The sequence below is a fragment of the Falco punctatus genome (assembly GCF_963210335.1).
Source record: "Falco punctatus genome assembly, chromosome: 3".
Lineage (NCBI taxonomy): Eukaryota > Metazoa > Chordata > Aves > Falconiformes > Falconidae > Falco > Falco punctatus.
Genome location: NC_137582.1, coordinates 95,572,825 through 95,644,913, shown reverse-complemented (window position 1 = coordinate 95,644,913; position 72,089 = coordinate 95,572,825). Strand labels below are relative to the sequence as shown.

General features: G+C 43.2%; 1 long non-coding RNA gene across 1 annotated transcript; it reads right to left on the bottom strand.

The window, feature by feature from the left end:
• Window positions 1-16,777: 16,777 nt before the first annotated feature.
• LOC308060609 lies at window positions 16,778-60,664 on the bottom strand. The gene is made up of 2 exons (XR_013926811.1): window positions 47,439-60,664; window positions 16,778-46,705 (listed from the first exon to the last, which is right to left on the bottom strand). It is a non-coding gene; the product is annotated as an uncharacterized lncRNA (long non-coding RNA).
• Window positions 60,665-72,089: the final 11,425 nt, after the last annotated feature.

The window sequence follows — 72,089 nt, the reverse complement described above, 5'->3', positions numbered from 1 at the left end:
GTGCTGTCAGCTGAGATGAGGACCCTGGGTTGGTATTTCAGGGGTATTCTCCTTGGGATCCCCCCTCCCAACCCTCACACATGGCTTATTTCAGCACATTTCAAGTACAAACACGACTGCTCTTCAGAAGTACTTTTATGAGCCTTGGGGGTAAGTCATCTCTGGCAAGGATGATTTAGCAGTATGCCTTTGAGAAGGTGAACTCCAGCAGAGGGAATCACCCCAGACCTCTCACGAAGGTGGTGGCAGACCTTTTAACGCAGATCCTGAGAGCCTCTTCTTGCCCCTAGCCAGCGTAGCCCCAGGCAGAACTAGGGGATGCACTTCAGGTCTCTGTGGCCCACATTGTACCAGAGACTTTTAAAAGTAACATCGAATGTGTTGTGTGGAAGGGGTAAGTGCCCGTCACTGCCGACTGAAGGCATCAAAACCTGGATGCTTGAACTGTGTGCAGGAGGCTGGGGCAGGGTCTTGTTTAACCTCAACAGCAGGAAGGCAACGGGGGAGTCTGGGCCAAACCGCCACAACTATGTGCTCATACCATGGCAGAGAGGGGGATGAAACCAGCTCAAAGACCTTTGGTTCCAAGGAAATGCTCACTGAAGGTAGGAAGTGGTGCCAGCAGGCTGCTGAGAGCCGGGAACAAAACCTCAAATAAAATATAATTGGGATACCCAAAGGTCTGTAGTGAAACATGGGTCAATTGGCTGGAGGGCGGGGGGTGAGCGTAGGGCGCGAGAGCTGTCAGAAACTGCTGAAATTTCAGTTAAACTGGTACCATGTCAGACTTGGCTTCTGTCTCAGTTCAGAAGTGGCTCAAGAAATAGGAAAATATATTGGGATAGCAAAGGGACCACTGCTCTTTCCCAGCTTCCTTTTCACTTGCCTTCTACTTGGCTCTATAGTAATTTCTGTATTTCTCCTCCAATTTTGTCTTAATTCGTGGAATTAATGGTGTGGAAAATGTGAATTTCTGGGGATATGCAGCAGGCTTACATAGGAAGTAACTTTTTCAGGAGCTGTGGCTATTGCAGGGTTATTTGTTACTTCGGCTCCAACCTGACAGTAACGTTGTTTGTGGTTTTAACATCTTCAAAGTACTTTCCAAATAGAAATCCCAATACTGAACCATGTTGTGGAAGTACTTTTCAACAGTCTCAGTGTCTGGGAGGGGAGGAACATCAAGACTGGCCTTATGGTTTGTGTTTTCAAAGGTGGTTTTTCCTTTTTGGTGCTCAGCTTTTGAATGCCATGCTCGCAGGCCAGCTCTGTACTGAGCATCCCCAAGAGATGCTGAGTTTCTGCCAGGATGCTGAGTGTGGTGTCCCATTACCAACACAGCCTGTTTATTAAAGCTGAACAGTCTCTAAATAAGGGTATTTTATGGGATATATTTGAATATTTAAGTCTATATAACGTCTTCGACTTCATATGGAGAGTCAGTTTTCCTTCCTCACGTGGACTTGCAAGGAACTGGCACCCGGTCTTGGGAGATGGACAGGACTGGAAGTGGGACAATCAACCCCAGATTTTCTAGGGATGTTGAGGTGCAGGACAACATGGACAAGCAGAAAAGCATGGACACCCCAGTGTATGGGTAAAGGAGCAGCAGGTGCATGGGCATGGCTGGTGGGACGGTGTTTTCCCAAGCCAGCTCTGCATCGTCCAGTTTATCAATCTGAATTGAATTGCTTCCAGCAGAGCCTTTGGGGAGAAGTCATTGTGTGAGGGGACACGTCAGAGAGACCTCAGTACTATGAAGCTGGGTGTATTTCAGCTACAGACCCATCCTGACGCCACAGCTCCTGTTTGCCCTGTCCCCTTTGCTGTAGCATCCCAGTGTCTACTATTTCAGTGCAGGCTCAGTCCTTGCTTTTTGACAAAGGGTAGCCTGCAAAATATCATCTCATAATTTTAATACGTATTAGTTTCACGGTGGGGCTTTAGAGGTTTGCAGTCATCTTTCAGGAGGCTCCAGATCAAGTTGTAGTTGTTAGTTATGCTATGCAATGGAGCAGCACTCACACAAAACCAACATGGCAGCTGGTGCTGGGGTTTCATGGATACATAACAGCCCAAATGCCAAAAAGATGAGGGGAAAAAAAATCTATTTAAACAATTTTTTCCTCTCTATAGGAACTTAGTCTGTCAGCAGCATAAACACTTGCAATCATGCACTTCCTAGGATGCATGTGCTATCGAAAAGGGAGGTGTTAATTGCTGTGCTAATTACAACATGATTGCTTTGCACTTGTTTTGCACTTGCAGGTGATTAAATTTTTAACGAAGCATATTACTTGGCACTGTTAGCACAGTTAACACATTTCTCTCTCTTTCTCTCTTCCCCCCACCCCCCCCCTTTTTTTTTTTTATGCCTTGGGAGAAGTCCCGTGCCGCAGACCCTTCGCTGGCTGTGATGTGCTGTTGGGCTTGGAACAAGCCTCTGTTTAGGCTGTCGATAGCAGTACCCCGGCTTCCTGCTCGGAAAGAGCAGCAGCCTGTTATCATCAGGCTCAGCATGACGGCGCCGGCCAGATGCGAATGCAGAACCCACCAAGGTATTAGCTAAAAATTAGGCAAGGCTGTTGATGCCAGTCTCCCAGATTTCATTTAAAAACTACGCCAGCTCGAGCCAGTCAGGCGGCAGCAGTGGAGGGTGTGCGGGAAGGTGGAGAAATGACAGCAAGTTCCCGGTGATTTATTTCTGCTTTGCCGAGCGGGTTCCCAGCTGAACGAGAGCAGGGGAAACTTGCATCTGTTCGACGGGCAGGCTCATCTCTCTCCAATAAAGCGGCAATTACACGGCCCAGCGAGGCTGCATGACCAAAGGAAAGCTGGGTGAACCAGCCCGTTGGATTTATCGATGGGCATAGATGGCTTTTCCCTTTCTTGCTGCTTCCTTTGCAAGTTCCATACAAACTTGTTGATTCTGGTGGGTTTGAGCTCATCAGTCCCAAATGAATGACAATCTATCCTCGGTGGATGCTGTCCAGCCTGGTGGATTGCTTTTGAATTGCTTGGTTTTGTGGGCCTTTGCCTTTGGAGACTGTCTGGTCTGTTTGTTATGGCAATGGAAACTTTTTGAGGCTCTTGGGGTCAGGCTGTATGAATAGATTGGATGGTTGATAATACTATACATAAAAAAGGGGTACGAACTAGTCCTGGAAAGGGCTTTTCACGACAAGATGCCAAAAGATACCTACTGTTTCTGTTTAGGGATGATATAAGTAAAAGGAGGGAAACTGGGTGAACAATGAGAAATACTGAAAAGATTGGAAAAGATGATCTCACTTAGCCAGTTTTTTAAAATTCATGAACAAGAGTCATTCAAGAAGGAAGCATAAAAGGAGAAAAGAAGATCTGAAACGGATAAGGAAATATTTTTAGACAACACTTAATTAACCCTGGGAACTTATTGCCACATAATATCACTGAGCCCAAGAGATTAGCAGGATCCAAAACGGACTAGACATTTGTGTGGATAACGAGAACAACATTAGACTAGATTAAAAAAAAAAAAAACAAGGGATGCAAACTCTCATGCTTGACGGTGCTGGGAAACAGCTAACTGATGAGGAGCAAGAAAAAACTTCCCCTATGGGCAGATCATCCCATGATGGTTCATTAGGGGGTTTCTGGGGCTGTCCTGTGAGGCAGCTGGTCTCGGCTGTGGCAGGGACGGGCACCCAGTGTGGCAGAACGATGGCCTGATTCGGCAACTGGCCATTCCTTTGTTCCTGTGCGGCATTGTTCTGCAGTCAGGCTAGGCCAGGGGTACCTTTGATGAATTGAAAAGGGGGAAACCAAAGAGATTACAAGTCCATATGAATACTCCTGACATAAATCTTTGTCTCTTGTGCACGCACGCACCCAGTGAATTAATAGGAACAAAGGAAAAAGACGCTGCTGGGATTGCTTACATAATATGAATTAAAAAGTGCCTGGGAACACCTTCAGAATGAATTAGCTGAATTTATTTTGCCTAAATGTTTGTGAACTGTTTCTAGCTGCGTGTGCTGCATTTACCATGTCTGGGTGCACACAAGCACACCTTGATGAGGAGTGAAATCCTGAAGGATTTGGGGCAGCAGGTCTGGTCCCTGGGGAGCTGGGAAATAAGACAGGGTGGCACCCACAGTGGCAGAGTGCCCTGTGCCCTGTAGCTGATTTGTCTTTAGCATTAAGTGTTAGAATAAAATGCAGGCTTATAAATTGCTGTTGAGGTGATGGCCTTCCCGTAGCGTCATGACTTGGCAAGTTCAGTCTAGAAGTTCATGGACACTGACCCTTACATATTAAATATAGGTAATGAAAATAGATTTGCACATTGGCATTAAGGGGCCAAACTTAAGTACTTCAGCCTCACAGTTTTTGTGCCGTGTAATTGTTCACGTGTCGCTGTTCACATAATTGGAGGGCTAACAGGCCAAGGGGGAATGGAAATGACAACGGGAATATGTTTTCTGCAAAGCTGGGGAGTTTGCATTAACAATTTAGGATGCTAGCGAGGGTCTCTAATGTTTCATGAATTCTTTTGGCCTACAAATCACAAGCCTTCACCTTTCCCACCAATTTGGCCACATGGCCCCGCAGGCAGGTCCATCAGGCAGGAGCAAAAGGAGAATGGTGGGAGAAACTCCTGCATGCCCTGGGGGAGGCAGGCTGTGTGCGTGTCCCCTCCACGGGGGCTGAAGAGGTTGGGGGGCAAGGAGGGGGGGGCGGCGCTGCAAAGCGGAACGTCCAGCAAAATGTCTTCAAATGCAGGATCGGTTTTTGCTTGACTTTTCTGTGCCAACTGTAATAGATGTGAATTGATATCGCCTTTAACTGGCAGGTTTCATTATCTGCAGTTTCATTAAGAGCGATATCTGCTAAAGGACCACTGACTGTTTTTTTTATTTTTGCTTAATGGGTTCAATTATATCCGTAGCAAACCTTGCCATTTTTTCCCCCACCAAACTTCATATTCCAGTCTATTACTCACTGTCTGTCTGGCCCCCATCGTGCTTTCACTGCAGATGTCATAACAGAAAAGAGATGAACAGGCAGCTCTTACTTCCTGATAAATTAATGTGCTGCAGTCTAATCCATATCCCAAATGATAAAGTTAACAACAGTTTGCAAGCCTGTCACATAATCTAAAAAATTCAGATGGATATTTTTCCCCCTCGTGTGGGAGGAAAAAGCTGTTTCGGGGATGAACAGTTATTAATACATTTAAGCTGCAGCAGAATGTCATGGAAATGGCACAATTAATTCATTCGCCGCCTCAATCTAGTGGTGAAGCACTTTTATTGGGAGCAACCTGTTCGGCAGGCTGCCGGCCGCGGCGCGGTTCCTGGGGCTGCTGCATCCCATCCTCCCTCCTTTGGCTGCTTGCTCCAGCTGGGCTCGGGCCCCCGCTCAGCTGCCAGCCTTTCAGGGTGAATTTCTGCTGCGCTCTTTGGGGTCAGTCACCTGCGGCTCTCCCACACTCCCCAGCATGTGGTTACTGGGACGTGGAGACAGGGGCTTAGCGAAGCCTGCTCTAAATCTGCCGTGCCGCTCCAGAAACCGCCACGTGCCGCAGTCTCAGCAGCACGTGTCCATTTGCAAGAGGCAAATTAATTTGCAGACCTGAATGATAGATATCCCTAGACCTGCCGCTGTGTGACAGGCGGGGAGGGATGCGCTTCCCCGTGTCTGCCTCCTGTATGGTTTCACTGGGGAAAATGGTGCGCAGAGCCTCCCTGCTCATGCAGGGCAGCGCAGGTATGCGGGGCAAGCATCCAAGGGACGGATCCTCAGCCGAGGGGAACTGGATTAGCTCCTTATAAATTCATGGAGTGGAGCTAGTTTACACCAGCTGACAATCAGGCCCTTACTGCATAACTGCCTGCAGGAGCTAAATGTGCAAAATGGGTTTGTTTGGATAAACTCTCCAAAAATGGGAAATTACCCTGATTTCTCTGACTGGAATTCTTATATTTCCTGTAAGACTTTCCCTGTGTCTTTCTCCAGCCATACCACATATAATGGGAAAAAGCTCGTATCTTAATATTTTTCAGTGATTTTAACCACAATGCAGATGGGTAGAGGAATAAGGGGGAAAAAAAATAAAGGCAATAATGAAAACTTTGCAAGCTTTCTATGCTGCAAAGTCATCAGCTGAGGCATGGAAAAGGTGTGAGGGCTGGAGAAATCTTCATATGAAAGCTAAATTGCATATCCTTGATTTCAGTGCTGTGTTTTGCTCTTCTTGCCAGTTCTTTTTTTTTTTTCTTTTTTTTCTTTTTTCTGATGGTAGGCATGGCTGACATGAAACTTAGATGCAAAGTTTGCATTGCTGATGTTACACTGCAGCTCCCTCCAACCTGCAACCCCACTTTGAAATCTGGGCTAAGCAGACTTTCAAGGTGCAAATACGTGGGGGGTAAGGAGAGAGGGGAGGTGATGGGTTTTGAGGTGTTAGCTGCAGTTACTGAGCTGGTGGCCTGAGGAAACCAGAAGAAAAGTGAGACAGCAGCTTGCTGCAGGGCTCGCTGGGGAAGCTGGAGGAAAACTGCAGTGGGCAACAGCTTTTTCAGTGTGCTGGCTCCTGTGTGGAGCAGGCACACCGTGCTACAGCCTGCACAGCTGGCTGCCAAGTGTGTGGGCAGCGTGGGCCAAAACAGCCTCCTCCAAGCCTGCTTGGGGTTTTTCTTTCGCTTCAGAGTCACCTTTGCTGGATGTGGGGAAGGTAAGGCCATGTGCAGGCTCTGCCCCTCTCACTCCTGTTTTGGCACGTCTGGCATCAGTGCTGCCCTCACGCTTCCTCAGCACATGTGTTTCCATCCAAAAAGCAGATGGGAGGCAGGGGGTGGGGGGAGGTGGGTGTCCCTTGAACAAAGTACTGCCTATGAATGACTAGCAAATGTCTCCCTCACTCAGAGCAGAATGGATTCAACAGGGGCTGAACAAGTATAAATGCAGAAAATACCACTATGGGACACATATCTAAATCTGAACGGATAAGAACTAGAGGTGCTGGCTTTAAGAACATTTCTCTCTTTGGGAGACGTGGACAGAGCAACCCGTTGTTCAGGAGTTTAATGGTCCCTGGAAAAGGACCCTGCAAGCAACCCCTTCTCCTCTTGGGTGGTTCTGATGCCAAATAGAGGAAGGCAAAGCTGGTTCCTGAGGCTGACCTATTTCTGCAGAGCAGCTGCAAGCCAGGGTAATAATCCACTTACCTGGTGTGAAACCCACAGCGGCACCTTACAGACAGGCACCATCTTGCAGAGCTCTGGTTCAGTGGCCCTGATGGCCTCCCCCAGTGCCCCCCCCCCCCCCCCCCTCAGCTGCCCACTGCCCAAGAGGAAGGTCTGTCCAAAAGATGGGGTGGTGTGGGCTACTGAAGCCTTTGCTTGAAATTTTACCTGGTGGTGACTTACAGAAAGCCTCACAAAGTACCCAGAACTGCAAAACTAACAAAAACTAGAACATAGCAGGGTATTTTGGAGAAAATCTGTCATGCAAACATCTTCAGAACATGGCAATGTCTTCACCAAGGTGTCACTCTGGAGAGCATTTTCCGATGTCTTGCCTTTTCAAGGCGGCAATGGCTGAGGGATGGATGGTGTCCCCACAGTCACACTCTTAGCCTTGTTAGGTGGAGGGTGCTGGAGCACAGGACAGCCCTGGTGCCCAAATGCTGGTGATCAGCTGTAGCAATGTCACCAGGTCTGGTCTTGTGCCAAAAGCATGATGCTGAAAGGCGAGATCTCTGCAGCTCCGTACAAGGCCACTTAGCTCTTTGGCCAGTTGCCACCATGCTGTATTGCTGTCGGTTTCCTCACAAACCTCACATTAGGGATGCTGCTGAGATCAGAGCTGGTAACAGTTCCTCCTACTTCAGGAGCTGGGCGGGAGGGCAGGGAGGTGGAGACCTGTGGTTTATGTGCTGCTGCAGGCTGAGTGAGTAAGCTGTTCCCTACTGACCAGGGCAAGCATGCAAGCAAGGGACCTGCTCGAGCCTACCAAGAGATCTCATTGCTACCACCACAATAACTCACGTCAGTTCCCACTTATTAGCAAATCTTTCCCATATCAGGAATGAGGTAACTCTCACTCACCCAGTTTGCCGTGTCTTCCAAGAGCCTTCCAGGCAAAGAGCAAGGTTCTCCACTGAGTAGGTCTGTGTTATTTGAATACTTTTGCTGAGCTTTCCTTGGCTAAAAGAATTACCTTACCCCAGGGGACACCTGTGCCTGAGGCACCACATAGTGTTCTGCTGGGCATGCCAGTTGGGTGCTGGCTGAGAGTTCAGACTAACTCCTCTTGTGGATTTGGTGACCTACGAAAAAGAAAGCTGGTGTATCTGAAGAGTGTGGAACTTGACATATTTTATATTTCAAAATCCATATTATGATTTATCCAGGACACACTTCTACCTCTTTCCCATCTTTTGTAAAAAACAACCCCACAATGGTTATAGAACAAGAAAATGTCACAGGTTCTGGCCATGCATGTTTTACTAAGTACTTGGTAAAGATATTCCCAAACTACTTGGGTAGTATCTCACATACACCAGTTGATTTCCAGCTCCATCCCTCTCACCCAGACGAATCTCTTTAAGCATTGTGGGATATCAGAACCTAATAGGCATGGAAAAGCACTTTTCTGCCTTTTCCCTTTCTACGTTAGAGCATTTCTCCCTTCTGGAGAGAAGTGGAGTGGAGTAACACACAGACTACCTAGGCCATTAGGTTATTAGGATTTTGTGGTGTGATCCTTTCCTGTACATGGGTTTGGTGGTGTTGGATTTTCTTTATGTTCTTGATAATAATAATGATAATGAAAAAAGTTTTAAAATGTCCTCAGCTCCGCCCTGCATCCCTGTTTGTGGATGGCATTGATGTTTGGTAAATCTTCATAATTAGAACAGATCCAATTTTAGCACTGAAGTCACAAAAACCAAATCAGCTGACTGCTTCAGCTGGCTGGTGAATCAGCAACAGCCAAAGTTAAAAAGCTACAAGATGCCAGACTGATGGGAAGATGTTACATGTAGGATCCAAATCTGTTGAATGTGAGTGCATTAAATAATGCAGTCAGCCATTGTGAGGATTTCATAAAGACGGGCATGTTGCAAAAGAAGGGTTGCTTTGGTGTTTGTCTTTTGCATAGAAATCCTTTATGAATACAAAACATGATTAAACAAATAGTTCCAGGAATAATGAAGCTGGTTTCCAATAGCTCCTTCCTGCATGGATCCTCTGCTGGTAGAGACAGATCTCATTAGCTTTTCCCTCAGTTGGCACTAGTAAATTCTTGCATGTTCCTGTCCACCTCTTTTCATAAAACTTATGGGCACACTTCTACATCTTGGCTTGGTTGAACCCAAGCAACAGGTTCAAAAGTGACTGGGCAATATGAGGGGGCAGGGAGGTCTAACCACAGGGTGCCCCCATGTCTCCACTGGGAAACAGAGCCGTGGACTGATCATTGCTGGGAATGCCCTTACCAGACTTCACCTTTGCTGCACCATGCCATGGCTCTTCACCCTCCTGTGCCACCCCAGAGCAAGTGGAGAGTTCGGTGGTGAGGACAGCTTACAACATGCCCCTGTCCTGTTGTTGCACGTAAAGTGAAACTCTCTTTGTGCACCGACAGTGTTCATACTGTCAACATTTTTGAGACATCTAGAAAAGCCCTCAGTGTGGAGGCTAGCCGGGAGATAGGTTCCCTTTAGGTCAATTTTTCAGGAGCATGGGGTGATATTTCCACTCCCTCGTCTCCCACTGACCGAGAGCCGCAGTGTGGATTATTACCCAGAGGGTTCAGCTTGGCTGCCCTTTTGTCTGCAGCACCCCACACAGAAGAAACTTTCCGTAACAAATTCACAATCACGCTCCGACAGAGGAGAAGGAAGTAGGTTTCCTTTGTTTCTTGAAGCAAACAGGAGGAGCATGCCTGCATCAAAGGACAAATCAGAGAAATGTTATCACCATGTTCCAGTATTTAAAGGGGGGCTACGAATAAGATGGAGACTCCCTGTTTACAAGGAGTCACATGGAAAAGACAAGGGGTAATGAGTATAAGTTACTCCTGGGGAGATTCTGACTGGGGACAAGGGGAAAGTTTCTCACAATGAGAACAATCGGCCACTGGAATAATCTCCCCAGAGAAGTGGTGGATTCCCCAACATCAGGCACTTTTAAGATGTGTCCGGACAGGGTGCTGGGCCACCTTGGCTAGACTGTGCTTTTGCCAGGGAAGGCTGGGCCAGATGATCCTTGAGGACCCTTCCAACCTGGGGTTCTATGATTCCGTCAAATCCATTTTGAGAGCTGTCCGCAGGGTACTCCTCCAAATACAGGAGGCCGTTGGGCTACAGAGGTTCTTCATCTGCAGCAGCCCTGGAGGAGCCTTTATAAATCCTCTGGGGGCTCTGAAGATTTCCCAGGATGAGAAGTCGGCAAGATAAACCATCCTTTTAATCTTATTTTTTTAATTAAAGAGGTTGATGACACAAGCTGTTCTGATTGTGGGTGGTGAGCTGTGGGCCAGTAAAAGAATGGATTCAAATTTGAGTCCTTTATAGCTCAGACCTATATTTCTGGTCCCTGAAATGGCACGTGCATTTTTATTTCTCACTTTCTTCACGCACATAAAAGCATTTCATTCTGAAACACAGCAAGTACAACGTGATGAGACAACATCGTTTCATCAGATGCAAACCTGTGTATTCTCAAGTGATCCCCGCTGAAGTTAAAACAGACACCGAAGACCGCATTTTCATTAACTTGTGAATATACACATATTTTACAATGGTAGTTTGAGTTTGGAAGCGGGTCTCCATCTGCAGCATGGGGACATCTTGTTAGCAGATGTTATTTGTCTGAGAGGTTGAACTTATTCTAATGACAGTAGTTTTATTTTTTTTTTTTTTACATTTGCAAGACACTGAGCAAACATAAAGACACAGCTACTACTCTACGAGCAGCAAACTGCTTTCTAGTTGAAAATACTGTATAAAGACAAATTGTTATTTTTACTTTGCAGGCAGTTTTGCCTGCAAAAGTGTGTGGCGGCAAGGTGATATTTGGAACCTGTTTATGTAAGTAGCTGTTTCCTAGTATTCTAGGGGATTCATGAATGTAAAGCATATAGATAAAATCCCGCTCTGTGTGGGTGCATTTGTTGAGCAAAGTTGACAGATGTCTATTAAAAGGAAATAACACCTGTATAGTTTTCACAGATGTAGTATGTGAAAATTATTATTAAAGTGTTTCTAAGATATTTACAGCAGAATGAATAGGGTGTGATTTGTGAAATTATTATTTTGTGGCCAAAGCACAGAGAAAGTTGGAATTTGAATTCAGCCATATACATGGTTCTCCTTTTGTGAGTCTTCTAGATTGCCTACTGCGAAGAAAAATATTTCAAGATGTTTGTTTTGATAGTTGAATGCACTAAATCCAGGCAAGTAAATAACAACCCCCCCTAATGATATGGGACCACTGTAGTCACTCCTGATGGAAATTGATTCAGTTTCCATGTTGCTGGATTCTGCTAAACCCACTTCTCTCATTTGGCTCAGGCTGCTGAAACACTTCTTTCCTATGTTGGACATTTTTTGCTGGGGGTAGGAGGCAGCCTACAGACCACAGCAGAGGCAGGAGCAGTTCAGGAGAGCTCTGTATGCTGCCCATCTTTCGTTTCCCAAGGAAATCGGGAATTTCCTTGGGGGGAAAAAAAAAAAGTTGAACAGGACATGGGGCTGAAACTCCTCCTCTGATGAAGAGCAGCAGCGGGGATTTTCCTGATTTAAGCTAAGCAAATGGGCTCTTTACATTGCTGAAATCTACCTTCAAACAGGTAATGCAGAGCACTGTTGGCAGAATATATGCCTTGAGCTACTGGGCTACGGGAACCTTTGGGGGACCTTCCGGGCATGGATCAGGAGATGCCTGTTAGAGTCACTGTTGCCACCATTCTCATATGCTTTTCTTGCTGTAGTCAAAGTTTTAATTAGCATTCCCATTCATGAAGATGCATTATTGGCTTGAACTTCAGAGTTTGTTGGGTTTTTTTTATTGGGAGGTGGAGAGGGACACATTGGTTTCTATCCCTTTTGGTGGTGAAGAAAGCTCTGAAGTTAACCCAAATGCATCCTAAAGATGAAAAGAACAAAGAACACAAAGACCATTTTTTGAAAAAGAGCATTTTTTTCTTTCTTTCCTCTCCATTTTTTTTCCTTCTTTTTTTTAGCCAGTGCTGTGATTTTGCCCTGATTGATGTTTTTGAATGCTGGAGGTTGGCAAACAGGGGTCAATCTGAATAAATATCTAAAATAAATAAATACAGCAAGCCTGATTAATACCCAAAGCATTTGTCTTCCCAGATACACACATAAACCAGCTCCACCCTAATTAATCAGGTCTGACTGTACTGTGTAATACTCACTATTTTTTAATTAAAATCGAGAGCTCTAACTGTCTAGAGCGCTACATGTGTGTTCTCTGAAAAATTACAGCACAAGCACAGACCATTTTTTTCCTACTCCCGCTACAAATTTCATACTGAACTTTAAAGGCAATTTCAGGTGCAGCTGAATACTATCCATTATCTTTGCCTGTACTCCTAATCAGAGCAGCACAATCTACCTCCAAAAACATTTGTTCTGAATGGCTGCTGTTTCTGAAAGCAGATGCTCTTGAAAATGTAGTTGTCAATAGCTCTACTTACCAGTGTTTTCTTACAAAGAAATATTCCAGTCAAGGTTTACTTGGATTTAACTACATGCTTGTGATCGTGCTGGTGGGGGTATAGCATTTTTGCCTGTGCGCATGGAACAAATCAATAAGCTGCTTCTTCCTGACCCTGGTTTTGCTTTTGCTCCTGCCTGTATAAATCAGGAAGATCTCTGCTCAGATGAGTAGTTATACCTGGCTAAGATTGTGGGAGATGAGACTCAATTCCTTTGTTTGAAAGAGAAGCAGCTTTTTGTATAGGGAGGGAATAAACAAGTGCTTCATGGTTGCCTTCCCTCTGTGCTCTGTTTTTTCCCTTTTTTATTATTTGAACAAGTAAGGTTTTACTCATATATTACACCAAACCAATGACTCCATCCAGCTTCCCACAGCACGCTTCTTATAGGAGAGAATACTCCTTCCTTGTCTTGCTGAAGCACATATTTTCACATGATTTGCACTGATAATATAACTCCACTGTGTAGCTTGATAGAATATATCACTCTTCACAGTCGAGCAGTCCCCCTCCTTAAATAATGGAAGTGGTAGACTCCTGGTAGGCTTGATTTTAAACATTTTAAATATATATAATGGTTTGCATACTGTGCAGCGATTTGTAAAATGTGAATGCCTACAAAAACCATGGTTACCAAGCATAACATTATCTTATTTTTACTTACACAACCAGTAAAACAGCTGGAGGTCTAAAATCATGGCCTGGCATTAAATGCATTACTACTTTTTAACCATGCAGGATGAGGCTGTCCTTTCAGTTGGGAGATAAGAGAAAGAAAGTGTAGTAATTACTGCAAAATTAACACCTCTCATTTTAATAGACTGATTATACCATCAGCACTTAAATAGAAACCTTTCAATTGAAATGAACTGGAATTTTATCTATCTATCTATCTAAAAAGTGAGAAAGACACAAGTGGCTTTGAGCTACACAAATCGTAGCATCAATCTTCAGAGTGGAAACTGAGTAGTATTAGTAGAAATGGAGTATTTTACTAATGGAGATTATGCCTTTTAAGATCCATATGTATGACACCATTTAAAGGTCTTTCTTTTTATTCCTATCCTTGAAAAAAGATCCATATCAACAGCACTCCCATATTTTCCCTTTTTAGCATCCATAATTGCAGTTGACTTGCAATAATTAAGCTGTAAGCCATAAATCCAGGTCACTGCAGCATGCCCACTAGGTTTCCTCACCTCAAGTAGCACTACCAAGCCATGCCAGTAAACCTTCACGAAAGTGGTGTCAAAGGAGAACAATTTCGCTACTGCACTTGGTGCCTCAGAAATAACAACTATCATTCTTCAAAAATACGCCCTCATGGGCATTGTTGAGATGTTCAAGCTCTCCTGGGGTGTGGTTTCAGTGGGGGGTTGTGCCTGGCAGGAGGCTGGTGGCAGGTGAGGTGCTGAGCCCCTGTGGGACCAGGGGAGTTATCCCACTCCTGAAGAAAACCACCAATGAACAGGGCACCTGGAAGATTCCAAGAGTGAACGACGTGACAGAACTCAAAGCAGAAGTTTCTCATAGTTAAGAAGATGCCCTTAAATGCATTTATTCATGGAAAGGGACCAGAAATGAACATTTCTCTTTATTTTATCTGCTCTCACACATTGTGGTAGCTCTTGGCGGTGTCCCCTGTTGGATCCAGAGGCGCACTCCACCAAAATTGCCCCAGTGAGTTCTTGAATTCCTCAGATTTCCGGAGTCTGAGGATGATCAGCAATGTGAAGGGGTCACTCGGCACCTGGTCAATGTGACTCTGATATCCAGTCAGCAGTGCAGGTGTAGATTGAAAACTGTCAGCACTTCCCAAATCAGCCCCCAGCAGCTGCATCCTCGTCCCCTAGGTAGATCTCTTCTTCCAACTATAAGTCCGTTCATTGCATGCAGTGGCTGCAGCGTGCATAAATAGCATTTGCATGACTCCTCCAGCCCCAAGAACAGTATAAGGAAGGGTGGCGAGGAGCTGATATGCTGCTTTCTTTCTCTGCCCATGCTGGGGAACAGTGGGAGATTTGGCGAAACCTTACGCTGGTGACATTAGGAGACTGAGATCTGATTTATCTGATTATCTGCCTGATAAAGCTTTGAACAAGGTACGGGGGGAATAAAAAGTTTGATTCCTGTCTCACGACACGAGTTTTACATCAGTGGTATTACTGGCTGTGTTTACACAGGCAGCCGAGCCAGCTCTCAGACTCCACAAAGTCCATTAAAACCAGCTTGAGCACCCCCCTGCAAAGCCTCACAGCTCACTTGCCTGGTGCGCGCTCAAAGGGCCGTACCAATTGCACGCTCCCCACCTCCCCGCACGCCAGCGCCCTCCAGGCACGAGACCCCAGCTCCCAGCTCCCAGCCCGAGGGTCCCTGGGTGGGGAGGAGAGCCCTTCCCCTCTCCCAGGCCGATGAACAAAAGTTGGGGAGGGAGGGAGGGCTGTGGCATCACCTGCCCCGGCTCCACCAGCATTGCTGTGGATGACGGTGCAAGTCCATCTGCCGGTGTGGACATGGTCATCCTGGGCACTGAAGACCTGTTTAAGGAGCCAGGGTAGGAGCTTAGCTGGGATAAACTGCAGTGCTGCGACTCCCCGGAGCAACGCCGACCTACCCCGGCTGAAAAGGTCTCTCCTTAGAGACCCAACAGTGCCTCTGCTTCCAGCAAGGAGATTGCAAAGGGAAGGTTGTGGTGGTGATGGCAAGGCATCCTGGAGTCAAAAATGACTTGTTTACTTTGGAGAGGATCAGAGAAGGACACAGATTATACAACCAAAAGGAAGAATGTGACTAGTTAATAGTGCTGGCAAATAATGGAGGAAAAAAATCTGCACTTTTATTCAAAGAAAATGAGCATTGTAGTAAATATGTACACGATCCACACCACGTACAAATCTGGTTTCTGTGTGTAAATGTGTGGTCTAGCTGCAATCTTTATGGAAGCTGTTTCAGCTTGAAATGAATGTAGCCTTTCTGAAATATTTTAAATGAATGTGATCTGTCTATGAAAGGAAAAAATGGATCTAGTGAACAAGCAAACTTATTGTCAATAGCTGAGCAAGGATGTGGAGTATTTCATCAGAGGAGGGCTAAGCGTGGGATTTCTGATGTTACACCTGTCCAGCACTTGTGCTCAGTGGGGACAGGGATGGCTTTGCAGCTCATGACAAACATGTCAGCCCTGCACACTGCAAAGTCAGGGGACGGACACCTGCTTTTGGCAATTTCCAGCCGTACCAATGGGAATGTGCTCAAAAGCAGGGATCAGCTGCATGCCTTAAAAATGAAAAGCCTATGCATTCAATGCGGTTCAGATGTGGTTTCACATTTTTAGCACCTGGCCCATTTCCTTACTACACCCTGCCTCAAAAGGACGATCTGCATTACAGAAGAGCTTGGTAGGGCGGCCTGGCTCTCCTGCCCTTACTATCCCCTTCCAGGCTTTGCATGTGCCGGGGGTACAGATGGATGGCACACCGCAGGGAGGGAAGCTGTCCTCACGTGGGCTGAGCTGAACCCAGTGCTACCATTGGTGGTACCAAGTTTTGTGCCGTTGCCTCTGCTGCCAGCTCCCTTGGGCATGGGCTGAAACTCCCAGTCGTGGCAAAATTTAAGCAGCTGTTCCCAGCTGTTTGTACTTAGCAGTAAAGCACCACATGAGGAAGAGGAGGGTAGGAGACTGGGACAGCCCCTCGCCAGCCTGCTCCTTCTGCATTCCTTTGATGCGGAGGTTGCTGTTTGCTCCCACAGGGAGGGTGGCAGTCCGGGCTGAACCCTCAGCATCCTGCCCGAGGACCGGGGACATCCCCCTGCCCAGCAAAATGTGCTGCCAGCACCGGGAAATCCTGCGGGCTTGTGCCTTTGGCACTGCTACAAGGGAGGTGAAGTCAGTGCAGCAAGCAAAGTACAACATTTTGCTTTTAAAGCAGACAAAAAAAGATCCCACAAAGATGCACCATGGTACCATTAATGTTGCAGGACTTGCTAATTATTTACACGTTCCTGACTTACAAGCATGTGACTTTTTGTAGCCTTCACTCTTCACTGGTGTTATTTTTGCATTTTTTTTTTTTTTAGGGTGACAAAGAAGAACTTCAGCTTACTGTCTGCTGCTAATTAGCTGTTTAGCTCTTGACCCACAGTTGAAAGGCTTGTGTGACTTAGTCTCACAGACGTTGCCAGAGGAACCTCAACAGCTTCTCTCTCTATACCTAGTGGGGATGTGGATTTACAAACACACTTTAAGGAGTTTAGTCTGAGGCTGAGCAGTTGGCTGTGTTTAAAAGCTCTGCTTACTGCTCTGTAAATCCAGAAGATTTCATAGGTTCCTTCTCTTCCACAGAAGAGCTTGTAAATGCCTTGGACCAAATAGCTGTGCAGTTAATGAACTGTACATACCAGGCACTATGTCCAGCTATGAATTCACACTTAATAGTTTAACAAAGATGTCTGGTTTCATGTGTTTTTCATTCTTTTTTTTAATAGTGATGGTCTTGTCAATTAAATCCATCTTTAAAATAGATTTTACCAAACATATGTACTGCCCATTGAGATTCATTTAATGTTATCTTTTCAACATGCTTTTCCAAGAGAAATAAACGACCCAATATTCTATTATAATAGGTTGATTTTTTTTTTTGGTTTGTTTGTTTTCAACTTCCCTAAGTACCAAACATCTGACAGGATACTGTAAAACCCTCTGGAGGAATTTTTCTTTTACGGAGAGATCAGTGTGAAAATTTTCAGTCTGAAATAGATTTTCAAAAGCATATGCTGCTGCCTCCATTTGTGGATTTCAACCCAAGATACTCCAAGTATGATTTTTCAGGGATGCTGAGCAAACATAACTCCTACAGACTCTAGCCAGAATTTTTCCTGTTCGCCACTGCTGCAAATCAAGCTCTGCATTGCTAAGGGGACCAGAGAGCATTTCTTGAACAGTTTTTACCTCCAATATTTCCTTACTGTGGAAATAGGCTTAAGTGATACTTGATGGCATTCAGTCACAGATGACACAGTTCATAAAGCTGAAAAAAGAAGCAAAACTCAGGTGGTGAAAATTCACCTCAGTGCGTGAGAAAGAGGGGAGGGGGAGAGTTTGTGAGTGAAAGCTTGACTGACTGAAAAGGAGACAGATGGTTTGCATCTACCAGCATGAATATTACAAGCTTCAGGTGTCCCAAAGTGCTGTGAAAAGCAACATTAGAAATTGGTGGCAAGTAATATGTCCAAAGGTATCCAGGAAGACAACAGCTTTTGCCTCTGCTATAGGTAATTTGGGGAAATCTTCCCTGACTTCCTTTTTTTTTTTTTAAGAAAAAAAATTCCTTGCTGAGAATGAGGAGCACAAATTGATGCTGGTTCCGTTATAAAATGCTACATGTCTAAAAGTATTTTTACTGTTTTTTTTCAATATTGCTGGATCACACCCTCCTTAGCACCCCCCCAAAACTCTGCCCCCCTCCATCCTTTTCTATAACTTTTAATCAGATCCTTCATTTCCCCCAAGCAGGCAGTCCTTAATTACATTTTACGTAATTTACAATGCAGCACAAGCTGGTCAAAACAGCTGTGGGAAAGTTTCTGCTTTGTAGGAAATGTTACTGGGGAGGATAATTTTGCGGCCAAATGGAGTTTTCCTTCATTTGTATTAGCACAGTGTCTTCTATCTCCTCCCAGCCAGTTTCCATATGCACAAGGAGGCAGCATTTCTTCCTGGTCACACAGTGGTTTTCTGCATTTTCAATTTTGTGAGCCAATGTTCAAACATGGATGTTTATTGCTAAGATGTTGAAGATCATAGTGGGGCGTTTGGTACTCGAATACCACTGAAAGGTTTCTGTGAAATCACTTAAATTTACTAATGCTTCTATGGGATGCAGAGCAAAACATTCACAAAAGTAGAAGTTCACAGATCTTAATTTAGACTTTTCAAAAACAGTAATTCTCACTTGACGCAAAGAAAATACTGTGGTCTTGGCCAGGGTTCCCTGATTTATTCCTGATACTGTGTTTTTAAAGTATTGCTATGAGCTGACTTGTGGCTAAATGGGCTCTTATGACAGTTCCTTCCAGTTACCCTCAGAAACCTGTTTGACCTGAGCTAATCAAGCTCAAGGTGGCATTGGCTTGTATTTGCTGCATTATGAATCTGTCCCAGAAGACATGCAGAGAACGTTTGTAAGCATTTTCCCAGCAAACAATGCAAGATGTGATTATCCTCTCATGCCAGCTTTACCGTGGTGTAAGTCTGTTTACTTCTATGGGGTTATTTGTCACTTACATGGTTACAAGAAAGTACACTGCAAGACCCTAAACATTAAGGGTTCATGAGAGAACGCAGGATAAACTGTTTACATTGAATCACAAGAGTGTGATTGCTGAGCTAATATTTGCAAAGCATCCTTTCTTAGCAAAACCGATTTTTTCTTTCTATGAAATAACCTCCTACAGCAGAACTGTGATATGTAAAGAAATGTGTTTCATCATTTGTGTTTATGAAAATATTATTCTCACGTTTCTTTTATGTATCTGTTATTAGATCTTTTATTGGTTGTTAATGGATATTATCCAGCTCTCAAGGGATCTTGGACATTTTCTCAGGTAACTTATCGAAAGCTCTGAATTCTGCAGATCCTGTTTTGTCCTCCTGATCCTCACTTCCTAGTGTTCTCACTTCTTGTTCACTTTTTATCATGTAGTATTGTAAGTACATTAAATTAGTAACGAAAAATGAAACCACAGGAGTCCACTGCATTCTAGATAATGCCCGATATGCCTTCTCACTTGTCTGTGTTACATTATAGTGTCATAACTTTCCTTTACATCCAATAACATTTTTCATTATTGCACCATCCACAGCACAGAACTGTAGGGGTTTGTTCAGATTCTAACAATATTTTCCTTAAGTAAATCCATATCTAATAACAGCATTTATTCTCTCTTTGGTTTTCTTGCCATGTAGTGGAAGGCAACACACTGGTTTCTCTTAGACCTCGTATTGGTTTTACAGGTACTCAAACATGTCATCAACAGATATTAAAGAAAATACATCAGAAAATAAAAGAGGCCAAGGAGCAGCGATGCTCAGGGGCTACAAACGCTTTAGCTCTGTGCCCTGGTGTCATGGGGATGAAATGTGAATTTGGCAGCAAAGAATGGATGGGGGGTCAGTGGCTTTGAGCTGAGATCACCCCCAGGTGAGCATGTGGAGGCCGCCCAGGTGATGGGCACAGCTGCCCCCCATCCACTGCAATCAGCTGCTGTTAAGGCAGAACCTGTGGCTAGTTAGTGGCTTTATCCTCCCACCCCCTCCCTCCTTTTTATTTTCCCTCCTTCTGTCTGTTGGTTGGTTTGTGTCTTGGTGTGGGGTTGTTGCTTCCTTCTCCTTGGTGGTGTTCCTGCTTGTCTGGGCTACCCGTGCTCTGGTGGCTTTGGGGAGTGCTTGTCTCCTGAATGCACTCTTTCTGGAAGCAAACATAGTCTGTTTTTTTCTGTCTGGAGACGCTTTTGCAGTTACTGGGGAGGACAGGAGTCTATGAACTGTTCAGAGCCCTTAAAGTCTCTAGGGCTCCTTCCTGGCCGTGGTGGAGTGTGAGGATGCCCTTCAGGGTAGGCCTTGCTGCAGTTTTGGTGCCATGTGGTGAGTAATTTTAATTTCTTGTACCAGGTGACTGGGTTGGGTGTTCCTGCACAGGCAGCATGTGAAGGTGGCGTGTTTTGTCCTGTAGAGATGAACTGTGGGAAACAAAATGTGTATGCAGGGAATCCTCTGATGTCCCCGAAGTGGAGCAGTGGAAAGGATGAATTTCTTTGAGTACTGAAGTGAGCTTAGTGGTTGCAGTAACTGAAATAAGTTGCTTGCTTAGCATATTTGTTGTTAAATGTTTTTATTTCCAGTAACTTCCATTTCCCCTTCACCAAATTTTATATTGTGAAGGAAAAAAAACCTCTGGAAGTACTTTTAAAGGTGTTTCTGTGGCCCAGCAATAGGTTGTCCTTTCAGGGTTTCCTTGTTCCCTGAGGCCTGTCTCTTGCCCCTGTAGGGATAACAGGGATTCTGCCATGGAGGTAGGAGCTGCGAGATTTAATTTATTCAAGTCTGAAAGGCACTGTGAATCTAGCTTCCACTTTTAGGTAGTCACCAGGCTACTAAATAGCAGCTTTTCAAAAAGCAACCCTCCGTGCACCACTTTCCATGCGAATTTAACTGCAGGGCCGCCCTGCCAAGCCTGCAGCCATGAGGTGGTGGAGGGGAGCAGGGGTGATGTGTGTGTGCCGGTAACTGGTGGCCTCGGTCCCTGGTCAGCAGGAAAAGCAAACTGGGGGGACAGGAGGTCCCAGACAAAGTTTCTTGCCTTTGCTGGCTGTATGTTGATACGTCTTGTTTCTCTCTCCATGGCTGGCTCATTTTGCAAACGGGCAGCTTGACACGGAGAGCGATTGTTGATGGCTTGAGACTTCTGCTTGTTGTGCTGGGGGTGCGAGGACCCAACTGTCGTTTACATAAGTACCTGCCATTACTTATGGTTATGTAAAGTAGGGATGAATATCTAAACCCAGGATCAAAAGCTTCCTACACATGAATGAGTCTGTTAAGGGGGAAAGAAAACAAGGCAGAGCTGTGTCAGTGAAAGCATGGGTCGCTTCACATTTTGGTTTGTGGAAGAGCTGAAAGTAAAGACAAACAGTGAAAACATATGGTATTTCTCAACCAGCAGGTCAGTGGGGAAAGTAATAATGGGAAAAAAAAAAAATCCCCTTCTCCCTTGCATGCACACAGGCACAGAAAAATCCACTGAACTGCAGGGAGAAGCCAGGCAGGATTTTGAGGAAGGTTTTAGTGAAAGAAGGAGGAACTATTGTTTAATGGGAAGTGACTCAAACTGCCTAAGCACACCACATGCGCTGCAGGAGGCAGCCAAAAGGACGAGTGGCCTGCTCTACCTCTCCTATGGCAGGCTTGGCTCCCATCCTGCTGGATGAATGAAAAAGATGAGTTTGTTATTTGAAGGGTAAAAACCATCCTCCTCCAAAAATGTTTGTGTTTTTGGAATGCCTACACTGACTTCAGATGGTTTGGGGATCAAAACTGCAGTGCTCAGAAAAAAAACTCGGCATGCTCGTTGCAGCAGGTGTGGGTTATCTGTTTCATCTTGGAGAGGTGGCATGGGAGACAGCCTGATGTGAGGGGCTGGCGGCTGCTCCTGCCACTGATCAGACAGAGAGCTGCAGGAGGTGTTTTTACTGCATGCAGCTATTTCTTCCTCCTCCCACAAAGAGGGATGGCAAGCATAGCTGGTGATAGTGGCACAAAACCTTTGCAGCAAAACACCATCTCTGATGCAAGCATTGTGTGTGCGTGCCCAGCTCTGCTCTGCAGCCTGGGTAGTGGCTCCCCACCTGCCTGGGGGTGGCTCTTGTATGTTTGCAGATGGGAAAAATACTGCTGTTGGTGCACTTCCCTTAGAGGGAAGGAACACCTGAGTATTGCATACAAAGGAGGAGCTGTGATAATTTCTTTGACTCTGTCAACTAAAGCGGCTGTAGGATGTGCTGGTGACTTCTTCTTACAGTGTTGGCTAGTGATGGGTTATAGTTGAGCCTCCCCAGTACTAGCTATGGGCCTTGTGGAGCAGATAAAATCTTGGGGTAGTTTGTGTGGTGTGTTCTTTCTTACCACTGTCCTCCCTGACTTACACCTCTGTCCCCTCCTTGAGTTACCATCCCATGCAGAACTCCCCTAGAAGCACTTTCCTTCCTGTACACCCCCTGCAGAGCTTCACCTCCTGACACCGATGGAGACTTCAGCTGTGAGAAAGCCAGGATTTCTGTACGCTGGCTGTGAGGACCAGAAGCCATCCAGATTACTAAACTTTCCAATACAGCCTCTCTAATAGCATTTATACACAATAAAATGCCTTATTACAAATAAGGATTTTAATTCTAAGCTTAGCTTGATAGAATGTAATTTAAAGCCATTTAGGATGGCTTAGCCTTCAAAGCAAACTCAAGATTGTTTAATTAGTCATGCGAGCCACTGAACGCTACCCATAACACAAAACAACTAAAGTATTTATTAGTTTTAGAGCTAAGTTAAGCCTTGCTTGTTCTAAATTTTCAATAAAGTGCATCAAGTGTTAAGCACATCTTGCTTTTTCCTAATCTTCTAATGCTCAGTAAATTTTATTTGTTAATAAAAGCATAGCCCAAGTGTTGCAAGATGTAGAATGAAACCCAAATTTAATCAGTTCTTGTATGCATTAGAGGAAATAGTGGCAGTAGCAGTGTTTGGGATGTTCTGAAAATTTTTCTATTTTTTTAAACTGTCTTCAAAACAAATGCAAACCAGTTCAGACTTTTTGTGGCTTCTGAATGTCTTTTTTTTCTATTTCCTAAACTTTCTGAGGCAAGCTATGCTAAGAAATGAAGTCCTAGTAAGTAGCCCCATAGAAGCTGGAAAATGCAGCAAGGAGTTAGTGAATATGTTTGTGTTCCACAGGAGAAAAAATATGGTCTCCACGGTTTCTTTCAAGAAGGGGCTAGCACAGGCAATGCCAAGGTTTCAGGGTTTACATTGGAACCATTTCTGATGGAGTCAATATGTAGACAGTTCAGGGTTGCAGAGTTTCTTATTGCTTGTTTGTACTGTTTGGATGCATGGATGTCTGACCGGGATCATAAGCATTGCTCAGACCTGGGTTATACCCAGGTTAGAGAAGCAACGTCTCAGCCCTCTGATTTGGGGCACGTGGACACAAACAGATTTGTACATTAAGAAGGGTTTGTGTTGGGTCTGATCTGGGGTTTCAGCAATCTGTGGTGCGGTACTGTCTGGAGGTTTGTCCAGGATTTGTTATGAGGACAGAAGTTCTCAACCATGATTCCAGGACTGACCAGCCTTAAAATATCTCCCAGACAAAAGCCTCTCCCAAATAGCCATGTTCTGTGTCTAGATGTGTATCCATTGATATCAGACAGCAAATGGAAAAAGACCAGGGAAAGACAGACAAAGAGCTAATGTGAGCTTGTGTGTCTCCAGGAAAGGCATGTGATCTTCAGTAGTGACCCTTCATGCAAAATTGGTGCTATTAGACGTAGACCCATCAGAAGAATTTGACTTTTCTGCCTCCATGGACTCTCCCCTTGCAGGAGAGCCTATAATGCTTCTGTGGTGCCGGGAATGCAAAGGGTTGTAGGTCGAGACCTGCTGAAGTAGGATTCAGCCATTTTATGTCTCTTTGCTCCCTAAAACGCGTGACTTGCTGCCTGAGAGCCTGAGTCTGGGCCATAGTATGTCTCTGCACTCACTTTTGTAGAGGGAAACCTCTTCTTCAGACTCAAGAGAAATCTTTCCAACAGCAGTGGGGACAAGAATCTGCTTACATGTTTTCTATTCCGGGCTGCCTGTAATTAACTGGTGAGCTGAAATCATTGCCATAATGCTTTTCAAATATTCTGCAACTCTGGGGAGGAAAAAAAGGTTCCTTGTCTCGCTACTTCTGATTGTCTTCAATGCCCCAGGTATTTTCTTGGTCACAGCATTCAGCTTTTTACAGGTGAATTGTTTTCTGGATTCCATTGATGTTTATGATGAATTATGTTTCCACCACCAGTAGCAGCAGCAAGAAATGCATGGCTTTCCTCCATGAAAATCAAGCCTAAAATAACAAAAACCCGTAACAAATTAGCTGCATCATTGAGAGTGGATTTATGTGGCTGCTGTTTGGAAGCAGTATTTTTGGTTTTATGACTTTTTTTTTTTTTCCAAGATAGTGATAAAACAGGACCGTTAGACAACTGTTGCGGGTATTTATTCCGTGCTTTCATAACTGTCCTACTCTAATTCCTCTTCTTTCTATAGTAAAAGAAACCCCTTATTGGTCTATGGAAAGAAGGAGTATAAAAGGGTTATTGTAGTAGAAACTAATGTTATATAAAGAGCAATTCGCCTATGGGAAGAAATCAGCACAGCCTTAAGCAGCAGACTATTTTCAGAAACAACGTGCTTGTGACACACGTGCAAAACATACAGACAAGGCATTTGGCTTGCTGAGCTGCTTGTGCCGACTTGTTCTGGTCAGGATTTGGGCACTGTCAAAAGCTTGGGGTTATTTCTGACTTCAGGGGGGATGCAGCACCTGCCTGTACTACTTTGGGGGCTTTTAGAGCCTTTGGGTTGTGAAATAATCCCTGGTTAAAGCAAGATCTTGCTGGTAAGGTTGCCTTGAGGCTCTGGCAGCACCGGATACCTGCCCACGGAGCATCCTGCCCAGGGAAAGAGGTCTAGCTAGGACCGTGACTGGGCATGCTCTGCCCAAAACTTGTGGCTTCTCATGGAAATGGCTGGATCTGATGAGGCTAAGTTTTCAGACAGAAGTGTTTGGAAAATCCACCATTGTCTCGGCCTTGGAGGGATAACTGCAAAGCAAAGGCTTGGGAGAATGTTGGGTATCTTTTGATAATATGCTCCTATATAAGGACAAAATGTTATAACGCTATTGCTTGTTGATTTCCTGTCATGAGAAGTGTTAGTTTCTGTGGTGAATGAGAGAAACTCTTACATATTATCAGTCTTTAAGTTAATCTGCCCTAAGGCTTTGGTAATTTAACTTCATACCCTTTCAAAGTTTAGTGTTGTGTTTTTTTTCCTTCTTGCTTTTAAAACTTGAAACTTACAGGGGAAAAAAAAACAACCCCAACAAACCTTTCAAAATCTGCCCCCACTCCCTCAGGTGATGCTCTTCTGAAGTGTAAATGCCGAATTATGCAAAGATAAGAACATGAGAAACTTTGGAAAGCAAAAAAAGGTTACCTTGATTAATGAGTAAAGCTGTGTTAATAATGGATTTTTAGTTTTGTGGCCAAACCAAGGAAGGGGTGGGGGAAGGGAAATAATCTAATTGGAAGTAGCACTTGTTTCAAGCCAGAAGTAACACCAGGGAGAAAGAAATGCAGGTGGCTGGGAACCCTTCTCATTTTTAAACTCTCCTCTGATCTCTTCCCATCTTTCCTGTGGCAAGAGGGATTCGGTGATAATGGACGTGTGCAAGGATGTGGTGCAGTCACTCTTGGGAGAGGAGGCTGGACAGGGATGGTAACCGTTCCTGCCAGGAGAGGTGGAGGAGATCAGGGCTGCTTTTCCTGTAGGAGCTGCAGCCAGTTTCTGTATGAAATACCATGCACAGCATTGGGCTGAGCTGCACCTGCTTTGCTCCAGACAAGGCATGCTGCAGGCTGCCTTTTGCCCAGTGGTGGTGGTAAAGGGAATGTTTTGGAAGGTTTTATTTAGGGGACAAAAGACGTGAAAAAGGGGTAACTTGGTCTCATTAATTTTGGGTCTTCTGTGCAGTCTACCACATGTTAAAAGCATGCATGTGTAGGCATGCCCCAGGGTATCCCTATGTACAGAAACTTGTATAGGTAAGAAATTAAATGTGGTCACCTTGACCACTTTTGACAGCCTCTAAGGCTGTTAGGTTAATCTAACCATTTATTTTTAAGCATTTTTTTTTCCAAATCAGTTTTTTCATTTTAAGTAGTGTGATCTAAACACTGATATCAACTAGATGCTGGAATTAAACATACTTTCCAATATGTTGTTACCTGAAAGTTACTGGATAAGCCTTGTAGGTAAAATTATTTTGGTCATGAAAAGCAATTTCTTTAGAACAAGCTTGGTTATAGAGTTTTTGTAGTTTAGGGAACACAAATCATGCTCTCAACATGCAGGTATGAGCTACTTCTAGAGCCTGGTATTTGAGCTAGTACCATTTATCATGCTGTCAGCTTCAGGTCTGAGCAGATTAAGTGTGTGGAATAATGCTGGGATGTTAAGGCTGAAGAAGTCTCCTTCCAAGACTGCAACAAGAATTATGTTCCTGGTTCTGAGTGTCCCACTCCCTAACTACACTTTACAGATGGTTTTACTGTTTGCAGGGATTCTTTTCCTTGATCATTCTTCTGCCTTTCCATGTTTATCTCTTTGTTAGATGACATTGCACAACATACAAGGCTTCTGTTATTTGTCTCTGTCTTACCTGGTGTCCTGTATAACTTTGTTATTGGTGTAGTTTGTCCCACATAAGTTATGTTTTTTCTGCCAGGTGTCACTGGTGAAGGAGATCAGTTGCAGAAATACTGTGATGCTCCTTTTTGAACTACAAGTATTTGCAAGTACCTGGCTTTTTATGGCCAACTGTTTATTAACTCATTATGAGCATGGTGGTTTTGACAACTTAATTTTTTTTTCTATTTAGAAAATGTCATGTCCTTTTTAATTGAGCTTTAGAAAACAGCATCCATTATCCTTATATAAGTCATCCTTACTAGGGAGGCCTGTATTAAGGATACCTTGTTTGTGTCCAGTTCAGCCACTGAAGCTTAACAGCATTCAATTTAATACATGAGCTGTTCGAAATGCTGTGTGCATCACTTGATGCGTGCCTGCCGCAGACCACACCATCCTACAGTGTGTTCTTTGTTCTGTGGGATCCCAATCACAGGCTTTGCAGGTTTGAAATCCCTTAAGAGAGAAAATCGCCCCATGTCAGAGATTTTAATTGATTTTTAAATCAGTCTCTTGATGTGCGCAAGTGAACCACTCGCTTCTCCAGGCAAGGGAGCCGATGGTTATCACTTACTCAATTACATATTGGGGAGACTACACTCAGTTAAGTGAAGTTGATTCTGATTCTCAGGCCCAGAGAAACAAAGATAATTGTAACTTGTAGCAGCGTGTTGACCATAATGCCCAGAGACTATTGTAACTGCTTCATTCTCAAAGTAATTCATGATAGACCTTACAAGGACTGGGTATATAAGACCATTTAAATGCTTAATATTTTAGGGTGTTCAATGCCTAAATAAATTAATCTTACTGTGTCTGCATCCCTTTTGAGAACTGTTTCTGAAGTCACTTGGGAGCTTTGAAAAATGTTGCCCTCCATGCCTAGAGGTACTTGTGTTGGGGGTCTTAGTCTGGGCTTGGCTGAGCCCTGCGATATCTGTTCTTTGTATTTTCCCCTCTCTTCCAATAACTGACACCCCTTGTCTGCCTTCAAAACCAATGAACCTGATGGACTGACTCCAGGAAATACAGTTTAGGTTTGTTTGTGTTTGAACACTTTGTAAGCACCCGGGTGCCTGGGACAGCTGTGCAACAGGAGCTGCCTTCCAGTGGGAAGAGCTTGAAACTTGATGTTATGTCTTGGCAAAATGTGAATAATATATAGTTGTCGACATATTTTTTTATAAGTCAAAGTACAGTTGTCTTATGCAGTTTCACATAAAAAGCACTCACAAAACATTCGATGGGGGAACTCTAATGGGATTTTTACTGGTCTGCAAGGAAGGAACATACAATCACAATGGAGAAGTTTGGAATGTTTAGAAACAATTGAACTAAAGCATTGTTCAGCAAGTACTGAGATTCGGACTGAAAAAGCAGAAGCCCCCCAACCCTGCCTCGTCTTCTGAATTTTTGTGAATTTGAAGTAGTGCAGTACCTCTGGGCTTCTAGTGGCAACAGAAAACTAAATTTAATGTTGTATGGAGGAAGCTTGTGTCACCGATGCAAAGAGTAAAGCTGAGAATAACTGTTTCCATCCATTCAAGTAATCTGAATAATGCACAGCCCTCTGAATTAATAGGCAGGAAGTCAATCATGTTATTCTGTTAACTTTATAAACCTCAGAAAGCCGTGACTTGAGTGGATAAAGAATGTCAGCAGAACTTGAGTGGCATTTAGCAATGTACAATTAATTTGGAAATGTGTGTTTAAAGGGCAGGAGACTGAGTGAAACAGTTTGCTCTCCTGGAGCAGGTTTGCCTCTTCAGAAGAGATGTAAAACCAAAGTTGTGAGTAGTAGTAATACTGCTTGGGCTTCACCTGTGATGTCAGTGTGGGATCTACCTGTATTTTTATGATAATGTCTGTTGGTTAAGGCATTCTTCACTTTATTAAACTGCTGCTGCACCTCTGCAATGATCAGAGATGTAGGGTTTACATGTCATCTCACAAACACTGAGGTTCCTTGAGATATGTGATGCTATTTGTAGTCCTGAAGTGCTTGATTATTAGCTGTAATTATTTGGTGAATGAAGTGGTAGTCACCTGAACATCTTGAAATGGAGGCTGGTCAACAATAGCATAGTGGTGAACAAGAAAGTGAATGCAATTTGTTAAGATCAGTGAGCTGCAGATGCAGTAGATATCCAGCCACTGGAATCTAGTTCATTTGCCTATCTCCTCCCAGGAAGGTTTTAATTTTCTGATGCCCTTTTGTCATGTCTGATAATATCTTGAAAGCAGGACGTAGGTATAGTCTGACTGGTAAAGCAAAGCAGTACTATTGATCCCTCTCTCCTCTTGAACACTAGGGTGTGTTTCTGGCAACCTGAGGCATTTGGGTGACTTTCAGCACCCAAACTGACCCTGCTAAGGCCAGGGGCTGGGTTTGCCCTTGAGCCCCCAACCTTGCAAGACCAAGCCCTCAGTATTTTAAAACATTTAAATATTTTAAATGGAGCTGGCAAAAGCGAATTTCTTGGATGCTTGCAGTACATATAGACTCAAGACAGAGATCAGGCTTTAGTACATGTTGGCTCACGATGGAGAGGCTTAACAGCGGAGCAGGTAAGCCTTCTGCTGCATGGGCTGGAGTAGGTGGCCCTGCTGTTACCTCCTGCCCTTGGTTGTGCTGGTGTCTGGCAGACGTAGGGTGAAAATGTGTAAATGTAAAGGATAAGCCAAGCTGAACTCAATACATGAAAATCTGTGTGACAACTGTATGTTTAGGAGAGTCATGGCTTCCAATTAAAAAGTGAGATCAGGATTGGATCCTGTAAATTTGCCTTCAGACTTTACCTACAGCCAAGCTATCTGAAAAACATCAGAGGCTTTGTAGGTAATCTGTGAATAGGTGTTCCCCCCAAATCTTTTGGGTTGAAAGACTTTGAGGGTACATTATTTTTATACTCTGTCTCTAAGGATAACATGCTGATGAACTTTTTGTTCTCCAAGATATGATGTTTAATATTATACAACCTCTAAAGAAAATGCATTCTCCAGGAGTAACTTCAAGGTAGCAATGAATGTTAACTTACTAAATATCAGTCCACAAGACTGTTAGTAAGTTAACTGCTTGGTTAAGTCCTTGCTCACATATTATTTTCTGTGTTCCAATGGTAGCAACAAGAGGCACTCGGGCCCTTTGTAACCATGTTGAGTGTAGTGATTTGTCATCCAAGCCAGAAAATTAATTTCTATTGGAAGTGTAGTCAAATGGGCCTTTGCTGTCTGAAATGTCAAGGAAGATGTCTGTGAACTGGGTGCCTCTTGAAGAAATACCCGGGTACTGCGAATGCAACAGAAGTGCTATCTGAATGTTGGCTAAGTGGGAGGAAAATTTGCACTACTATGTTCACTGGACTGGTGCCAGCCAAGTTTGGAAAGTTCTGTCTTGTACCATGCAGCTTCTTTTCTAGAGTAAACTTCCCCATAACTCTTCATGCAGTGCCACATCAGTGCCACTTGACTTACTGATTTCATCCTGTATTTATTAGTTCAGAGCACTTGTTCTTTAAGATGCATTTATCCTGGGCTTGTAGTCCGATATCTAGATCTAGTAAACCCGCTACAGACTTGCACAACTTCAAGCATGTGCATGGGTCCAGTTACAGGACTTCAAACTACTCTTGATTAGATCTAGTCTAATTTCACTCCTGATTAACTGTAGATGGTAAAAACAAGATGATAGACAAAAAGGCTTTGTAAAGTAAATATTGAGCATTGCTACTGTGCAATGAACCCCTGAGATGTACAAAAGGCAGTGCTGTACTATTTCTTTACCTGGGGCTGGTTAGCCCATTTGCCCTTCTATGGGGCTGGGGGTAAAAGTTCCCCTAGCATTTTACACCAGCAAGGTAGGTTAGAGCAACCCAATACCAGCATGAACTAATACTGGTCTGGAGCAGGGAACAGTGGGGTCAAATTATTCTGGGATGCAGGACAAGAGTAAGAAAATTTAGACAGTGAGAAGGAGGAGATGACCTAGCACATGTGACATGCCTTGTCCAGCAAGGAAAAAGAATTAAAATTAGTTCAGATCCTGGAAGGAGTCTTCCTCCAATGCAATTAGCTCAGGATTACTTATCACTTGTGACTTGCTGTTCTTCTGCAACTGAGGTAACTACTGGGCTTGTCTCTTGCAGTAGGTTTCTCTCTTTGTTGGGAGGCAACAGCTTTTCAGTCCTTCATCTTGTGGTGTTCAGGTAGGGTAGGATGGTGAAAGAGGCAGAGAGAGATATTGCTTCAGTGAGGTTCATCAGCCAGGTTTGGAGGTTGGGGTGCTTGGCTCTTTGAGCTTTTTCTCTGGAATCCCAGGAAATCTGAGGTGGAACCAAATGTTTCCATTTCTACATTGAAAGCACTTGCCGAAGTAACGAAGGGCTGTAAATGAAGAAATGCGGTAGGCTTGGGAGAAGGACACGTGAAGCTCGGGTGCGAACAGTGGAGCCAAGAGCATTGGAAAATGGGATCAAGTGGCATAAAGGAGGTAAAGTATTGCTAAACCTAATACTTGATTTTTTTTTTTTTTTTGCTGAAAAAAGAAACTCCCCCCAAAAGGCGTGCATGGGATACCTAGTTGTGTGACACTCCTTCATACTCTGAGGCCTGCTATGCCACTTAATCTAGTTTTTCCCTCTTCATGGCACGTAGAGCTGAATTATTGCTCTGAAATGTCTAAGTTTCCACTGGTTTTGCAGTTGAGTTATGGAAATCTAATTTGACCTGGTGGTAAATAGTTTTTTTTAAGTCAGACTTTTTAATGTAATTGTTGCACTTTGGAGGACTGGCTGGAGCAAAGTATGGTTGAATCAGCTTCATGTAATGGACTGGCTTGAAAAATAAATTAATTGGATTCTTTAAGAAAACACTGCTATGCTTTGGCTAAGGTTGCACCGACACACGTTGTAAACTCAGCAGCACTTCTGAACAAAATGCAGAAGTAAATGTTTTCTTAGCTCTAACAATCATTGAGGCCATCTTTGGTTGTCACATTCCCTGTTCATATATTATTTTTATGTTCCCAGCATACAGAAACAGCAGCTAGGGGAAGTTTTTACTTTGCATTTGACAAGCTACATTTTGCTATTTTTCAACTTGCCTTTTTCCCTCTTGCTGTGAGGGATTATGTCTGGGGCTTAGAAACTACAACTGTTGTTTAGATATGTACTATGAATTTCAACTTTATCTCTGCAACTTCTGTATTGCTGTCATTTTATTGTTTAGGTATTGGTTCCACTTAAATTTAAATCCTTTACTTGGGGGCTTTACAGCTTGTATAGTTCCTAACCAAATTTTAGATGAGAATACATTTTTAAATTGAGATTACGAAGCAGTTTACTTACTACAGGAGAAGCAGTTTAAGAAAAAAATGTAGTTATTAAAAACAAAAATTAACTAAACTTGGCAGTTGCTTTCTTCTTCCTTCCAAAGTAGCCGAAATTAATGTTTAAAAATTAATGTTGAAAGTTAATCACTTGATATATGCCATATGCTTTGCTATCTTTCCAGTCAATTGTATTGGGTCAGCTTCTCTCTACCCCTGAATCGGGCTGTGATCTGAACTGCATCATAACACATGAAAAATGTGGGGGATAAGGGTGTTTCATCTAGCTTTGGTTATGTATTACACTGGAATTTGTTCAGACCTTATCTAAGGAACTGCTGAATTGCTGCATTCATGGCAGCACACAAATGACTATGCTGGATATGGAGGATGGGGGGAAACCAGGATTCTGCTGATATTCACAGCTGTTACGGGCTGGACTGCAAGCTAATGGAGAGAAGATGGGAAATAACGCAAAAATTAATAGCAGTAATATTACGGGGTATATTTCTATACTGTGTATATTTAATATAAAGAGTATCATAGCTGAATTAATATGCTTCAGAGAATTTGCACGCAAAGACTGATAATGCTATACGTGGCTCGGTCACTCTGCAGCACTTCTTACAAATTTACCTGCTGCTTTATTATTATTTTTTTTTCCCCTTCCTAATTCCATGTGAGGCTTGAAATGGTGTGGAAAGCGAGCTGAGCTTTGTGTAAGATGGGAAACGTGCTCTCCTGGCCACAGGCAGGCTGATCCATTGCGGCAGGCAGAGGGAAGAGAGGGGGGTTGGCCAGCTGGTGCGATGCGTAGGTGCTCCTTGAGTGTGTACTTACGTAACCTTCCCCAAAAATCAGGCCCTGACAGCTCCGGAGAAACTTGGCTTGTCAGACTGCACGTATGCCACCTGAATTCCGAGGAGCTGGCATCTCTTGCAGGGCAATTACGTGAGCGGCTGTCAAACGCAGGCAGCGGTGAGGGCAGTGCCTGTGCCAGGGCTGCTGCCTACATCCCTCCGTGGGATGAGGCTGCCTGTGCTGGAAGGGGAACTCGTGGACCCTTCCAGCCTGAGAGAGCTCTTGGGAGGGAAAGACTAGGTCTGTCCTGGTGTTTCCTAGAGTTGTTTGGGGTGTGTGTGGTGGTTTTTTTGTTTTGTTGTGTTTTTTTTAACTGATGAAATCACTTGGCACTGCTTTTATAGCCCCCTCTTATCAGGCCAGTTGGGCTTTTTTTTGCCCAAAAACTGTCCAGGCTGAAGGCAAGTGCATAAGATTGTGTCCCCTCATTCCAGGCTGCAGCACTCCGGGCCAGATCTGCAAGGTGATTCAGCTGCTTCCAGCCTATGTTGGTGCCTGAGAATGTAGCAAAAGTGCCTCTGAGTCAGGCACCCTGCTCTGTTGACTTCAGTGAGGATTAGATACCTTACCTGCTCAGGCGCTTTGAAAGAGACATCTGACATTTGTGAATGTCTAAGCAGCTTTGAAAATCCTGATCTTCCTCTTTTAATCTTTGGCTTCTAAGTGTTTCAACTGTCTGGCAATTCTAATTGTTCTGAATATACTCCAGGCTTGTTAAACACACAGTAACTCCTCTCGTGCTGGTTACACGCGTGTCCATGTGAAAGGCTGTGCCATCACTCTTCATCATAAACCACAAATGCAAAGAATTTCTGTAAGGGTCTTAGATATCTTCTGCGGTTCCCATCTCTTCCATAAACTGTAGAAAATACATCTCTGTAAATGAATGACATCACCTTAGTCCCATCAGCTTTAAGATTGCCCCTGGGGCTGCAATCCTTTTTTTGCAGTTGCTTTTGCTTGGCTCTATAGAGCTTCTAAATCCTGAACTACCCATTTGTTGTGACTTGGGTCCAGCTTCCTTCTCATATCTCACTCGTTCACCTTCACTCTTCTACTTCCATTACCATCTACCAAGAATTTTCTTACCTAGCTCTTTTTCAGTGGTCCATCTGATGGCGTTTGGCTTCCCAGTTGCCTGCTCTTGATTTCAACTCACATCAGCCATGAACTTAATTTTCCTGAAGTGAGATGGACTTTGCTTGATGTTTGTTGGACTGCTTTTTATTCCTTTGCAAGTCACTCTGCTTGATCTTCCTTCAAAGATATCACTTCAGTATATTCTAGAGCTGCAAACTGTCAATTGGTTTTAGAAGGAAACCAGACTTTTCAGTCTTTACATACAAATAATTTATTGAATCCTAGGTATTAAAAACAACCAACCAAACACAAACTCAACCTCTCTGTGGAAAATGTTATGCTAAGTGTTTCAAATGGAGACCTTTACTTTTTGGCCAAACATATTTTGTTTCTTCCTTGAAGACCCTCTCAAAGTGATTAGGGTACAATTTTCACTGACATTTCCACAAGATGTGCTTTTGTTGTCAGTCCTACTGTTGCTCCCTGCTGCTTCCTCTTTGTCTCTCTTCAAAACTGAAGCACAAATTCACCAGCCAGCCCAAGCTGCATGTCCCTGGGTGCCTACAGCTCCTTCCTGAAGGTGAGGGCAAACATTCTTCCCAAATGCCTTGTCTTTTGGCTTTCTTGGGGCTGGGGACAGCTGATGGGTATGACTGCCCTCAGCTGTCTGCAGGGACCCTGTGGGGCTGCCTTTATCTCTGGGGAGGGTTCAGGAGGAGGGAGGGGGTTGTCTGGCAGCATTGTGGCTGCAGAGGGGGCAGGGTGCCAAGCTGGCTCCCTCTTTTCCTTCTTGGTAAGACACAGGGGTTGGTGCTTATGTCCCTGAAGTGGATCTTGAAGGACAATCCACTGGTGCTTTCCCCATGTGTGGAGCAGGGTGAGGAGGGAACTGCTGCTCTGGGTGTCTTCTCCCCCCACCCCCCTTAATATTTTACCCCTCTGCTGTTCGTTAGCTCTAGATGTTCTTGTTATCCCTTATAGCTTGGCCACACCTATGTAAATCCCTCAGCGGTGCAGCCTTGCTGATGTTTTGCAGAGATGGATTATACAGGCTCATGTGCTGTGTATTGCTGGGGAGGGGTGGGGAAATCAAAGCACATGGTTTTGTTGGGTGGTTTCTTTCCTGTTGTAATTGCAGCTTTCCATTTTCATTTAAAAATCTCAAAGCATTTTAGCTACCCTTGCAGGGGGCTGCTATTTCCACTCCTGTTCATCTTGTGTTTAGAAGATCTTTTAATAGACATTATCTATAAAGTGTAAAAATAATAATAATTTATTTTTTTCTGTGTTAATATTGATAATTAATTGGAAAGAAAAAATCTTGTAGTAAACATGGCTACTAAAAGTTAGGGAAGAGGCTTCCACTGATGCTTAAATGAATGGCTATAGCAGCCAGAGGACCATAAAGGTGTGGGGTTGAATGTAAGCAAAGTTAAACTAATATACACCAGAAGGTAGATTCTTGCACTGGCAAAATGCCTGGAACTTTTGAGGGATATTGAGGAATAGCCTAAGGCCCCAAACCTTGTGGCTTTCAAGGTTTGCTTCTTTCTGTCTTATATGGTTTGTTTGTCTTTATTTTGTTTTTTAGGAAAGTCTTTCAAGTAAAGTTCTGACATGAGACCAGTACTTCTGGAAAGGTTAACTCAGCCATCAAGTTTGTTTGTTCAGCTTGGGGTGGCTTGCTAGCATGGTTTTTTTTTCTTTTGGTGAAGTGATGTTGTATCTTTGTCTAGTCATCCTTATCATGTGTATGAACATATTTGCCCTTTCTTGTGTGTTGCCCAGCCCAAAGCACTCTTTTAGCTTCACATGCTTGCAGAAGACCTATGTGCTGTTCCATGCTGTGGGCGGAGGAGGAGGTCAGGTGTGAAAGCTGGCAGAGCTTGAGGGCAGGACTGAAATTTTTGGATCCTCTGAAAGCGCAGTAGCACTGATGGTTTATTTTTTTTGGTCTGGACTTGGATGTGAGTTGGGAAGGGAGGCAGCTCACCTGGCTGCTGGGCTGTACAGGGGCTTCACTGCCGTGTGCCTGGCGTTGCCTCTGCCCTTGCTGCTGACACGCTGTGTCTGGTGCTTGTGTAATGGACTGCTGTGGCTTGCAGGGGCTCAAAAGGAGTTTCAAGAGTTTGGGTAGCCTTCATGTAGGGCAGAACATCCTGGAGTGCGGTTTTCAGCAATTTAAGGCATGCGTGTGCATTTTTTCCTTCTTGTAAATGGGCTTTCAAAGGTGAGTAATGCTCAGTTTGGGGAGGACACGCAGAGCAGCGTGGTGTGCATTTTAGCATGCCTTATCTGCATGTGTGAAAATACCCTTTTGTACACATGGTTCCTCCTTGTTTCCCACATTTTGGGGGGTGGAGGAAAGGGTGTGAAATTTGGAGCATGTTCCAGGAAAAACAGTTGGCTCCTACCTCAAGGCAATGCAAGGCTGGCCCCTTGCCACGTTTTGGACACTTTGTTCCTGTTTGCAGAGGGAGACCAGTGCTTCAAAAGGAGGAGGGTGAGGGGGCTGGAGGAAGAAGCAGCTCAAAAGGCCGGGCAGACACCTGCAGAACAAGGAGGCTGTTGAGCTGGGTGCAGGATGGGCAGCATACCCACCTGTGACCTGGTGGGACTGCGTGCCCAGCCGAGCTGGAGCAACCTAGAGAGCAGCCAGGAGCACTCCTTGAAGCTTCTCCCCTGCTGTGCTGGGTGTGCAGGCATTTTGAAAGAGGCAGGTTTGGGCGTGCATGGAAGCCTCCTCTTCCACCTTTTATGATCGGTGCAGCTTGCAAGGAGAAGCTGTCATTTTTTCCCAGGGCGTGTAGAACCAGTTTTGCTGGTCCAGTGTGCTGTGGAGCCAAGGTCTATCATGAAATGGGCCGTGATGTATCTGCCTGTTGGTGCTCTTGATTTGTGGGAAAGGTGCAGACGGGGAGCTCAGGCTGTGTGTGCTGTCTTGGCCACCTGCAGGAACATCTATTTTTCTCAAAGGGCTGTCACCATGCGGTGTTGCAGAGTTATTGGCCACTGGCTAAGCACAGTTTCAAATGGTGGTTATGGAGGTGTTAGCCAAGCATAGCTTCCTAAAGGAAGACTTTTCATTTTGCTGCTATTTTATTTTTTGCTTACATTGTCATGTTTGGGACTTCTAATGCCCCTGCTTCTCCAGAAAATAGGTGGGATTGCCAGCTTTCCTGATTTGAGTCCTGTGGCACTTAGTGTGGCTTTTTTTTCTCTTGAAGTGCATGGTCTTAAGATTTTCTGAATGTGGGAATCTCAGATTGCATAAAACATGGTTCTAATTCTGATGATGAAGAAAAGCTTAAATGTACTGGTGCAAAAAAAACCCCAACCCTATGAATAAAAGAAACTTTGGTTTCCGCTCTTGTTTTCCCTAAATGTTTTTAATTATTTTAAATAATTAGCATTGGAAATGCTGCAGTAGCCACTGCAGGCAGTGTTTTTAAAAAGGTTGGATCACAAACTAGTCAAGTTGGGTAATAGCCTCCTCGCTGTGTGGGCAATGATGACTGATTCTCTAGGCTCTGTTTGTGCAGACACTTCCCTTTGTGATGGTTCTGTGCATGCCAGTGCACAGGTGAAACCTTGTACAAGTTTTTGCAGGATTCTGTCCTGCAAATTAAGTTTCTACACAAAGTCACCCTTAGAACTAAGCACTGAACCGCTTAGGGACTTGATCTTGCAAAACTTTTGCTTGCAAATGGTTTTTACTTAGCAAATCTTCCTCAAAAAAAAAAAAGTTTTGAAAGCTCAAGATTTCAGTGTAGTCAAGTAAAGCCAGTTTAGGTCATAGGTTTGGTTTAGTAAGGCTGCTGGCTGCCGAGCTTATGGGAAACAGCTTCTTCACCATGCTCCTATCCATGCCCTCTTTTTGCTCCCTTCTGGTATCCCTAGCATGCCAGGCTTGCCAAGGGGAATTAATGCATATGGACTCAACCCTGAAACTGAAGGGGTGGTGGGAACCACCTTAGATTTGATCCAGAAGCAGAGTGTTTTCAGTTTTGCACTCTGTCAACAGCATTTGTCCTGTTTAAAAAAAATAAAAATAATTGAGGATTTTTTTAGATAATTAAATGTATGAAAACTGAGTGAAGGGCTTTTTCAAAAAAAAAAAAAAAAAAAAATGGAGGTGTGCTTGGAGCTGCTAGAAGCAGTCCAGCTCCGGGACAAAAGCTGGAATGCCACATTCCATTTAAATTCACTACCTTCTGGTTGGGAAATTTGAGCATGTCAAAATGTTTAATTCTAAAAATCTCAGGAAACAGAATAAGTCTGTGTTGAAAAGAGCCATGTATTTCCCAGCCCTGCAGAGAAAATGGCTTTTTTGTTGATTTTCGCTAAAAAAAAAAAGACTGTCTTGACAACAGGGTTCTGTGAAATTTTGTGTATGTGAGAAGTGTGGAGTGCCATGCTGATGCAGGTTTACATCTTTTATCACAGAATTAAGTAATTAATAGTTTAGCCTGTTTGTTTTACCACTTTTCTATATACAGAGCTGTACAACTTGAAAGTACTATAGGAACAGCCTGAGAAGCACATGTGGTTTTACTCCCTTTTGCTACCTCCATTCTCATCAGACTTATTTCCACCAGTCAATTGGACCTTTGCATGGTCCATAAAGTAGCAGCATAAAGTAGAATAAAACAACAAAAGAACCAAGCTTTTGTTTTGCTATGCAAATACTGCACTGGAAAATCTGTTGGTGTCAACGCTAAAATTAAGAAGCAAACCTTGCCCAGTATTGATGGGTTGTTTTAAACACAATTACTCTTCTATTGCAATTAATTTCCTCCAGATAAGCACATTTCATGACAGTTTGCAGTCTGCCTACAGGTTGTGCTCCTGGTTTTAGCCACAAGCGCACGTGTGGGCTGTGGGATGGGATAACACTGTGGTCCAAGGGCTGTGTTTGGGAATACCTCAGCACCGGCACTGCAATAAGCCTGGCTGAGTCTCTTACATTGTCAGTGTCTCTTGTCTGAGGAGAGTTTGGGGCAGCCTAGGGCCTCCCCCCCCATTCCTCCAGGGCGGTGTAGCCCTGTTGGACTGCGAGTAGTGGATAATGGTGCAGGTCTGGGCTCGGCACCGCCAGTGCGCAGCATCCGACCCATCTGACTGCTGCTATGTGGCTGTGCTGTCCTGTCCCTACCTGGTGGCCCTTGTGCCACTGTCCGTGCTGCTGCAGTTGCATCCTGGCATCGCAGGCAAACCTCCCTATTGTGGCTGAGAAACCTGCCTTAGCACCTTTGCAGCAAGAGCTGCTTTTGCCTCAAACGTGGTTTGAATTCCGGCATAAACAGGGCCTTAAGCACGGTGAAAATTTCGTGTTACCAGCCAGCCCCTCTGCCTGGCGTGGGGCTCCCAGGGAGCTGCCTCCTGGAGGCAGGAGCTGTGTCCCTCAGCAAAGCTCTGCACCAGCCTTGGGGCTTTCCAAAGGAGACTGGCACTGCTGGGACACGTCTGAGATGCCAGCACGCCCCAGGGTGAACAGGGATGTGGAAATCACAGGGTTGTTTTTCTCTCCTTTTAAGCCTATGTAACGGGGCTGAAAAAGCATTTTTTCTTTAAAAAAAATCATTTTCTGCTGAAGAATGGGAGGCAGCTTAAACTTGCAATTCAGTCTTACATCTCTGTGAAACTGAAGAAATATCAGCCAGTTAGGTGTTTTAAAACATAAATATTTAATTGCTACTCAAAGGATAGGCCGGTAGTGGAAGATGGAAGAAGTTTACCATATTCTTATTATTTTTGCCTGTGGGCAAAAGTCCAACAAATCTTTCATGAGAGAGATAATTACACGAGGAAGGTACAGAGATGCGTGTTGCAGCACATGCGAATGCTGACCTGGCTGCTCCCAGCACCCGGTGGGGCTGGTGTGATGCTCAGAATTACATTTCTTTCTGGGAGGCTGGGGGAGGAAGGACTGAGGGTCTGGGGTGCAGGCAGGAGGGGCTTCCTCAACTAAAAACCCTTAAAATTTATGTTGTCGAACACTGAGGGGAAATAACTGATGCTGATGAGGGATCAGAGGCAAGTCTGGAGTCTCTGAGCATCTTCTCTCCCCTTCCATGCCAGAGCTTGCTATCGCAAAACACCTGATGGGAGGTGATGATATAATTTGCAGTCAGATAAGGACATGCATATTTATGCAGGCTGTGGGAGGTGGGAGAAGGAGCCCTTGTGCAGGAAATGTAATGTTATTTGAAGAAACATGCTTCTTGGCCACTTTAATTGGCCTTTTCATTGCAAACCTATTTTTAGCATTCACCAAGGGATTCCATATGGATGGAGATTTTTTTGATTTTTTTTTTTTGTTTTGTTTTCTTGGAGGGGACAAGATGGTGGGAGAGCTGAGGAGAGTAAGGTCTTAGCAACTTTTGCAGTTCTCTGGTGATCAAAGCTGAAAGGAGGGCAGTAATGTCAGGGAGCTCCCAGCAAAGCTGCTGGGGAATATAAACTGGCTCTATGGAGAGGGGTGAGGGGAAAAAGGGGAGATGCAGAAAAGTCATTAAAAAAACAATAGGGTGTAAAAAAGTCTTTGCCTAATCTTAAATTTTTTTGTTCTGTGTTTTTAAAATTTATTGTGGCCAAGCAAAAGGCATGCCTACCTGTAAATACAGAAACACATTTTGGATTACTTAAATTACAACAAAGGGCTATGTTTTATGTGTAGAACCTCAGCATGTATATTTTTGTGTGTGTGTGTGTGTGTGTGCCTTTTATTTCATTCAAAAGGAAGGCCTGTGAGGACTAGAAAAAGAGGAGGATACTGTCTCTTTATGAATACTAATAAGGAAATCAAGGGGGACAATGGCACTTCAAGTTTCATCTTTCCATTTCCTAGAGGCGCAAACTCTGCAAGTTGTCACCTTGGTGTATTCAGTGCCTCTTGAAGCACTAGACTCCTCCAGAGAGAATGTCAGCCCCAGCCCTGGGCAGTTTTGACAAACAGAGTATATATTGATACATGATAAAGTATGCTAGAAATCACCCCAGCGCTAAAGGCTACTATAGTTTTAATATCATCATTTGAATTAACAAGCATTCTGTGGAGAAATAATGAGCTTTCATTATTCAGAACATCATCCTTACCCCGGGAACTCAGAAACCATTAGCTCTTGAGAACTTAATGAAAAGATGATAAAGAATGTTTTAGATAAAAGTTTGAACGGGTGCACTTGGTAACTAAGGTAAAATATTAATGTTTCTCCCGGTGATGAATTGCTGTTGCTAAACTCGAGGAGACAGAGGGGTGTGCAGGTGTTCCTGTGGGCAGCGGCCAGGATGGGGGGCTGGCACCGCCAGTGCACCCCCTGCTGCCACCGGCATCCTTTGGAGAGCAAAGCGAGGCGGGGAGTCGAGGCGGGAGAAGGGGGGGAGCTGGGTGGTTGGCTCTCCCCACCAGGTATTTTCCCACCATGGGACTGAAGCTAAACATCCTAATGCTGTTTCCCTCTCATTGGGATTCCCTTTTTTCTTCTTTATTAAAAAGATAGCTGGGGCAATGCAACCATGAGACGGTGGGAAGGGGCTGAAGGAACAAAACAGAGCAGAGCAAAAAAGCCCTTCTTGAAGCTGCTGGCCCCAGGCTCGGTTCGGGCAGGTCTGAGGCGCTCAGGCCAAGTGGAGTTGCCACTTTCTGAAATTCCATATGGGTGGCTTGCTACATGTCTGCAATAAAAACCCTCGGCGCAATAAACGAAGAAAAAAAATATATAAAAGTTTAAATTTTATTGGGTGTAAAGCTCTTAAAGAACTGCTGTTCACAAAGAGTATAAAGATTGCTGAGTCTTAGCATACGTACCCCTACTAAAACGTGTTAGTCCTGCTGTTTTCTTTCTTTAACTGTAGCAATTTGCTTTCTTGCTGTTCTTTAATCCGTGCGCTTAGTGGTGCGGAGGGCTGGCAGCCTGCTTCCACCTGTGGGCGGCTGGGAGAGGCTGGCTGTCCTGCTGGAGCAGGTGGGGAGGCGGCACGGGGACCCCCCGGGTCCAGGGGACTGTGAAAGGGTTCGTTCTGGCTAAGAACGTGAGTGGGGGGAGGAGGAAGAAAACAAATGGGAATAAACTATCACATAAACAGTCTTAAGTCACGGTGTTTGCTGCTAACAGATGCATTTAGGTAAATGCTGTTACCTCAAGAGGTGTTATCTTCTGGGGATCCTTATCATAATTTTGTTTTAAATCTGAACAGCTGTTGTTTAACTACCACAGACCACAATTTATCTACAGCTTGAGGCCATAAAGGTACTTTTATTACACTCTCTTTCCTTTTTTTTTCTTCCATTTGATTTAATTTCAGCATGTCTGACACCAAAATGCTATATACAATTTGCATATTACAATATGCACTATTGCAGATTCCATACACTCCTAAATGGGAAAATTGGAACAGAATGGTAAATGGGGAAAGCTTGCAATGACAAATAAAAGAGGAAGATGAGCTCCCATGTTTCATTTACATGTAAAATATTCTGACAATAGTTGTTTCCCCAAGAACAAAGAGCTGGTTTTTCTAGGGTGACTGGTTTATGATGGCTGCAAGAAAAAAAAAAGGATGTTTTTTTTGGCACTGGAACAGAAGCATGCTTATCTGAATTGAGCCCTGGGGCTTGCCATATAATTGGAATAAAACTTAAGTCTTACTTAAGAAACCAACAAATATGGAAGCACAAACCATATCCAAAAGGAGCAGCCAGGGTGTACTAAGATCAAAAATCGCCTCTCTGCGGGCAAAGTACTGTCTGAAGCTTGAATCCTGAAGAGGACTTCAGCAAAATGTAGTTTTGTTTTGAGGCACCTGGTCTTTTTTAGTTAATAAACTTTGGAGATCATGGGATGCAGGGAGGAGAGGTGTTCCAGTTGTTCTATGGTTCTTATGTGGGATCATTCCAACCTGGCCCGATGACCCAGGTGGTATCTGCCAGCCCTAGGTTACTGCTTCCAGTCCTGCAAAGGGATCTGCGTGGATGGAACTGAGGTTTTCACTGCCCTGCTGTAGGAAAGGTGTGCGGCTCTCCTGGTATTGCCCTTTTCCTTGGGGAAAAAGGTGGCCTTTGCCTCCAGAGTTGTCAGTCCAGCAGCTTTCACCAGCACAAAAATTGTGACGGGAAATCTCCCCACATGTAAGGTTTTGGGTAAGAATTTGAGTTTGGACAGCCCTTAACACTTAACCCAAACCTCTAGAGTTTTGCCCTATATTAGTTTTATTTTGGCATAAATAATAATTACTGACTTAATTGTATGTTTAATAGCTTGACGACAGAAAATGTATCTCGCCACCTTTACTCCCCTATTTTCTCCATCCTAGCTGCGAATGTGAAAGCTGTATGCATCTCTGGGAGAGGGGTGTTCTCGTTGAACTGCTTTCCTAAGTGCAGAATACATTAATCTGTTGGCATTTATTAAAAGTAAATAAATATTATTCCATAGCTTAGCTTCTGTTTGACCTTTTGTACTCTAACATCCATTAAGTAATGTGAGACTGCTTAGCTTGGCTTTTCAAGGACAGGGTGCAGAAAACAATCTGGTGAGGTGTAAGTGGGCTGGGGTGTGTGTGACCAGTTAATAACTACCCCTCAATGCCCCTCTTGGATGCTGTTGGTGAACAAACTGTGTTTGTCTCCTTGACACTTAATGCTTAAAATGAGCACAGGTAGAGTGGGTGGGCTATGCTGTGATCCCAGAAGTCAAAAAAATTTTTTTAATATCTGTCCCAGTCAGTTTAATGTCTCTGTTTAAGCTTCCCCAACTTGGAAAAGTGGAAAGAATGAATATATTTTTTTTTCCTTCTTCCTGGAGAGGTAGCAGAAATAGGAAAAAGACACCTTAATGTAGTAGTAGACTTGTCAGCATGGAGTACTCGTGTCCTTACAGATATTGTGCAGTGCTCAGTGTCTTGCAAATGAACAGTGGTGGGATTTATTGCAGTATGTGCAGGTATGAACCAGTGGCTAATGTCTCTTGTATAATATTACTCCTGGAAGTACAACTCCACAAAGAATACTGTCTGGAATTACAGGGCAAGAGCAAGTCAACAGTTAATTGGCTGTGCTGTAATTACTTCTAGATGCATAATATGCAATACTTATAGGACTTGTAGAAGTGGCATACAAATTTCACAGTGGTCTCATGGTACTTGATCATGTGTGGAGGATTTTGGTGGTCTCTGTAGACCTTGGGATTAATGGCACTGTAATAATTTATTCCTGCTCTGCTATTTTAAAATAGTGAGTGTATTTTTATTTTCCTTTTTTTTAAAAGATGAAGTCTGCCTTTAATTGACTTATAGGGTAGAGGAAAAAAATAGGACATGCTGTTCAAAGGCTTTGTCATTCCTTGCTAGGATGGAAGTCATTCTACTTGCTTTTTGTTTGCTTGGAGTTGTTTATGCTTCTGGCGGAGCATGGAAGCAGTGTGTAGTGTGCCATGGTACTGCAGCCCAGCGGGTCTTTGAGTAACTGATACCTGATTTTCCTCACCTTTAACCCCAAGGTGTGTAAGATGCAATTTCACCGAGTTTATAGAATTACTGTTGTGGTCGTACTGGGTAAAGATCTGAAATGTCCAAGAGCTGTGTGGCTGGGAACATGGATGAGATCTCTAGGCAGCAGTGAATTCTTGTCCTGGCTATGTCTCACAGTTTCAGCAGTCCCCAGAGCTGTGGCTCTTTGGATGTTATCCAAGCCTCTGAAGTCAGCTGTAATCCTTCCCACTGCAGCTGTGAAAAGGCTCTGCAATTTGGTGGCATGACAGGCACCTACCAGGGCTGCTGAAGCCAGACTTGGGAAGTGGCCGTGGTGGGACTCCGTGCACGTGAGGTTTGTATGTGCTTAGCTCACCTGCCTTGTGCAAGGTGGATACTGAAGTTATTGTGAAGCTTTATAATATGGACTTTGGAATCCCCAAAATGCCATTTATATTTTAACTTATTAAATATGGAAATCATGTCAAAGGTAAATGTCAAGGGGCTATAAAATTACCCTTCTTATCTCCTGTACGTTTATCAGTTGATAAATGGAAAGAAGCTGCTGCCAAAATAACTGTGAATGAATAATTTATAAATGACTGATGCATCGTGTATGTTGTTTCAGGCAGAAAACAGTAGGACATCAATAATCAAAAGAAGTTGGATTAATTTAGCAGTATTTTGCAGTTAATATTTTTATCTAAATGCTGCAGTCTGGACCTTTTGTCATCGTGAGATCCTTCTCTTTGTCACTAAGGACTGATCCACAGATCACTGAAATCAATAGGAGTCAGCTGTTTACTTCAGCAGGCTGTGAATCAAATTTATAATATGCATATATAGCTTTTTTCCTCTGCACTGACAGTGTTCTGAATTTGAATTTCTTTAGCGCTGTGTGCCTTCGCACAGAATTTGGTTCAGATGTTTCTTCCCTCCCTACCTCCTTGTGGGCTGAATGTCCCAGGCAAGAAATTAGGAGAACCTGATGAAACAAAGATGAGGGAAAGGTGGCTGCCAGAAGAAATACCGATCTACTTTTGTTTATCTACATACTTTTGTTTCTGTTCACACAGAGAAAACTGATTTCTTGCAGCTTAGGTTTCAGTGCGAGGCAGACTCTTTCCAGCATCTGTTTTTCACAAGCCTACCCCAAATAGATAACATTTTGAAGGTGCGGGTTTTTTTTTTTTTTTTGCACCAGTCATCACAAATAAGGTTAAATACTGAAGAGGTAAACTAGATTCTTTCTTCCTGTTCTCTTCATGTGATTTAAATATGGACCATTTTGCCCATCACATGACAGAGCTGCCAGAGATTGCCTCAAGCTAGTTTATGGCTTTAACTAAAGGTCATTTTAGGGGGGAAAAAAAAATCCCATGGAGCAAGGGGAGGAGACAAATGTATTTTAAAAAAAATACATTAAAAAGTAGCTATTAAGCGTTTGTTCTGAAGAATACAAATGAAAAGGAGAAGCTGCCATTATGCTGGAATGAGTCAGGGGAAAGAAATAAAACCACACTAATAATAATAAACTCTTCCTCCCTCCTCACAGCGCAACGCTTCACGAAAGGAAGGTGCACAAAGCAATTGCCTGGATTTCGGTCTACAGCTTTTTCTACCTGACCTAGATATCTGACTAGCAGTTCACCACTGCAGAAAATGCCCTACTGCAAAACTCCTATCCCACTGGCTGCTAATAAGAGCAATTCTCACGTACCACTACATCCATCCCCACAATGTAATTGGTCTGGCTCTCCCAGCTAGCCGCCGCTCCTCCTGTAGGGCCACACTGTGAAGAGAAATCCCAGACCTCCCGAGGGCTGAGGGGCTCCAAAACTGCGCTATGTTATCAACAGCTACATGGTTAGCTAACTGCTGTGACTAAATGGAGATTGGGAAGCACTGCAGGCAAGGGATGAAAAGTGATGCCCTCCCATAGCACAATGCCGATATGCAGAATTGGCCGAAACAACGAAACTTCACAGACAGTGCAGCAGAAGGCATTGGCTCTCTTGTTTGGGCATTTTATTACCTGGAGCAAAATGTGCAGAGAAGGGAGATAATGAAGTACTTGACTAATTCGGTGTGATCCAGCTGGCTAAGCCAGAGGGGCTGCAGAGCAGGAAAAGCTACAGAACTCACTGCTAGCCATTTTCCCTTGATACCTGTGAAGCCAAAACAAAGAAGTGCAGAGATCAAAAAACAGGGCAATATCAATATCGGGAAAGGGGAGGGGGACAACAAAAGGGGAGGAGAAACCTCTAGGATTACCCCCCCTTCTCCCTTCTGCTCTCTGTTTGGTGGTGGGTGTGGGTAGGGAACGTTATTTTCATTTGCCTCATGCTAACTTCTAATCTATTGGAGAAATTCACCAAATTCCCGAACGTTTAGCACCCTGTGTGCCACAATGCTCAATGCCAGCTTAATTTTTATCTACCATTTGTAATTGGGGAAATAAAAGGCAGGTTTTGTAATACAGGCACATACATAGGAGTGCCTACAAAAACTCATATCCCCCTTTTCCGCAGCCTAAAAGGTTAGATAAACTATAAAATTCTTATCCAGAGGGAAATTAGAAAATAAAGTGTGCAAATTCCTCTCTCCAGCTCCTAGGCATCAGTGTGTTTTTTTGCTGCTGCCTGTAGGTTTTTTGTTTGTTTGGTTTTTTTTCTCTGACAACCCAGCTATTTAAGCACACAAGACTCATTGCTGCCTCTGCCTCTTCCCCTTCCCTGCCTGCTCCACACTATCTTCCTTCAAAGTGCAGTGCAATTCCAGCTGCACTAACAAGCTGTTTCCCAAACTAGTGTATTGTTAAAAAAAAAAAAAAAGCCAAGCCAGCAGTAAGTAAAAGGCTGTTACTCTACTTAATTAAATAGAAAAGGCTAAACTTCATACCTGGTGTAACGTAGATGCGATGCCATGAAAAGAATTGGAGAAATACCCATCTCTACCATGTAGCCCATGCTGCTCATCATGGCTGCCAGGGAATGAATCACTGCTGACCAGTCTGCCTGCCAGCCGCTGTTCATACCCTTTTTTTTTTTTTTTTTTTTTTTAATAGGAGACAGGCAGACACTATGCATCATTCAGAGATGAGCATCACAAACATGCTTTGCAGGGAAGGCGACCACAGCAGACTGCCAATGCTCTTCCAGTGCCAATTATAGTGATGGTTTAATCGTAAAAGCAGATTCATTAAAATGGGATCAGAGCCAAGGTGTTTGTGATTTGGAGGCTTGTGCTAACTTTTGATAGTTATCATCAGGGGCAGCTGATGTGACATCACCCTGCAACTCTACGTGACTCATTTTTTTAATGGACCACATGCCTTTGCATGATAATTTTGCTGCTAGAGTTAGCTTGGTATTAGCTCAAAAGACAGAAACATCAGCACCCAAATCTGAAGATGTGTTGAGAGATTGCAGTTGTCATGGAAATAAGGGGCAATGGCTGATGCTTACCTCCTCTCTAAAATGGAAGTCCACATTTGCTCCCTTCAGCCTGGAAGCTAACAGAAAGGACTAGGTGAAATGGCTACTTTCTGACAACATGGATGTGATGAAATGGGAAGCCCTTTTTTAGGTTTATATATAAGTTTTCCTGAAACATTTTTCTCCAGGAAAATATTTTCAATATTGGAAAAATAAATCTCTGTACCTGGTTCAGTTTTTCCATATGGTGGTGGTGTGACCAAAAAATGCCTGGAAAGCACCTTGCAAAGGCTGTTTTTGAGTGTCAGTGGTGAAGGGGCAAACATGAAGCACTGGCTTGTGGTCAGGCTCGGTTGTTGTGGTACAGTTGGGATTTCCCTGTAGGAGATGTGTGTATATCTGGCTGCTTTTGCATGGGTACAGGCTGTGCTCTTCATGAGCTGATATGGAGGTTACATGGTGCTATGTGCCACCTAACCGAGGGTATCCATGTGATGCAGATTAGCTGCTCATTAATAACTCATGAGTTCAAAGAGTTACAACCTGACAGGCCACCTCCTGTATCAATACAGCTATCAATAGTGGTGATGAAAATTGTTCAGACAAAGCCTCTTAAGGCACCACTGGATTTAGCAGCACAGGGATAATGGGAACGTACTCGTCCCTGGAGGAACAATAACCTGGAGCTATGTTGAGTTTAGGGAAAAAAATTAAAGCAAAAAGTCTGTATTCCTGGGCATGATGGTGACCAAAGAATATAATGTGAGCATATACATACGTATGGTATCTCTGTTAGTGTTGTGTGCTGTGTTGCTACAGCTGATGAGCTCTAATCTCATGAAGACGTATTTCAGAGTAGCAACCTACTGGGACAGAGCTGTGACCAAACTGTCTTTGTGATTGTTCTTGTACTTTGAATGCTTGGCTTTTCAGCCTTCATGTTACTCTGTCTGGGAATGTGGTTGAGAATCATTACCGTATTTAAAACCATAGCTCTGATGTGATAAGTCTTTAGTGAAGTGTTTAAATAAGAAATGGTTGGGCAGCATCACATAATCTGCTGTCAAGATTGTGTCTGGCTCGGTGGTCCCACGTGCAAGTAAGGATCTATGGAGCTGCTAAATTTGTGGGAATGTTCAAGAGAATAAGTATGTGCTGTGAAGCTCAGCATTGTACAGAGAGTCATTTGGGCAGCTTAAGCCCCAAATTAAATCATGCTTAAATCCTCTTCTACGAGCAGTAGAGACATATTAAGCATATTAAGCACATTAAGCATCCCATCCCTGTCTATTAGGATGATTTTATACTTAGGTTATGGTGGAAGCTTGAGACCAGCTTTTATCAAGGCTTTCCTGCCCCTCCCCCCAAGTGTAGTTTTTGGCATAGGTTGTTGCAATACAAATCAGAAAATCAAGGCATGTTGTGTACCCTATTTTAATGAGGATTAAAAGAGAGAACATAACGGCTAGAACTGGCTGGTAAGGGAGAAGGGGAGAGCTGTGTTGCCAGCCTTCTCCCTGACCACAGCTTGCTTTACTGTCCCTTGCAAGCTGGAAGCACAGTGGGTCCCAGCACATACAGCTTGCAGGAAGGCCTGCTTCAGGGATGTGGCTCCCAGCTCCCCCTAAACGTTCTGCAACCACTTCACTGGTACAGGAAAATATGCCAGGCTGCTGCCAGAATGAAAATCTATTGAGAATGATGCAATGTTTGTTATAAGGAAACAAGCTTGGCTCCTGTTAGCCTTCCTTGCTCCTCTGGGTGAGATTTTTTTTTTTTTTCCCCTCAGACAGCATGAACCAGCACCAAATCCTTGCTTGGCACCCAGGGTGGTGGTGGGCAGAGTGGAGGGGAGCTGCTGGCCACTGGCCGTGCATCCCTGGGTCACCCCAGGGCTCACAGGGGTCAGGCAGGCATCAGTTGGGTAAAATCTGTGTGCCCTGCCTCACACCACTGAATGTTACTCTCATGTTTAAATAACTCGCAGGTCAGTTGTTTTTCTATTTTGAGTGTGTGGCAAATGAGGCTGAGGCAGCTAGTAAAATGAATGACTAATTTCCAGGTTTTTTGTCTTTCTGCCTCTCCTGCTGCTGCTCTCCCTGAAGGTCGTCATGGGGCAGCCTTACCCCAGTGACTGGGGATGGGCAAGCTGAGAAAACAGAAGCAGAAAAGCATCATTTCCACCTGTGGGAGCCTGGTGGAGGCTGTATTTCTGCAGGGGTTACATTTCAGTGTTCTGGGGGGTAGGGGGATATTTCCCCCACTGCCTGCAAGCTGGTGGGAGCCTTGTGCATCTCTTGACCAGGGAAGCCTTCTGGAAGGGGGGCTGGTGTCGTAGCCCTGGGTGAGGTGGCCACTGTGGGACCCAGTGAGGAGAGGTGGGGAGGGAGGGCGATCAGTGTGGCACTGCAGAGAGCTCACTTGCTTTACTGCTGCTGCTGCTGTTGCTGCAGCCACTGCCTGCAAAGTTGTGTTTTGGTTTGCTTTTTTTTTGTTTTATTTCTTATGTGTGTGTGGTTGTTTTTGTTTTTTTTTTTTTCTACTGATGGTGGTGGTGTGCCTTTGGGGTAGTGGCACACCCCTGCTTTGGCAGAGGGCTGCAGATCTGCAGCAGAAGGGAAAAGGAGGGGAAGGAGGGAAAGATCATCGGGGCCAATTCCTAGGAGCACACGCAGCAGTTCAGACCTTTCCTTCCTTCACCATAACCTCTGTCTTCCAGTCCTGACTGCCTGCTTGCATTAATTACTCCGTGGTCCCTAGACGCATTCATTTCAAGCTACCTTTAGGGTTCAAAGTGCAGAAACCAACTGACCAAGGTTGAAAGCAATTAACAAACAGGTTATTTTAAATTAACAGCTTCTTTTAACCAGCTGTCCAGAACTGCGTTTTTTTTCGACAGCAGAATTAGCAAGGCAATTTACCTCAGTGAAAAGATGGCTTGGGATTGCTTTTGTTATTGTGCTGCCTTTTCCCCTTTTTTTCTTTTTTAAACTCATGCCAATTTAATATAAGCACTTCCAGCTTGGATTTAAAAGGAGCATTGAAATATACTGACTGCCTAAATGAATTGGGAATGGTGTAGGATATTGAGAAGGAGCAGTTCTTTTGCTTCCTTTAGCTATCTTGTACTGCATCGAGATGGGTCTGCTTGTGAATGGCATATTGAGATGCCAGCACTTTCTTGTGGGGTTGGTTTTTTCCTTCCTTTTGTTTTTCTTTTTCTTTTTTTTTTTCCCCCTTCTTCTGCCTTGCCTTCCCTCTTCATATAGGTGCTTTGTTGCCTGGATCCTCACTGGCTTCTTTACCTCTTCATCAGGAGCTGGATTTGCAGACAGGAGCAGACTCAGGCCGTACCCTGGGCTCAGCCAGGAGCCACAAGGACAGTGGTATGCAGAACCCAAACTCATAGCCTTGATCCCTGCAGGAGCTTATTAGCTTAGCCTAGGTGCTCTAATGACTTTTATTGCTTTCTGGTCAGCAGAGAGCATGAGCTGATCAAGCTGTCTTCAGAAACCTGGGAAACAGAAGCAGAGCTCTAAGCCCTTTAATACTGCCAGGTATCTTCTCTTTTCTGTGGGTTTTAATGTTAGGACTGTCATGTCTAAGGATGTTATGAGGAGGAGCTTACAGCAGTAATCTTGAGGGATTCATTCAAAATACGCTGGCCTTGGTTGTCCACCTTGACTCAATAATATGCCTTATGAATCTTCCAGCCTCTGAACCCTGCTGTGTCAGATTGCATTTTGGCAGTAGGACGATGCAGCAAGATCGTCCTGACTGATCACTGAGAAATGTTGCCCAACAGTTTTAGCCCAGGTCCACCTCTGAATTTTTCTTCCATAAGCTCTACTCAAGTCCCCTTTTGCCATGCTAAGTAACTTTTCTTCCTCTTTGATGCATCTGCTCTTTAGAGGCTTTCACATTGTTGTGCTTTTCTTAGCTATTGTGTTGGCCAGAAACGATTCCCAGGGTGCAGATGGATACTTACACATGACAGCAGTTCTGGAAATAATTGCCTCATCAGTGTTAACACCCTTCCAAGTCAGACTTGGTAATTCTCAGAGTAAGTCCCAACTGCTTTTGGTGCAAAAGCGAGCAGGTTTGCCTAGCCTACCCTCAACCATCAATGATTTTGTCTCAGCTTCTTAAATTGTGCTGCTTTGCAAGAGAATGCCTGGGTTATTTGTTTGGGGTTTTTTATTCATTTTCTTTCTTTTCCTTTTTTTTTGTCAGCTTTTGATCTTCCCTGGTTAGTTCTGCTAGCCCTCCAAGTTATTCTGTAGCTGTTTTGTATGAACTCCCTCCAAACTGCCATTAGTTTTTGTTTACACAAAATGCAGAATTGAGCATGCTTTTTCCATAGTAGACTGCACCCGATCAATATAGATAAAAACCTATTACTTCCCTGTTACTTTCTGTCTCTGCATATGCAGCCTAAAATTGTGGTGACCTTTTTTGCTGTCAGACTGCATTGTGGACTCATGTCTAATTTACTACCTGCTACTGACCCTCAGTCTCTTCTACCCATTGCTGCTTTCTAGGTTTGCATGGTCTTGGAGGTTTTTTTTTGTTAAAAAAAACCAACAAAAACAACAACAACAAAAACAACCAAAAAAAAAACCCCAAAAAACCAAACCGCAAACCACCCACACCATGCAACTGTATTGTATTTTTTCCAGGTTGAATTTCATCTTGCAATTTTCCTGCTTGTAGGTTCAATCTCTCGACATCTCAGCTGTTTCTCTGTCCTCACTGAGTTTTCTGCCTCTTACGGGTGTGGTAGTCTCTGTAAATTTAATTCAAAGAAACTGCAACCTTTTAATGTGATTCCATGTAGAAGAAAAGAGAGGTTTCACTGCCCTACAGATGTTATTTTGTTGCAAATGTTTTGTTTGCATCTATTAAATGTATAAATCATTAGTATAGTCAGCCTATCTATTACATGTATTACATCTATTTGTTTGCATCTATTACATATAAACATCGTTAGGGTAGTTAGCAAGTGCTGATAGATGGAAGCTGAGTGGCAGGTTACTTATGGAGAGGTGATTTTGAGAGTCGTTGGCTGTGTGATAACTGAATCCCTTTGGATGGATGAGATCACCTGTAGCCCTTAACAAGGAGATGAGCAGGGCAGCATGCTGGGGAACTGCTGTGGGACAGAAACCCAGTGGTCTGGCAAGGAACTACTAAGAGATGCTGACAGACAAACGGGAACACAAATGGAAAGGCAGGGAAGTATGAAGCAGCTCATAATGATGGAATTTTTAGGTGAATGAAGAAGTCCTCTTATCTGCTGTGTGTTCTTAACTCAGCATTTGTAGCCTTGGTGCCTATATTGAGGTGAAGACAAGGCAGTGTATGCTTTTAATGTGGGGTAAATGCCCATCTTGTTGAGTGCTTTTACTGCTTTAGCTGACTGCTGTGTCAACTAGACTTTACCTTGCTTTCCATAGTACAGCCTCCCTTCTAAAGGAAAGACAAGGGTGCCATGGGGTAGGAGGTATCCCAATTTCCAGAAAGTCTGAGGAAAAGGACTTGATTTTCCTTTTCACTTGGAAAAGACCTATTATTCTATATGAGTAAAACAGGCTTTGAATATATGTGTTTATTTGAACCCGGTACACATATTCCACAGGGAAGTTTCAGAAGATGTTCAAGTCCTTCTGAATCAGTAATGGGGAGGGGAAAAGCTTCTCCAAGTAACTGTGATCTGAAATAACTGAATTTCTCACAGCTCTAGTAATATGAAATGTGTATTTAAACATGGGTATCAAGATGAAAGAAACCATGATTCAGAAGTTTTAATTCATTTGTTAAATGCCAAATATTCTCTCTGATTTCCTAGCAGTAGTGTTCAGAGTCAAAACTGACTGAGCTAGAAAAACAAAAAATTGACCTTGTGCTGTTGATCTTGGGGAAGCTACAGTCACTGTGTGCCAACTCAGGATCTGGTCATGAGAGTGCAAATCACTCTAGCTTCATGCTTGGCATGTCAGTTTTGCTATTCATCTACCTGCTATTAAGGTCAGTGGTACTAAAGCGCTGTGGTCTGTGGCCAGTGCAGAAGCTTCAGCAGTAACACTATGTGTAATGAACGTTTATGTGAAACGTGCTCATGCTATCAATTAATCAGGGTTTGCTTCTCTGGCTATTTTTTTTTTCATGTTTTCACCATTGTACAAATTTGACAAGCAGAGCTGTAAACAAAAAAAAAGGTGTTATTAAAAACATAAATGAGTTAGGGAAAGGAAGACATTGTCAGGAGCCTGGGCTTTAACGTTCCCCAGAAATTCCTAATGATGTGAAGAAAGGATTGTGATTTTAGATATCTAAAGCTGATTTTTGACAGGTCAAGAGATCTGCTCATCAGTGCCTTCTGAACTGTCAAAGCTTGATATCCTGCTTCACAAAATGCGAAGGGTCCTGTACAGCAGCGTGCAGTGAACATGCCACATACACCCCAAGGGTCTTAAGATCAACAGCTGGAGAACAGACACAGTGAGCTACTGTTCCACTTCTTGTTTCTCTTCGTCTCCGTTCCAGAAAATAAGGGACTAGCTCCATCCTGGGTGTAACTCTATAAAGGTTTTCTGCACCTGAAGAGTCTTGAAAGATGTCTGTCCCATCATCTGGAGCTGTGACTGCTGAATAATTTAATGGCGATGTTTACCCTTGTGTGTCAGGGTGGCTGATGAGAGACATAATGTGCAATCAGGCAGAACCAAGATAGTGCTGTGAAACTGCGCGTCAACCGCTGGGTTATTGCCCGACCCAGTGCCTAGTTAGCATCTCCCTGCTTCCCCCGGCCGATTTCAGATCGTGTTTGCACAAAGCCCAGACATTTCTGTGCAAGCGTTGAAAGAAAAAAGAAGTTAAACCAGAAGGTATTTTTTCTGAAAAGAAATTCCAAATGCTTTCTTCCTGTTTGCAATATGCCTATGCATGACTACACTTTGTGGTGTCCCAGCCCTGTTAATAATGGGGACCCCAAGCCTGTAAATAACAACTGCTGTTTCTACAAGGCAAGGTTTGTATAACTTGCCCTAATTTTGATCTCATTTACTCTTGATGTTACGCTGCTGACGTTCTGCGGAGGTTGCTGATTTACTCTGGAGTAAATAGTAGCAGAATTAATTCCAGCTGTCTATGTGATACATCAGGATACACAATGGGATGTAAAGTCACAAATGCCAGAATGACAAAATTTGGTTACTGAAGCTGTACTTTGTACCCGACTTATTACGGACATTGTCCTTCACAGCCTGTGACTGGGAGGGTGCAAGATTCATTTCCATGAGAAACGTGCGACTTGTGCCAAATTATTACAGATAGATTTATGATACGGACAAGAGACTGAAAGGAAACAGTATGTCAGAAATGAATTAGAAGTCAAGAAGGAAAAAGAAATGTAAAACACTTGGGCAGCCTGTATCTTTTTAATATTTTAAATAGAAAATCATATTTCACTTGCTCAGGGCCTTGGTCTAGGGAAGGTACTTAAACTGATTCTTAAATTTGACATGGACACATTGGGACTTGAAGCACAACTCTTTCTCTAGTGCTTTCCTGCGACTGGGTTTAAGATTTCAGGGGAATGGTGCCAGTAGTATGCTTTTTTATTCATTTACAAATGGCAGTTATTAGGATATGATCCATATTGCTTTCATCTCTTGTTTTATTTAAACACTCGCAAAGCGCACCAGCTAGAAGCTTTATTTGGTAGGATAATTACATGGCGTGTACTACTGATAAAGAACAGAGTTGAGCAGAGTATCTGCTCGGTTTAGGAGTAAAACTTCCTTGCAGGTGCTTGCATCTGTGTGTGTGAGAATTAGGCAAGCTGAGTTTTGTTGTCCTTGATAATTCTGAAAAATTGAATTTCAGGCTGACATACTTCAATATTTTTGTAAGGTGTTGCATATAAGGAGCTAAAGGAACCAGTTCTGCACAGTTGAAGTCACAGACATATTTTATATTTTTTTTGGTGAAAACATAAAACAAAAAGAAAACAAATATTGAAGATCTATAGTGAAGAAGGCTACCAAGGGAAAATCAGCTCCTCTGCAGTAAATTTTACAGTGGTCCGCTTACTAATGGAAATCATATGCCTATACCAAAAACAGGGAGAGGTATTTAATCTCATGTGTTCTAGTTCACTTTATTTATGACCTCTGTTACAGATATTCAGACCCCTTTTCCTAATGTCATACGTGGCTGCAATTGCATACCAATGGCATTCGCTTGCCATATTTGTGACAAATTGCAATCAACAGAATTCAAGAATTCGTTGCAGGGAATATCCACAGAGTAAACTTCGGCAATGTGAAGAACATACATATATGTGTATATATATATTTGTACTATGTGTTCTGGCAGTTGTGATGTGAGCAGGTCTTTTTCTCTCCCTCTTGCATCATCCCAGGTAGGTCCTGCTGGGCTAGAGGCGTGGGTGCTAGCCATGAGCTGCATGACCAGTAACCTAATGGCCAGGAGGCACCAGCTTACCAGTTTGCCAGTTGCTGTCGGAAAGAGTGGATTATGGCTGAATTTGGACTCAACAGAAACATTAATCTGAGTCTTTCCCTCCTTGCCCAGCTGTTGCATTTTATGAAATGTGTAGGAATGTAAAGATCCCTGAGACACCAGCTCCTCTTTTGGATTTGGTGGAACTGGTGTCTGGGTTCATGGATAGGTGTGGGAACGAGAACAGATTTAGTAGACAGGCAAAGTTGACCCATTTTTTCTCTCAAAGAAAATGTACTTGATTATATTTTTTGTCCCCAAAAAACTGTGGTGTGCTAAGAGGGTCACGATGATAAAAAGGCTAAAAAGTTATCACTCCTGTTTATTTGCTGTAAATGATTCTCTCGACTTAAGTCAGAACATAATGCGCTTGAATGACTGCACCTCCCACGCTGTGCTGCTCTGAGTGGAAATAGGCTTGCAGGAGATGTTCTGCTTTCCCAGTTTCATTTTCCCTTCTGAGTGCAAACCTTTGTTAAATCTAGGAACCGTTGTAGACTGTTTTTATGAAGGATCATAAGAAGTTAGGGTTTGCAGAGGCCAATTAGTTCTGCTCCATCTCTCTGCCAGTGCAGAGTCGTAGTATACAAAGTAATTCCTCGTGCTTTGTCTAGCTAATTTTTAACGGGGCCATGTAACGTTTTCACAGTTGAACAAAAGTCTTTATTTTTCCCCCCAATGTTCAGCCTTAAAATGTTCTCTTTCTTGCTTTCATCCCATGACCCCTTGTTATATAGCCATGTACCACACTCGGCAACTTGATTTGCTGCTTAGTGTTCACAGCATGTAGGTGCATGTGGAAGGTTGTTGTATTTTGGCTGTATAGTGTTTCTTTTCTAAAAAGGGAAGTCAGAAATATATACCACTGAACCCCTACCATGTGCTGTGCAATCAGTTATACTGCGTGGAGGAGCACTGATGACAGACTTTGAAGGCTTAACAAGTCACTTTGTTGCAATGAGCTGCTTTTTTTCATGTATTATTCCACGTTCTCCTCACCCCTGTGCTCACAGTAGGAGCCAGCTTTTTTTTTTTTGCTTCTCCTTATTTGAATTCTTTCTCTTTTAGCTACCCAACTCCATAATACACTGTAACAAGGCAAAGATGTACACATAGTAAATCGCTTCTTTTGGCAGAGGAGGAAAGTTTGTGCTTGCTTTCATAATCCTCTTTACATATTCCAAATTAATTTCTTTCCACAGCTTTTCTCCTTTGTATGTTGCTGACTTTTTTTTTTTTTTAAATGAAGCTATTGTCTGTTACCCTGGAAAACTGCTGTCCCATACACACTGTGCTGAAGATATCTCTGCAGCCTTCCATAATCTGCTGGCTTTTACCAACATCACCACCTCCGCTTAGTGTTACAGGGATACAGTCAGATTGATTTTGGCCAACAAACAGCCTTCAAGTTCCCGTGAGACCTGGCAGTTGTGGAGTTCGGATTTTTCCAAAATAATTTAGTAGAAATAATGTATGTAATTTCAAACAGATATTTTAAATGGATACATGCTACAAATAGAAATTCTTCCTTTAAAGTTGGCCTACTGCACTGTCAAATTTCTATGTGAAGGTAGCAATAAACACAAGCAACAATTAGTCTGTTTAACAGAAGATGCTTCTAGAAAGAAAACAAACTGTGCCCATAAAACTATGCTCTCTTCCCTTGCACTGACCAAAATATGTCGTCCGAAGCAGCTTTAACATCTATTGATGTTACTTGTGAGGAATTATCTTTCTGTTGCAGTTTTCCTGTCTTTACTGTGGTCTGGAAATGGCTTAAGCAAGCCAGGTGTATGTCCGGTTGGTTTAGACAAAGAAGTTGAGTTAGGTAGCTCTAGTGTAAACCCAAGCCCTAGTTCCAGTCTAGCTTTTTTTAGCTGTGTTACTATTTTAATCAGGTGAGTTACAAGATGTGGCTAATAAAGCGGCAACTGAGCCAGTGGACAAGGAGTATTGAGAAATGTGTCCTCCTACCCATGAACCTTGTTTAACTCCAGACCACTGAGTAATCTTTGCAAAAGGTATGCAAAAGTCCATTTTCACAAAACGTTTCAGCTGATCCATGGTGACATGTCACCCAAAGTACTGGGTGTCTTGGACATTTCCGAGCTCATTCTTTGAATATTAAGGATGCTGAGTTTCTGCACGCTGCAGAAGAACTGCTTCCTGCTTGAATGCAGCATACTTCGTTTGCACTACCTGCTGCTGTAAGCAGAGTTTGGCTTGTATCATCACAAACAAAAGTGATCTGTGAACACCATCTGCATAGTATTGCTGCTGCTTTATGCTGCTGGTGTTCCTGGCTGTTTTGAGCCCAGGGTGTCGATCTGGCTGTAAGGCTTAACATGCTGATGTAGATAGGTGTGGAGAGGCTGCTACAGCTGTTATGTCTCCTGTGTTTTCTCAGTGCTTCCCATTGGTATGTCCTTCAAAAAAAAGAAATAATTATCACTATTCTCCTTCTGGTACCAAATTGAGGCACAGTGAAAAGATGTATCATATTTTAAAGTTAGTGGCCAGGCCAGGAATAGCACATGGTGTTGTGAAATTTAAGTCCAGTATTAGGTAGCAAAAAGGCATGCAGGCTGGCTTTTAAAGCTATAAAAGGATAATGCGAAATAATGGTTTCTAATAGCACTAGGGGTATCACCATGGCTTTGGAAGACACCCCAAAAGCCTGCTTCACAAGTGAAATTCAAAAATTAAATGCAATACTGTCAGTTCTGGTCTTCACGTTTGGTAACACATGGTTATCGCATCTATACCTGCTTCTTGGGTTCCAAACTTTTCGTGTCTTGCTACTGAATGAGTAAGTTAAGTCACTGAGTTATTACCCCATGCAAAGTGCTGTGATTTTTAATGTGATTATAAAGATAGAACGGAGAAGCATGAAATGTGTTAGTAGATAACAGATCACCTGTCCCCAGTGCGTGCATATCACTACCTAAAATCCTTGGGTTTGACCCAGGAAAATAGATCTTGCACATCGCTTGGGGTTTTTGTTTATTTAGTTAAGGTAACCAAGTTGCTACCTTTCACAGGCAGGATGTAAATTGCTTTTCTGTAAAGTTTTATCAAAAGCATCAGTGAATGTTACTTTTAGAAGTGACTGTTATTTTTCCAGATGATCATGTGCTGTATAATGATGGATGTTCCAGGCACCAGGGAACAGGCTTGTAATTGTTTTGGTTTGCCACCCAGAAGAGGGCCAGAAGTGGCATGCTTGGCCATCTATCTAGGCTCCTGGTACAGTTTTCACAGTCAAAGGAAAGGTGATGAGATCTTTTAAAATGACCTAGGAATCTAACAAAAAGTGAGTTTTCTTTGGTGAGTTTTGGACCTTCAAGTTTGGGAGAAAGCTGAATCCTGCCCCGGTGCTTGCATTGCACACATCTTGGGATGCTGGCCAGGCAAATGCCCTCAGCTGATGGAACAGTTACAAATTTCACCAGGTCCTCAAAGCATCTCCCCCTGCTGATTAACATCATTTCTGCCTTGTCCAGGTTGAGCAGCAGCCAGCTGGCCTTCTTCCAGAAACCAATTTCTGCCAGACATCGAGGTTGGCAGCAACCGTGTCTGGGTCAGGAAGGAAGGAGATAGAGAGCTGGGTGTCATCAGTGCACGGATGGTAGTGCAGTGTGTGCTGCTTCACAGATGCCCTGCAGCAGCTGATGAACCAGAGAGGTGGATGGAAGTGAACCCAGTAGGAAAATCTGAGGATGCACAGTCGCTCAGCAAAAGATTTGAGAGAGCATATAATCTCACATGGAGGGGAGGGGAATGTCTGGAATTTCTCCCTATGGATTTTTGAGCTCATTGGTGTGTAAATCTCATAGTGAGCAGCTTGTTCTGGGCAGTATTTTCACTCAGCTGGTGTAAATCCCTGTGGCCTGGGTTGTGAGCGATGCTGGTATTGCTCAGGCAGCAGAATGTGAGGGATGGTGACCTGCTTTCTGAAACACCCCCAGTTTTATCAGCCTTTTCCAAGCATGTTACAGGTGTATCATATATCATACATAGAATGATTTGGTCTGGAAGCAACCTTAAAGACCATCTAGTTCTACCCCCCCCCCTGCCATGGGCAGGGACATCTTGCACTAGACCAGGTTGCCCAAAGCCCCATCCAGCCTGGCCTTGAATGCTTCCAGGGATGGAGCATCCACAGCTTCTCTGGGCAACCTGTTCCAGTGCTTCACCACCCTCACAGTGAAGAATTTTCTCCTTGTATCTAATCTAAATTTACCCTCTTCCAGTTTAAAACCATTCCCCATGAAGTGTCCTATCACTACATGCCCTTGGAAAAAGTCCCTCTCTAGCCTTCTTGTATGTCCCCTTCAGGTGCTGGAAGGCTGCTCTAAGGTCTCCCTGGAGCCTTCTCTTCTCCAAGCTGAAAAGCCCCAACTCTCTCAGCCTGTCTTCATAGGAGAGGTGCTCCAGCCCTCTGATCATCTTCGTGGCTCACCTCTGGACTTGCTCCAACAGGTTTGTGCCATTCTTGTGTTGGGGGTCCCAGAGCTGAATGCAGGACTCCAGGTGGGGTATAATTTCAGACTATGGTGGATATTTATCAGTTGAAGAGACTGAGGTATACAAGTGTATGGTTTTGTACTACAGGTTCAGCCTGTGATGTGGACGTGTCCACTTTAACATGTAGCCCTGTGAGTTTGTGTTTCTTTTGTAGGACTTTGCAATACTTTACCATAAGGCATTGCTTGTGTGCTGTTTTAGCAATTACCTCTATCAAACTGTGCCTGGGAAGGGGTAAAGATTTCACAATTTTCAATTTCAGAGAGCTGAAATGTACCTGGGATGACTTGTGACCTTCAGTGAGATGAAACTGAGCAGGCAAGCCTGAAATGCAGGACATCTCAGGAGATGCCCTGAGGAGAGGGAAGAAGTGGGAGAAGCAGTGGTTTGAGCCCAGGAATAACACCTCTCCCTGAGGCTTTGTTTAAGATGAATATTTGGAACATAAGGCTGAGACTTATGAGTGGATTAGTATTGTGTAAAATCTGTGAATTCAGCACGAGCTGCTACTTTAATGCAATGTCTTTAGGACATGAACTCATTATGATAATGATGTGATTGGTAAGGAGAAATTCAGAGAGTTTTGCTCCAAAGAGTAAGCGCTAAGAAAAAACAGTAATAAGAGTTTAATGCTTTAAGTTGAGTGTCTGTAACATGTAATTTACATGCATTTCGAGTTTTTACATACCAACAGGACTGCTCTAAGGGTTGTGTCTGCTGGCTTTACCCGTAGCAGAAGCCCACTGACATTGGACAGCCAGCTGTGCTTCTTATCAGAGTAAAATATTGCCGAAGAAACAAACAGAATTTGGCAGAAAAGGGTATGGAATAAAATACCAAAGAGAATGTTTTCACATAACTGAACTGTAAACAAACACTTAAAAATAAGTTGTGTGCAAAACTTAAGCACTGTCATTTGTTAGTGAGACACAAGCTGACAAACCCCCAGCAGTGGTGGCTTGGGGACAGCAAGTTTTTGAAATAACACTTTGGGAAGATGGTATTTTAAAACATGTATATGTGTTTGTATTTCGTGTGTTACAGGGAAGTGTTATGATTCCATAGGTTTAGGCTAACTGTAGATATTTGGACTTTGAATTCCCATCTGACAGCCTTGCCAGGGGTGTTTATGCCTCCTCAGTTTTCTGTGTGCACCTTACATTTGAGAACAGAAGTTGAACAGTAAATCATATCAATTGAGCCATTTTATTTTAAGCTGGTGGAGGGATTATGTAAACTACTAGATGTTGTTTTTAATTATCTGGATTTGGTAATATGCAAGCTACTAATTCAGGTTTCCAAAATAATTTGCAAAAAACACGGTTGTGGTTCGCTGCACTGTCAAACAAATAAAAATTTCCCTCTGAAAATTTTCTTTAAACAAACAAACCCTGGAAATCAATTCTATACCTGAGCCTGTATAGGGATTTCCTACATTATATAAAATAAAAGGTTGGAGTTGTATGTTTGCAATCCTGTCCCGTCTCATTCAGATTTTCAGATAAATTTTACTCCCTTTTAAAATACTCGCATTACAGGCATTTCAGATTAAGTAGTAGAACTTAGATAAGGCTCATTCCAGGACTTAGAAGTTTTACACTTGATCTAATAGGTAAAAAGATTCTGCAATGAGTATGTCTAGAGAAAGCATAGGTGTATGCCCGTGTTTGATTGTGCTTTAAATAATAATATGAAAAAGTTACATAGGATTTAGAGTGCTGTTGTACACGGAATGGTGCATCAAAACCCCTATGGCAGCATTCAAAGAATCTGTCCCACTGGAGCCCCATTAGCTATCTCTTTACAAAAAAAAAAAAAAAAAAAAAATATCCCTTTCACCCCTGTACTGCCCCCTTTATGTGCTTTTGAAAACAACAGTTGCTCGTTTTGTACTTTGCCTCAGCGGGTCTGTTTCGCCAGCCATGTCCAGAGCTACTGCGTGTTCATTCAGCTTCCATTGAGAGTAGCTGGGAGCAGAGTCCTCAGCATCACTCCAGATCAAGTTCTCTTGAGATTTATTACATTATAATACAAAATAGCTCATTATTATTTAAAGCAGTAGGCTGATTGAAGAACACACTTGGTCAAATGCAGGGTCTTCACTGGCTAATAGAGCATTTGTGATGAGGTTATGGTTTTCTCCTGCGTTCATATTGCTGGAATTTACAGCAGTTTAATTTCTCCTTTGCTTTATGAGTTAATTACCAGTGGTTTACTATAAGTGCTCAGTCTTTGACAGTTAGGTTGTGCAGCTGCATGGGGTCTGATCAGACATCTTGTACAGTGTTTCTCCTGTCGGGCAGAAAGCAACTGTTATTAACCAGCGAGGTGGCTGGCGGGATCATCGGGGTTTCGGGGTCTCAGGGAGGGACGATAAACAGGAGCCTTCTGGTCTTGTTGAGTAATTGGAGTCACTTATCTGGCTGAATTTGGGGGCTTTTGAGCCTCATTTGCTACCTAGCTGGCAAACAGATTTTATCCATTTCCTTAGGTATTTTTTTCTTTTATTTCTTTTACCAGTTGGAAATGCAAGAGCCTTTGTTTCTTACCAATAGTGTGTCTAGTTGGAAGAGTCAGTGTGTCTTTTTGTATTTTATGTTTATTGCTACTTAAAATAGCTGAGAAAATTGGCTTTTAAAGTCAGGGGCATCTACTTCTGTTGGCAAATTTGCAGGGAGCTGATGCGACCAGCTTGCTTTCACATCTTGTAAAATCCCAGCTTGAGAGAATTTTAGCTTTTCTTTCTGGTCCCCATGGGCTCTTCCCTGGAAGCCATCATCCCTATCAAAAAGAGGTTCCTGTGAGACTTCCTGAGTAGATGCAGGCTCAAAAATAGGGCTTTTCTCAAGCTTTATAATAGGATCTTATTTCAGCTGTGGGAGGATCCAAGCACCTCCTTCACAGATGTCCATCTCGGGAAAATGATCACATCTATGTATGAAATATACTACGCTTAAAAATATTGACTCTTAGCATTAATCCAAGGTGATAAAGTCTTTTGCTGATGAATACTTTACCATTAATGATGACAGTCAGTAATTTGCTCTGGTAAATTTCAGTGTAATTTACGCAGAGACCCATCAACCATTTATAAAAAGCCACCATTTTCTAGGCTGGCTTAGAAAAGGCAACATTTCCCTGTTGTGAGACTGACTCAAGAGCTGGGAGAAGTCTTGTGTTTTCCTACTAGGATGCACCACCACTTACATGGAGGAGAAAGCCAGGCTGATCAAAATGAAGAAACAGGGTAAAAAAACCCTCAAGGTTCATGAATAGTTAAGCAAGATCTGTGTTCCCAGCAGATCTTGCAGGTGAGTCCTCCCTGCTCCTGTGTCCCCCTGAGCTGGGAGGGACCTGCGAGCCCAGGGCAGAGCATCAGGACTGTGACTTGACCTTGCTTGCCCCGGGAGGAGTTGAAGGAGCTCCCACCTCAGTGTTTCTGCTGGGGAAGCCAGATCTCGTTCTTCTATGGACAACATGGTCTTTGTTTTACCTTAATTTTGAAGATGGTGCCCAGAAATGGGTGCTGGGGGTCATTAGGAGGAAACGAGCGGGTGTGTCACAGCGAGCTGCACAGCCAACACTGGTTACCAAAACCAGCCGTGTTAGTACTTTTCAAAGAATAACAGTGTTATCTGCTGGCATCTGATGTATTATTAGATTGTATAATATGTTGACAGTATTGACGAAGTCTAGTATGAGAAACAAGATTGCTGCCTTTACGCAATGGGAAGGAGTGTTGCTGGCTGGTGGTGTTAACTCTTCAAGGCAAGAGCTGCTCTGGTCTCTGCTGGAGACTCCTGGCTCCATCGTAATTTAGATCATTGTAAACACTGTGGCTGTCTACTGTTTAGGGGAGATTAATCATTTACCATTATAAGCCTGAGAATTTGTTTGAGTAATCTTCCCCTAGTTGCAGGAGTACATGATACCAAAATAATTTTCCATGATATTTCTTTCCTACGTTCTCTTGACTCTGAAGCTGGACTTGTTTCTTAACTAAGTAGCAATACTTTTAATAACTAGACTTAATTTGTTGCTTGACTGTATGCAGAGAAGAGAATCCTTTAGCTGTGGTGGTGTGGTATGTAAACAAGATACTATTACCAGTGTCAAGATGTAGAATTTAGTTTCCTTATTTATAGGAAGAACATTGTTCAAACAAATCCTACATGTAACTCCTGCAGATAGTAAATGTGAATCTGGCAGTCTACCTGTGAGTCACAGCAGATGAGGTTTCTTTTTGATGGGAAGAAATACTTTAACAAGTCTGTATCCACTCCATTCTTGCCTATAACTAGGCGGGATGAGGTACCTATCTGCAGATGGACTGTGGCGATGGAGGCGAGATTTGCATCCTTTCTTGTGACAGTTCCAATGTAAACCCATAAAGGAATTAAGAGCAAACGTGTGTTTTTCAAGTCCTGCTTAGCATCTCAAGCTTTGATCCATTCCTTTTACTTTCCTGTGGAGGAAATGCCTTTCTTTCAATTTGTTCACTTTCTGACAATCTTTCTGTTGCAAATCAATATTATTGACAGCTCTCTCCTGAGCCTAGTTGCATTTAAAAAGTAAGCTTCTATAGAAAGTTTTAGGTTTATGTCCTTTGCACAGATTCCTATAGTGAGCTGCATGGGTGCTCTGACCATGGTGTGAACTGCTTGGATGGGTGAAGGGCAGTCCTGCTGTCTCATTGTGAGCCATAATATATTTAATATGCTGCTTATTGGTAACTATTATGCAAAAACATCCTGTCAGTAAAACATCCTGTTAGTTAATGGCAAGGAAAAAAGATTAAAGGGACACTGCTGTCATTGTGAACTCCTGGTGTTTTTTATACCTGGTTGTGTAGCCGTGTAGCCTCATGATATCCTAGCAAGGAAAGGCAGAGGCTGGCCCTCAATTGTTGCCATATTTCACAGTCAGAACCTGCAGCTTAGGTAACCAGTGTCCCTTGAGAGTACAGGAAACTGAGAATAAGGTTTTTTTTCTAACCTGCTGAAAATAAGAGACCAGAGGATCACCAGGACAGAGAAAGTAGCATATGGACAAATCAAGACCCAACTTAGGGAAAAGAAGCAACCTGATGATAGCGCAGAGCTTGCATATAATAGCTTGTACATAATTATACCTATAGACATAATCTGTGCTGCATTTCTCTGGCATTTTTAACTCCCCTAAGCAACATGCAAAACTGTGTATGAAAATGTTGCAAGTATCACCCAAAGAAAGGAAAAAAATTTAAGAGCTGGGCTAGTCTTAAGATTCAGTGGGAATTCCCTAGTAGAAGCATCAGGTCATCAGATGTGCGTCATGTGCACTGTTTGTGCATCACATAATACAAAGTATTTGCCTGGCATGAACCCCAGTGGTGTCTCACTGGTGTATAACTGGTGTTGGAGAGCCTACCCTGAGTGCTCTCTGCTGAAAGGGCTCTGGATGTTGGGGAGTGTGCTCTTTACCACCTGTAAATTGCTTAGCTTGTTATGGAGGGGAAGAAGCAGGGGCGTAGGAAAAAGAGAAAAGCCTTTTGCCTTTGCTTCTATTAAGTAGTGTTGCTTGTTTAATGGATGGGTAACAGGAAAGAGTGTAAAGGGACGCCATTGTTAATGTGAACTCCTGCAGTTTTTATTATACTTGCACCCGCTATAGTTAGGGTTGAGCAGCTGTTTCCATTATGAACTCCTATTTCAGGGGTTTATAACTTGGTTGTAAAAATTTGCTCCAGGCTAAACTGTAACTTACTGGGTCTTAGCCTGGGAGAATTTTCTTAAACAAAACTTCAAAAGAAGAACTCCATCTAGTCATTGTTCTGCAAGCTTGCACAGAAGCCAAATTTTATGAAAAGCCTTGAGATCTGTTTGTAAAACTATGAGTTGATTACATTTCCCTCTGTCATAGTTGTTTTTTTTTTTTTTTTTTTTTTTTTTTTTTTTTTTACAAAAGCTGTTGGAACTGCTTTACAAAATATGGCTGAAGAATGCAAGTGACCAAGAGAGGAATGCCACAGTGACTCAGCTGATGTCCATTCAGTCTGGGAGCTGCTGGGTTATGAAAAGTTTTCCTTTGAAAAGACAGCGATGTGTTTTTGCCATAGGACAAAAGAATGCTGGATTTGCTTTTACTCATAGGATCTATGAAGGTTTAGTGCCTGTGTGTGTTGAACTGTGCCTACATAATACCAGCACTGAATTCACACTTTGTAGCATACCATTTCTGCAAAGGTCTTATAATATGTGCTTGGCCATATGTATATTTAAGTCCTCTGGGCATATTGTTTCTTTCAGAAAGATCTTAGAATGCCATCACTGGTCTGCCCATGTGTTCAGTGGCCTTTAGCTGCCTTTGAATAATGTGTTGCTGAGTTTGGTTTTTTTATATAACATACAGTCATGCTTTATAAGGACACATTTTATCTGTAAGAAGGATCGTCTCTTGACCCTTCCAGTTTGTTTCTGTGGCAGAGGATATGCATTGGAAACCGGCAGATTTCACCAAAAAACTCAGGAAAAAAAAAAGTTGCACTAAGATTATGAAAAACAAATTCTTAATACATTTAGTCTTTTGGCTTGCTAAACTACAGTTGTAAGACTTCAGGAAAATGTGAAATTCCTGCTCACAGCTTTGTGTGTATCATCTATGGTCAGATTTGCAAATATATTTGAATACATGAAACTGCAAACCAACTTCCTTCAGTTCCCAGGGGCAGGAACAAATTGTTTAGACAGATTGTCCAATGCATCTGAAGACATATCTGAATATTTCCTTCATTGGCATCATCCTTAGATGACCTGAGGAAACCTTGTGGTGACCTCTGGCCAACGCTTATGGGAATACAGATATGGACCAGAATTAAGTTTGGTACTTGGTATCAGTAATAGGCTAAAGCTTGCTTCTGTTAACACTTTTGGCTCTAGAAAACTGAATTTTAAGTATGATGCATTGCCTTTCAGGTTTTAGATGTTATTCTGAATCAAAACTGCCAAAGTAGGTAAAGATGCTTGCTTACATTTGTCCTAATCTTACGGAAATAGGTAGGGAAGGATATAAGAACCCAGGTTTCAGTTTGAGCATCTTTCATAAGAATATCTGCACTACTCAGAGCTACGTGTCCTAATTTTTCTGAGGTGTTTTTGCCACTAAGAGTGAAATTGTCCCATCCTTTGTGATGTATATGTGGTGCTCCACAGTTGTCTTCTCACCCTAGCTATTCAGCAAGGAAGCAGTCTGTGGGAATGAGTATTTGTAGATATTGGTGTTTTACAGTGTCTTGGTGTCTCCCTGTGCTGCTCCTGGTGTGGTGATGAATGAAGGCTGAACTTTGTCACTGGCTAAGCTTCTGTAACTGCATCACTCTTCCTTCAGACTGTAGTATGACAGATGTTAATTTATGGTGTCATTGTTATTTAGAAGTATGCAGAAAGCAAATAGCTAAGAATGTAAAATATGTTATGATTATAACCTGCTTAGACACCAGCATAGAAATATCATTCAAACTAAATCTGCTGATGCAAATAATTTCTTTATCCCAGAAGCAAGAGTATAAGAAAAGTGTAATGAATAAGTCTGCTTACATGAAAAATGAAGTTATCTCTTCATTCTTCTACTCAGAATCCACTTAGAAAGATGCAATCTCAAAATCTAGAGTCTATGGCTGAAGATAAGATGGCATATTCTTCTCTGGCATTGAGGAGGGTGTACCGTGAATCTGACTGCTCTCCCACAGCAACTGTGGCTGCACAGGGTAAAAACAGTTTCACACAGACAGAGCCACGAAGTCTTGCTAGGTCTAAACCGATAGTTCATTCTGTTGGAAACAAACAAATGAGCAGACCAACACAGGTGTCTGGCATTGAGAACTCCTGTCAAGGTGCCAGTTTCACTGTTTAAACCTGTAGTTCAGGTATAACAAATTGCAACATTGCAATATGCGTAAAAAAACATGTTTTGTCTATTTAAAAAATAGAGAAAAATAATTTTCTTCAGGGATGACAAAGTAGGCAGTCTCTGAATTAGGGTGTAGTGGTATGTGTAATAAGGATAGACCGCACATCAGGACCCTTTAATGAACTTTTCTCCCTGCGAACCATTGTTCTGGACTTTTTTTAAATAACTGTACTTAAATGTAGAGTAAAACTTAGGGGTCACCAGTGGATGAGTTATAGCCTATCTCATGAGGTATATATCACATGACTAAAATCAGGTAACAGTGTCCACAGATACATGGTGGACATAAGTCTGTCCTGTGATGAGAAGGGGTTTCAAGGTGTGTGCAGGAGGATGCCCTATCTCGTGGCCCATAGTCTGCATATATCTCATGGACATTCCTGCTGACAGTAGCCATGGCCAAACAAATCACCCTGCCAGGCAAGGACAAAAAAATTTGTTGGTGTTTTCATCTTAGGTCTTGTAGAAGAAAAGCCCCGCCACCTTATTTGAAAGAAATAGAAAGGAACAAATGAGATAAGGAGCGGCAGCAGGACAGACAGTAAGGGCTGATGCAGTTTTCAGCCTCGTTAGGGATTCTGAGTGCTCCTGGAGTGCCAGGTCAGGAAAACTGTGCTTTTCTGACCTGCAGTTGGGACTTCCCACGGTTACTCTGAACATATATGCACGGAAGCTGCTAAGCTAACAACATTTGGTACTGTCTCGCTTTCCTCTGGACACAGGCTCCAGAAGTGTACGTTGTCTCATGATGCCTCTTAACAGCACTTTCTATTAGATGTGCCACTGTGCTCTCCCCAGGCTTTACACTTCCGCTCCTCTGATCTTACTCCTTCCCCCCAGTCTCCCTCATCCCCTCTTCCAGCCAGATTGCCACCTCCACTGCCTCTGTTCTGCACTTGGAGTTCATCTATTAACTCAAGTAACTGCTTTGAGCATCTCCATTGCCTCACCCTTTCTCAGGTCACTGGGTTCTCCCACCATGAATCCTGCTCCCCGACGTGCTCCCATTTTCACTGCCTCTTGGATGCTCTTTCCTCTCTTGCGTTAGATTTTTGTACCTCCATTGCACTCCACCGCAGCTGCCCCTGTCCATTCCACGGTGCCTTTTTCATTAGTTCTCAACAAGGAGGCAGTGAGCTTTTATCTGCTCCCTCATTAGAAAAGCACTACTCTTTGTAAGGCCAAAAATTTGATGGGTTTCTTACTCGCATTAGCCAAATCTCCTACCCACTCTGGGTAATTCTAGGATCAAATACCTCTTATAAAAAAGATCAAGCCAACACACAGGCAAAATTATAGTGTTTTAAGTCTAAATGTAGTATTTCATGTTTAGATGATCATTTTTATTGCTCAGGTAGGGTACTGTAGAAGTGAACTCAACCCAGTTAATGACCATAAATAATAATGATGGCATTATTCTTTTGTCTTGTCCTTTGCACACACTAATCTGCTCTGACAGCCAGCTTTGCTCTTTTATTAACTCTCCGTCAGCTGTAATCAGTGATGGTGAAGTCAGGCAGCAAAATTTACATGTGCCAAGTCTCACCATTATTATTTTTTTTTCCTGAACCATTTCAGTCTTCAGTTTTGTACATCTTTGGGATGGCAGTCAGGAGACAGCATGGGTGAAAGAGGGCGCAAATGTGCTTTTTGACATGTTGGCTTACCGCACCAGACAGCATTCATAGCACCACAGGACAGTGATGCCTTTGGTTACTCTTTTCTTCCTTCCTGTCTCCTGCCTATTTTCAGGAAGAATAAATACGTAATAGGAACTGAAAGTCTAAGACACGTCCTTGAATAACTTTTAAAAAACAAAAAAAATGAGAGGATTTAGAATCCAGTGTTTATTTGTGAAGGGAAGGAAGAGCTTAATGGACCATTTTCTAGCTCTTGTGACAACGCTTCAGCCCATTTTAATGTATGATTTATGACATTTACTAACAGATTACCCAGAAGTTGATGATTAAAGTAGAAGTTTCTTTGGAGAAGGGTGATCTAACTGAGGTCGAGACCTCCTAGTGACCTTGAATGTAACTATTACCCTTCTAGGTTAGTTGCAATTGGAGATCAAAGTGTTGGTACAGGAAACATATTTGATCCTGAGGTTGTAGGATGGGGGATGTTATTTGACAGCAAGGTAGACGTGGTGGTTGGAAGGGAAATAAGTGTTTCCTTGCAGTTTCTCCTTTGCTCACAGATAAAAGACAGGATAAAACACTCAAACTGCATTTTGGGGTGTGGTATTTAAATTATTTTTCATAAGGAATTCTACATCTCACCTGAGTAAAACATCACTTCATAAACATGGGGAAACTATTCAGGCTGGTGGTTGCAACTGGCTTTTTGGATGTGGCTGCAAACTTCTTTTTCTCACCCATTTACATAGCCGAGAAACTTCACTTTATCTGCAGGAATGCTATTGTTTTAGTTTGTGTGGGTATATGTTGCAGGGAGGGAGAAGCAGCAAGAGCCTCAGTACTCGTCATGGATCACAGAGCATTTTGTAGTGTACATGTTGGTCATGTGTCAGTACACCAGTGCTTTGCTCAGACGTAAAGGAGAGGAGGGGAAAAAAATGACAATGAAAAAGCTTATTTCTGAGTGGCCATTTGTGCTGAGTGACGAAGTGATCTAGGCGTCTTTCACCTAGACTTTTTATAAGCCTTAAGGTAAGAATGGTAAACACTCCTGGTTGCTAAGTGTGCCTCATTTGCAGCTTGTGCTCATGTTTTTTAATGAAGAGACCTTTGATCTGAGCACCTCTCACCTAAGCCAGTGAAAATTGTGAGCAACATCACTCACATTAATGGAACAACTGCTTTGTACCTCTTGTGGGCAGAGAAGTTGAGCTGCTGTTTTCTACCATGGAAACACAGCTGTACTTCCAAGCATCAGGCAAGTTTCACACTGCCTCTCACAGCTTTGCTTTCCATAAGACCTCCCTTTCTCCTGGTCGTGCTGCTGTTGTCCCATCCTTAAGTGTGCTTGTATGAGGGCAAGGGGCTGCGAATCGGGAAGAGCTTGTCTCAGCAGTGCACAACCGGGCTGTGCTCCAGCTTGTCCCCTCTTATTTGTGCTGCCTCTGCAGAGGTGAGGGAAAAGCTGCAATGCC